Source organism: Pristis pectinata, chromosome X, assembly GCF_009764475.1.
Source record: "Pristis pectinata isolate sPriPec2 chromosome X, sPriPec2.1.pri, whole genome shotgun sequence".
NCBI lineage: Eukaryota > Metazoa > Chordata > Chondrichthyes > Rhinopristiformes > Pristidae > Pristis > Pristis pectinata.
In genome coordinates this window covers 5726806-5798894 of record NC_067450.1, presented here as the reverse complement: position 1 = coordinate 5798894, position 72089 = coordinate 5726806, and the positions used below count along the sequence as shown (strand labels likewise).

The following is a 72089-nucleotide window of genomic DNA, read 5'->3' as shown; positions in this document are numbered from 1 at the left end:
ACAGAGGGACAGGTGCGATGAGAAAAGATTAATTAATGATCTTGTAGTTAAGGGGGCTTTGGGGAAAAGTGATCATAAAATGATAGAATTTTATATAAAGATTGAAAGTTCAATCTGAAACCAGGGTCTTATGTCTGAATAAGGCTAATTACAAAAGTACAAGACAGTAGATTAGAAAATCTGCACTAAAAGTGGGGCGTAGATAGGGTGGATGCACACTGTCTGTTTCCCAGGGTAGGGGAGTCTAAAACTAGAGGGCATAGATTTAAGGTAAGAGGGGAAAGAATTAAAAGAGACCTGAGGGGCACTTTCGCACACAGAGGGTATTGGTATTGGTATTGGTTTATTATTGTCACTTGTACCGAGGTACAGTGAAAAACTTGTCTTGCATACCGATCGTACAGGTCAATTCATTACACAGTGCAGTTACATTGAGATAGTACAGAGTGCATTGAGGTAGCACAGGTAAAAACAATAACAGAATACGGAGTAAAGTGTCACAGCTACAGGGAAGTGCAGTGCAGGTAGACAATAAGGTGCAAGGTCACAACAAAGTAGATCGTGAGGTCAAGAGTCCATCTCATCGTATAAGGGAATCATTCAATAGTCTTATCACAGTGGGGTAGAAGCTGTCCTTGAGCCTGGCGGTACGTGCCCTCAGGCTCCTGTATCTTCTGCCTGATGGGAGAGGAGGGAAGAGAGGATGTCTGGGGTGGGTGGGGTCTTTGATTATGCTGGCTGCTTCACCAAGGCAGCGAGAGGGAAGTGGGTGTATAGAACGAGCTGCCAGAGGAAGTGGTAGGGGCAGGTACAATTTCAACATTTAAAAGACATTTAGGCAGGTACATGGATAGGAAAGGCTGAGAGGGATGTGGGCCAAATGCAGGCAAATGGGACTGGCTCAAGTATTATTGGTCAGCATGGACGAGTTGGGCCAAAGGGCCTGTTTCCTTGCTGTATTACTCTATGACTATAAAGCTGGCAGATAGTTTGGGTTGTGAGGAGGATACAGAAGGACTTCAATGGGATACAGACGGGCTAAGTGAATGGGCAGGGACATGCCAAACAGAATATAATATGGGAAACTGTGAGGGCATCTACTTTCATCATAAACATAGAAAGACATGTTATTTTTTAAATGAGGGATTGAAAGGTATTGGCGCTCAAGGGGACTTGGGTGTTGCACACAAATCATGGAAGGTTAGGATGTGAGTTCAGCGAGCAACCGGGACAGGCTGTTGGCCTTCAGTGCAAGTGGATTTAGTACAAGAGTCTTGCTCCAATTATATAAAGCCCTGGTGAGACAGCATCTGGAATATTGTGTGCAGGTCTGGTCTCTGTACACTTGCACTAGAGGCAGTTCAGCAAAGGGTCACCACATTGATTCTTGGGATAGTCGATTTGTCACCAGAGGAGAGGTTAAACAGACTAGGCCTGTCCTCTCTTGTGTTTCGATGAACGAGAGGGGATCTTGTTGAAATGTTTAAAGTTTTCAATGGAGCTTGCTTGAGCAGGAGGAGGCCGTCTGGCCCATCGAGCCTGCTCCGCCATTCAGTAAGATCATGGCTGATCTGTCCGTGGACTCAGCTCTGCCTACCTGCCTTTTCCCCATAACCCTTAATTGCCCTACTGTGCAAAAACCTATCTAACTGTGTCTTAAACATACCTAATGAGGTCGCCTCTACTGCTTCCCTGGGCAGAGAATTCCACAGATGCGCTACTCTCTGGGAAAAGCAGTTTCTCCTCATCTCCGTCCTAAATCTACTACCCCGAATCTTGAGGCTACGTCCCCTAGTTCTAGTCTCACCTACCAGTGGAAACAACTTTCCTGCCTCTATCTTATCTATCCCTTCCGTAATTTCACACGTTTCTATAAGATCCCCTCTCATTCTTCTGAATTCCAGCGAGTATAGTCTCAGGCGACTCAATCTCTCCTCATAGGCTAACCCCCTCATCCCTGGAATCAACCTGGTGAACCTCCTCTGCGCCACCTCCAAAGCCAGTATATCCTTCCTCAAGTAAGGAGACCAGAACTGCACACATTACTCCAGGTGCAGCCTCACCAGTACCCTGTACAGTCGCACATCACAGATATCTAGCACATCTAAGGTGATCGGAGGAAGGTATAGGGGGGATGTCAGAGTCAAGTATTTTTTTTACACAGAGAGTGGTGGGTGCGTGGAACGCACTGCTGGCAGAGGCGGTGGGGGCAGATACATTAGGGACATTTAAGAGACTCTTAGATAGACACATGAATGATAGAGAAATGGAGGGTTATGTGGGAGGGAAGGGTTAGATAGATCTTAGAGCAGGATAAAATGTTGGCACAACATCGTGGGCTGAAGCGCCTGTACTGTGCTGTAATGTTCTATGTCTGTCTGTATCAGGGAGGAGGAAGTGCTAGGAATATTGAAGAATATTAGGGTAGATAAATCCCCAGGGTCTAACAGAATCTATCCCAGGAGGATAAGGGAAGCAAGGGCTCTGATGCAGATTTTTGCATCTTCGTTAGCCATGGGTGAGGTACCAGAAGACTAGGGGATAGTTAATGTTGTCCCCTTGTCTACAAAGGGTAGCAGGGGTAACTCTGGGAACTACAGGCCAGTGAGTCTTACAATGGAGACACGAGAGACCACGGATGCTGGAATCTGGAGCAACAAACCATCTGCTGGAGGAACTCAATGGGTCAAGCAGCGTCTGTGGGGGGGAAAGGAATTGTTGATGTTTTGGGTCGAAACCCTGGTACAGGGTTTCATAGATAGTGAAGGAGGTTATTTAAAGATTCAGTGGGACAGAGATCAGCTGGAAGGTTGAGTGGAGCAGTGCCAGGTGGACTTTAGACCAGACAAGTGTGAGGTAATACACTTTGGGAGGTCAAATTCTGTTGGGACAGAGTAAATGGCAGGGAGCTGGGAGCATTGATGTACAGAGAGACCTTGGGGTCCAAGGCCAGAGCTCCCTGAAAGTGGTGACACAGGTGGGGTAGTGAGAGAGGCTTTTTAAGTAAGATTTCCTTCATAGGTCGAGGCATTGAGTACAAGAGTTGGGACATCGTATCGCAGTTGTACAACACACCGGTTAGACCACGTTTGGAGCAATACACACAGTTCTGGTCACCACACTCCAGGAAGGATGTCGTAGTGTTAGAGAGAGTGCAGAAGAGATTCACCAGGACGTTGCCTGGAATGGAGGGCTGTTGTTATAAGGAGAGACTGGACGGGCTGCGTTTGCTCTCACTGGAACGTCGGAGGCCGAGGGGTGACCTTAGAGAGGCTTATAAAATTATGAGGGCCATAGACAGGATAGATAGTCAGAACCGTTGTCCCAGGGCAGGGGACTCTAGTTCTGGAGGACGCAGGTTTAAGCTGAGGGGGGAGAAGTTCAACGGAGATCTGAGGGTAGGTTTTTCCCACCACACAGAGGGTGGTGAATATCTGGAACGAGCTGCCAGAGGAGGTGGTTGAGGCAAATACTATTACAATGCTTAGAAGGCATTTGGACAGGCCCTTGGATAGGACAGGTGTATAGGGATACAGGCACCATGTGGGCAAATGGGATTAGTGTAGACAGGCATCACAGTCAGCATGGACGAGGTGGGCCGAAGGGCCCGTTTCTGTGCTGTATGACTTTGACTCGATTACCCCCAGCCTTTTGTCCTTTGGCTCTCAGTCCAGGAGATCCAAGGGAACCATGATCCCCAGACACCCTCCCTTGCCCCTCCCACTGTTTCCGAGAAGCACAAGAGCTCCTGCTGACATTAGTAACTCCCACCCGAGTCTGCTGCTGAGGTAAATTGTCACCTCCTGCCTGCCCGCTCACACTACTGTATCCCCTTCAAAGCCGGCCCACAGTCCACGAAGCTGTGCTACATTACTGACATCTAATCTTCAACTAATTAACTGGGGAGTTGGCAGATTAAAATAGACGCAACCAGCCTAACCCTGTCCTGTTCACTCACCGCCTCCTCAGGGTCCAACTGCCCTGTTAAGTTGGATCTTCTAAGTCTGGAAAGTCCAGACACTTCAATTTGCATTGTCTTTGAAGATTTAATGGTTCAGCAACTTATACAAAATTAAAAGTTATTTCCATGCACCCTATGTTCAACATGTAAAATAGCACATTTAATCTGTCCATAGCAGAGAAATTAAGATTGAGATGCAGTAATTTGTATTTATAAACTGCCTTTCATGTTGTAAAACATCCCCATGCGTTTTATAGGAGGGAAATCAAAGAACATTTGTTATTAAGCCATGTCAGGAGATGTTAGGGTGGGTGTCCATGGGCTGGACAAAGAGGTGGCTTTTAAGAAGAAGGATGAGAGGTGGGGAGGTTTAGGGAGGGAATTCCAGAGCTCGGGACCCAGGCAGCCAAAGGCACGGCAGCCACTGGTGGAGGAATTAAACCTGGGGGTGATGAAGAGGCTTGGAATGAAGGAAGGCAGAGATCTCAGAGGGTTGTATGGTTGGAGATTACAGAGGTGGGAAGGAACAAGGCCATGGAGGGAGTTCCTTGTATTTTCCTTATGATATAGGAGGCCATTCAGCCCATTGAGTCTCTGCCAGCTCAATCCCACCAATTCCATTCCCCTGTAACCCATTTCTCTCTCACATTCCCGTCAACTAACACCCACCCACACTCGGGGGTAACTTACAGTAGCCGATCGATCTGTCAACACGTCTTTGGGATGCGGGAGGAAGCCGGAGCACCCGGGGGAAACCCCCACGCGGTCACAGGGAGAACGTGCAAACTCCACACACAGACAGCGCCGGGGGTCAGGATCGAACCCTGGTCTCTGGAGCTGTGAGGCAGCGGCTTTACCCGCTGCGCCACTGTTGGAAACAGGACAGGAATAATGGATTCATTGATACTGATTGTACTGAAATCATGGTGTCATTTGGTCTAAAATAAGTAAACCTAATTGTGAGGTTAATCAGCTATTGCCAGACAGGTTTGAAGCAGCTTAGAGTCATAGAGTAATGCAGCATGGAAACAGGCCCTTCGGGCCAACCACTCCATGCCAACCAAGATGCCCACCTAAGCCAGTCCCATCTGCCCGTGTTTGGCCCTTTCCTCTCTAAACCTTTCCCATCCATGTACCTGTCCAAGTATCTTTTAAATGTTGTTAATGTACCTGCCTCAACCACTTCCTCTGGCAGCTCCTTCCATATACTGACCACCCTCTGGGTGAAGAAACTACCCCTCGGGTCCCTGTTAAATCTCTCCCCTCTCACCTCAAATCTGTGCCCTCTTTTAAAAGCGTACAGGATGCTTTCCTTTATAGCAATGTAAGAGCAGCAAGGTTGTGCCTGAACTGTGTCAAATCTCATTGAGTTGTTGGTCGTCGCCTTGCAGGAGAGGACACAGAGGAGATCCACCGGGATGTTGCTGGGGCTGGGAAATTGTGGCTATGAGGAACGGTTGGAGAGGCTGGGGTCGTTTCCTTTGGAATGGAAGAGTTTATTGAGGTGGATGTATTTGCGAGGGGGCAGGATAGAGGGAGAGGAAGGACATAATTCCGTTACAGAGGGGTTGACATTTAGAGTAGAGGGGAGATGAGGGAACTGGTTTCACCCAGAAGGCAGTGGTGTCTGGAACGCACTGCCTGACAGCGGGAGGAACACAGAAACCCCCACCGCACTGAACCAGCACTTGGCTGTGTTCTTGAAGAGCCATGGCCTGCAGGGCGAATCACCCCATGTTAGGAGGTGGACAGCCCTTTGGCAGCCAGCACAGACACAATGGGCCAAATGGCCTCCTTCTGCACTGTAAATATTCTGTGAGAGAGACAAAGGAGAGGCAAGACTGGGGAGGATTTGACGGTTTATTGTTTGAAGCACTGTGAAACCAGGAACCAATGGGTGTTGAGCAGTGCAGTGATGAGTGAATAGAGCAGGATAGGGCTTAAAATGGAGGCAGCAGAATCCTGGATGAACTGATCTGTACAGAAACAAGGACAGCTTCTATCCCACTGTTATCAGCCTCTTGAACAGACTTCACACATGCTAAAAGATGAACTCTTGATCTCCCAATCTACCTCATCGTTGCCCTTGCACCTTATTGTCTGCCTGCACTGCACTTCCTCTGTAACTGTAACACTTTATTCTGCATTCTGTTTTTTTTTAACTACCTCAATGTACTTCTTTACGGAATGATCTGTCTGGATGGCACGCAAACAAAAGCTTTTTACTGTATCTCCGTACACGTGACAATAATAAACCAATTACCAATGAAAGTGGAAGATGGGAGGCCGACCTTGACAACGGGGCTGCTCCCCTGCGTCAGGGAGATAACTTGAAGTTTTTCAGCTCCGAACAACTTATAGAGGGCCATTCTACTGGGTCTCTGAGCTGGTGGAGTGGAGACTGCAAAGTGACACACGTTGTATCAGAGGTCAGATAAAGCAAACTCCACAGTTTCCAAGGCAGCCAGATACAAGTCTCAGCGAATCTTCACTCACAAGGACATAATAAATCAAACCATTCGACCCCTCATGTTCGTCCTACTGTTCCATACAACCACAGTCGACGTTATACTTCAGCACCAATTTCCTGTCCCCATATCCCTGAATATCCAAATCTTTGTTGTTTTCAGTCTCCACAAGCACCAAAAGAGTTCCAAAGACTCCCCACCCTCTGGGTGAAGAGATTTCTCCCCATCTCAGTCCTGGGAGGCCGACCCCTTATTCCGTGTCTGGACAGCCCAGCCAGGGGAGACGCCAACTCCTCATCAGATGCCCACAAGTAATACTTGGTGATTCATCACCGACCTCAAACATTAACTGTGCTTCTCTCCCCACAGTGGGTGCCTGAGTATTACCAGTGTTTGGTGGTGTAGTGGTTAAAATTCTCTTATGTCATAAAAGGAGGCCATTTAGCCCATTGAGTCTATGCCGGCTCACAGCACAATCCCTTTCCCCACTAATTTTCCCTGTAACCTATTCTCCACACGTTCCCTACAACTCTACCCCTCACCCACACAACAGGGGAAATTTACAGCGGGCAATTAACCCACCGACCCGCACGTCGTTGGGATGTGGGAGGAAACCGGAGCACCCGGGGGAAACCCACATGGTCACAGGGAGAACATGCAAACTCCACATGGACATTGCCAGAGGTCAGGATTAAACCCAGGTCACTGGCGCTGTTAGACAGCAGCTCTACTGGGTGTGCCGCAGTGCCTAAGTAAACTGGACTAGCAGCCAGAGTTCTGGACTACTGATCCGGAGGCATGAGTTCAAATCCACCAGGACAGCTGGGAATTTGAATTCAACTAATTAAATAAACCTAGTCTCAGTAATGGTAACTAAGAAACCATTGGATTGTGGTAAAACCCCATCTAGTTCGCTGACATCGTTCAGGAACATGACGGAAACCTGCTGTCCTTCCCCAGTTGTGCCCCCTCAGTTCAGGGGCAAATAGGGATGGGCAATAAATGCTGGCATGGACAGCTGTCCACATCTTGTGAACCACTCCACAGCAACTGGCTGATGCTGGAGTGGTCTCTGAGGACACCTAGTGGCGATTCTATTGGTTGTCTTCTATTTACGCCAGAAAGACTTGCATTTTTATAGCACCTTTCACAGCTCAGGATAGCCCAAAGTGTTTTACGATTTGTTGAAGTGCAGTCACGGTTGAGATGTCGGAAACCCAGTGGCCAAATATGCGCAGAGAAAGGTCCCACAATCAGCAACGTGATGATTCTGTTTTAGCGATGCTGGTCGGGAGGTAAATATCAGCCCCAGGATCCCAGGGAGAATTCCCCTATTCCTCCTCAAAATAGTGCCCCTGGATCTCTCACATCCACCTAAGAGAGAAGCTCGAATTCCCTTCAGTCCTGCCAGATCCCAAGGATGACCCCAATTGTGACACATTGCACAACCAAATAAAATCTCTTCCAAAGATCTACCCTTACCTTACATGAACTCGATGCTTTTCCGGTGCATGGTGAGAGCCAGCCAAGGAATGGAGACACCCCCATCTCTCTTCGTCTGATCATATTTTCTGTGATTGTCAACGCCCCCCCCCCCCCCCCCATCTCTGTAATCCCCTCCAACCCACTGAGATCTCTGCCCTCTCCTCAACTTTCTCCTTTCAGTCCACCACTGGCAGCTGTACCTTCAGCTGCCTGGGCCCCAAGCTCTGCAATCCCCTCCATAAACCTGTCCTGATCTCTTCCCTCCTCTTTAAAACTGACCTTCTGGTTTACCGACTGGTTGCATCACGGCCTTGTACAGCAATTCCAACATACAGGAATGCAAGCGAGTAGTGGACACAGCCCAGTCCGTCACGGGCACAGCCCTCCCCACCACTGACAGCATCTACAGGAGGCGCTGCCTCAAGAAGACGGCATCTATCATCAAGGATCCCCACCATCCGGGCCGTGCCATCTTCTCACAGCTCCCATTGGGCAGAAGCCTGAAGTCCCACACCACCAGGTTCGGGAACAGCTACTTCCCTTCAGCTATCAGGTCCTTGAATTGACCTACACAACCCTAACCCTACCTCAGCAACGGAACACTACGGACCACCTCTTGCACTGCCATGGTCTCTGATTGTGTCTTTTTTGCAATAATGTCTTGTTTTGCACAGATTTTTCCTTCACATTGTATAATTTATGTCCTGTGTGCTGTCTGTACCTACGTGCCTGTGATGTTGCTGCCAGCAGGTGTTTCATTGTACCTGTACCTCACCGCACTTTGTGCACATAGCAATAAACTCGACTTGACTTGAACCTACTATTTCTTTATGTGGTTTAATGTCAAATTTTGATTGACAATGCTCCTCTGAGGTATCTCGGGATGTTTTACTACAGTAAAGGTGCTTTATAAATGCAAGTAAGTTAAGCCATGAGGGAGCCAAGGTGAGAGAACAGGAAATGGGTGTTGTAGCCAACAAATGATCTGCTGGAGGAACTCAGCGGGTCGAGCAGCATCTGTGGGGGGGGGGGGGGGGGGGGGGGGTGGGGGGAGGAACTGTCGACGTTTCAGGCTGAAACCCTGCGGGGTTTAGACCTGAAACATCGATTGTCCATTCCCCCCCCCAACAGATTCTGCCTGACCCGCTGAGTCCCTCCGGCGTTTTGTGCGTTGCTCCAGATTCCAACATCTGCAGAATCTCTTGCGTCTCCAATGTTGAAGGCAAGTTTGGATCAGCCGCGATCTTACTGAATGGGGCAGCAGGCTCAAGGGGCCAAATGGCCTATTCCTGCTCATAGAGTCAGAGAGAGGTACAACAGGCCCTTCAGCCCATCGCGTCCGTGCTGACCATCAGCCACCCATTTACACCGATCCTATTTTATTTTCCCCACATCCCCATCAACTGCCCCCAGCACTGAGGCCCTGGTCACACTCAGTCAGTTACACTGGCCGTGTTGATCCCAAGCCCAACACCAAACTTCCGAAACAGACACCCCATCCCGATAGAAACAAAGGACCGCAGATGCTGGAATCTAGACGAAAAACACGATGATGCTGGAGGGACTCAGCAGGCCAGGCAGCATCCGTGGAGGAAAGCAGGCGGTCGATGTTTCAGGTCAGGACCCTTCCTCAGGATTGAAGATAGGAAAAGGGGAAGCCCAATATATAGGAGGGAAAAGCAGAGCAGTGATAGGTGGACAAAAGAGGGGAGGCGGGGTGGGTACAGGGCGGTGATAGGTAGATGCAGGTAAGAGACAGTGATGGGCAGGTGAGGGGGAAGAGGGGAGAGCAGATCCACCGGCGGATGGGTCAAAGGGAAGGAGAGAACGGGAAAGGGTAGAAGAAAAGAGGTTGGGAAAAGGAAGGAGAGAAGATGCACGGTGGGGGGATTCGAGGACGGCGGCGAGGGAGGTGAAGGATCGTCCGGATATGGCGGAGAACGGCGAAAAGTATCCATTCCGAGCTTTATCCTGGGAAGATTTCACCCAGGCGGGCAGAGCAAAGGATTCCAAGATGTGCTCAAAGCCCCCTCGAAGAAATGCAGCGTCCCGCCTGGGAATCTCTGACCCACGGCCGCTCAAAGTGGAGAAGGGGCCTTCAGTACGGTGTCCAGACCTTGCGGCTGTGCACCAGGAGCACACGGGGGCCCCGCAGAAAGTGTTGGAGGGACTGCAACTCCTCACAAACCACCCCCACCCCCACCCCCAACCATCGGGCACCTGCCGCCCGCCTGCGTGGGAGAGTCTGCGAGGCCCACATTGGCTTCAAGGGAACCCACGGCACCAGAATGGAAGTAAGTCACCCTCCATCCCGAGGGTCTGCCTGAGGAGAAGATGACTGGCCAGTGAAGTAACCATTGGCTTTTGTTAATGAGTTGGAGGAATTAATGGGCACCCCATGCACTGGGATGGGAATCAATTCTGCCACTATCTTTGCAACTCCATCTACAAGGTTGCAGATGATACCACTGTAGTGGGCCATATCTCATATAACGATGAGTCAGAGTACAGGAAGGAGATAGAGAGCTTTGTGACATGGTGTCATGACAACAACCTTTCCCTCAATGTCAACAAAACAAAAAAGCTGGTCATTGACTTCAGGAAAGGGGGCGGTGTACATGCACCTGTCTGCATCAATGGTGCTGAGGTCGAGAGGGTTCAGAGCTTCAAGTTCCAAGGAGTGAACATCACCAATAGCCTGTCCTAGTCCAACCACGTAGACGCCACAGCCAAGAAAGCTCACCAGTGCCTCTACTTCCTCAGGAGGCTAAAGAAATTCAGTATGTCCCCTTTGACACTCACCAACTTTTATCGATGCACCATAGAAAGCATCCTATCTGGATGTATCACGGCTTGGTACGGCAACTGCTCTGCCCAGGACCGCAAGAAACTGCAGAGAGTTGTGGACACAGCCCAGCGCATCACGGACACCAGCCTCCCCTCCATGGACTCTGTCGATACCTCTTGCTGTCTTGGCGAAGCAGCCAGCATAATCAAAGACCCCATCCACCCGGGACATTCTTTCTTCTCTCCTCTCCCATCAGGCAGAAGATACAGGAGCCTGAGGGCACGTACCACCAGGCTCAAGGACAGTTTCTATCCCACGGTGATAAGACTATTGAACAGTTCCCTTATATGATGAGATGGACTCTGACCTCACGATCTACCTTGTTGTGACCTTGCACCTTATTGCACTGCACTTTCTCTGTAGCTGTGACACTTTACTCTGTACTGTTATTGTTTTTACCTGTACTACCTCAATGCGCTCTGTACTAACTCAATGTAACTGCACCGTGCAATGAATTGACCTGTACGACCGGTATGCAAGACAAGTTTTTCACTGTACCTTGGTACAAGTGACAATAATAAACCAATACCAATACCAAAAACATTCCAGGGATACCTTCTGCTGCCCTTGAACCCCTAACCAAGCAAATTTTAAGGCACAGTGACCTGTTACCAATTCGGTCTTTGAACCGTGGAGTGTTAGACTCGCTTGACGTACTGTGACCCTCGCTGTCTTTTATTAAAATCTGCATAAATGGGATTTAACAAGCACCTCCAACTGCAGGAGTTGTCCTTGGCAAGTTTTCCCAATTTATTTTGGCAACTGCTTCCTGGAATGGGATGTGGAAAGTTGGGATGAGTGTTGTGGTATGCAAGCAGGATAAACACAGCTCCGACGGGCCGCAGGTCTTTGATGTCCGCGTGTGTTGCCAGGCAACCAAGAGGCATCAACGTTGTGGCTTGGGAAAGGAAAAGTTGCCCTCACTAATCATGAAACATGTTATATAAACATCACATTGCTGTAGGGACAGCATCATGGCAGAATGCTAAACTTTCATTTCAAATACATTTTTCTCTTGCAAATTTCTACAGACGTACGGTGGAGAGCATTCTGACTGGTTGCATCACCGCCTGGTACGGAGGCTCCAATGTGCAGGATCTCAAGAGGCTGCAGAGGGTTGTAGACTCAGCCAGCTCCATCACGGGCACAACCCTCCCCGCCATTGAGGACATCTTCAAGAGGTCATGCCTCAAGAAGGTGACATCCATCACGAAGGACCCTCACCACCCGGGACATGCCCTCTTCACGATACTACCATCGGGGAGGTGGTACAGGAGCCTGGAGACCCACACTCAGGAACAGCTTCTTCCCCTCCACCATCGGATTTCTGAACGGTCCATGAACCCATGAGCACTACCTCGTTATTCCTCTTTTGCACTATTTATTTATTTTTGTAACTTACAGTAATTTTATGTCTTGCACTGTACTGCTGCCGCAAAACAGCACATTTCATGTCATTTAAGTCAGCGATAATAAATGTGTTTCCGATTTCTGCTTCAAGCTACCAAGGACCCACTGAAGAGAACAGAACTCTGCGTGAATGAGGAATATCTGACACCTTCCTTTAAAATGAGCAGCTATTACCCCAGCAGGGAATGGTGGTGGGACAGGGAGGGAGGCATCGTTTTTCTACCTCTAGTTTCTTCTCCTGGGGGTGCTGACCATTGTCGAAAGCTCTTGGTTGCAAAGGGCGGGCCTGGCTTCTGTAAGGAAAGAGTTAAATTAGCCAAAAGTCATTTATGCCTCCTTAGTATGTGCAGTGGTGTGTAACACAACATGGTGTCAGCTTGGACTGTGGGAATGTTTTGAGAACTTACGAGGGTACAGATGCACATCCTTGAGATTAGATACTGGTGAAGGGTGTTTTGTTCTTTACAGACCTGCTGTCTCTGTTTCTAAGTTCGGTGTTTAGGCCGAAAGTCACGAGTGATAAGAAGGTACAGACTGGTGTCACTAAGGAATGGAAAAGTACTGGGGTAAAAGTTATGTTAAATTTTTGAGGGGTATAAAAGGGGGCGCCTTCTTTGGGTGAATCAGGACCTTCCCTTAGGCTGGGTCGCGACGGGTGCCGAGACACAGAGAGAAGGCTGTGTCAAAGGCTGTCGGACACCTGAGGTTCCCTCTGGCATTATATAGATCAGTTCATTGATTGGTTGATAAGGATTATTTTGCTTCCTTTTGTATTTAAAGTATTCTTCTTTCTTTCTGTATTTTATTCTTCATATAACTCTAATAAAGTAGTTTCTATAACCTTTAACGTGTGTACAGTGCCTCTTGCTGCTGAATCAGAAAAGAACAAGGAACGAATTCTAAAATATCTTCATTACAGCCTCGTTGCCACACAAATGCTCCACTCAGTCGGATGTTGCCGTACTACCTGTCCTTCATGGAAAAGTTCCTTCAGCAAAATACCTTGGACCAAAGTCCATCAGGCAGTGGTCAGCGCGGAACGTCCTGCAGATGCTGTGGGACAGCCTCCCAAATGCTTCAGGGGTGCATTGTTTAAAGAGGAAACATGAGTGGAGTTGACCCACTGTAAGAGAGTGTATTGTACTGATGGTATAACGAACGTGCAGAAAGACTTCTACTGATAATATTTACCATGTATATTATGAATAAAGTACATGTTGAAATAAAAAAAAGAGAGCTTTTGGTTCCCCTGATGCACCTTTGAAACCTCGCCACTCTTCACATCTGAGTTGGTGCATTGGGTCTTCCTCTCCTGGTCGACAAAGGGAGGCGTCACAGGCAACTCTAATCCTGTTTCTTCCCACCGCCCAAGCCCGGTTGGATGAGTTTCCTTCTCAGGCAGTGCTCTAAATTACTGCACATAAGAGCTAACTGGGATGACATAAAAATAAAAGCATGAAAATAGGCCACTCTCTGCTCTCCTCACAAGCAGTAACCTGAATCTCACATGCCCAGCTGGTTCCAATATCCTTATTCTCCCATCCATTTAACCACCTTAACCTGGTTCGTGCTTCAGTTGGCAGCCCCGACCATTCTGCGACTGAACTCACAGCTTCTTTGCTCATGAATGAGTCGTCAGCTCCACCACCCACCCTGCACACACTGCAGGAAGCTGGGAGCGAGATGGTTGGCCAAGCTGCGGTACCAATGGCTCTCAGCAGGCGGCGATGCGAGCACAGTGTTCAACAGCACTGCCGGCTGATGCTGGGCAGTGGTGGGGATTTTTCAGGCGCAGAGGATTTCTCCAAATTCTCTCATTAGCCCCAAGAGCGCGACAAAATTGCACTTATAACAAAATTTTACCTTCCAATCCTTACCCTTTTAAATGCATTCACTGTGGAATTGTTTTTGTTATTGGGAAGTGTATTATTCTTGTTAAAGCAAAGATATGGGTTGCTTTAAGGAATTAGGTCATGGATCAGCCTGATCACCTTGAATGCTGGAACAGGCTCGAAGGGCCGAACATTCTGCTGCTGTCCGACACTTGAAGGAGATTAAACAGTTAAGTGCGGAGAGAGCAGAAAGAAAGCTTTGCAATGTGTTATACCACATTCACTCTCAGGATGTCCCCAAAGCACCTTTGGTGTAGAGTCGAAACTGGAACAGCCAATTTGCACACAGCAAGATCCCAAGATAGCGGATATCCTGTCCTTGTCTTATTTGTGAGAGCTAAAATATTGGTCAGGACACTGGAGAGAACCCCTCTGCACTTCCTCAGTGTAGTGCCCCAGGGTCTTTGACACTTCTTAATGTGGCACACAGCGCCAGAGACCCGGGTTCAATCCTGACCCCGGCGCTGTCTGTGTGGAGTTTGCACGTTCTCCCGGGTGGATTTCCCCTGGATGCTCTGGTTTCCTCCCACATCCCAAAGATGTGGGTAGTTAATTAGCCGCTGTAAATTGCCCCCAGTATGTGGGTGAGTGTTGGGAGAATCAGCGGGGAGTTAATGCGCATGTGAGAGAGAATAGGTTGCAGAAGAGATAGGTGGGGGAAGGGGATTGATGAGAATGCTCTGAGGTACGGCATAGGCTCGTTGGGCTGAACGGCCCCCTTCTACCTTGTGAGGACACATGAAATCCGAGAGGGTCAAGAGGGCCTCAGTTTAACATTTCATAGGACATTGATAGGATGCAGAGCTGGGCTGAGAAGTGGCAGATGGAGTTTAGCCCAGAAAAGTGTGAAGTGATACACTTTGGGAGATCGAATTTGAAGGCAGAATACAAGGTTAACGGCAGGACTCTTAGCAGTGTGAACAGAGGGATCTTGGGGTCCACGTCCATAGATCCCTCAAGGTTGCCGCGCAGGTCGATAGGTTTGTAAGAAGGTGTATGGAGTGTTGGCCTTCATTAGTCGGGGTATTGAGTTCAAGAGCCGCGAGGTAATGTTGCAGCTCGATAGAACTCTGGTCAGACCACACTTGGAGTATTGTGTTCAGTTCTGGTCGCCTCATTATAGGAAGGATGTGGAAGCTTTAGAGAGAGTGCAGAGGAGATTTCCCAGGATGCTGCCTGGATTGGAGAGCATGTCTTATGAGGATAGGTTGAGTGAACTAGGGATTTTCTCTTTGGAGCAAAGGAGGATGAGAGGTGACTTGATAGAGGTGTACAAGATGATAAGAGGCATAGATCGAGTGGACAGTCAAGAGACTTTTTCCCAGGGCAACAATGGATAACACGAGGGGACATAATTTTAAGGTGATTGGAGGAAGGTATAAGGGGCATGTCAGAAGTAAGTTTTTTTACACAGAGGGTGGTGGGTGCGTGGAACGCACTGCCGGCAGAGGTTGTGGGGGCAGATACATCAGGGACATCTAAGAGACTCTTAGGTAGACACATGAATGATAGAAAAATAGGGGGCTATGTGGGAGGGAAGGGTTAGATAGGTCTTAGAGCAGGATAAAATATCGGCACAATATTGTGGGCCGAAGGGCCTGTACTGCGCTGTAGTGTTCGATGTTCTATCTCGACTGAAAGCAGGCACCTCTGTTTCCCACACTCCCTCCGCTCCGCACTGCAGGATCATCCCAGGCTTCTGTGCTCAAGTTTCTGGAGTGGGATTTGAACCCATGAACTTCCGGTCCAGCGGAAAGAGCTTCCCGCTGGGTCACAGCCGAGGCTATGGACTAACAGCTCAAATGGTGCAGCTCTACTTCTCCCCAGCAGTCCCTGGGAATGGAGGGTGACTTCCTTCCCCTCCGGTCCTGGGGGTTCTGAGGTGACCGATGGGACCCACAGACTCTTCCGCAGACGGGGCAGGGGGCGGGTGACGGTATGAGTGACGGGGTGGACGGGTGGTTAGTTTGTGTGGTGGTGCGATCCTTCTGCCACTCACACAGGATTTCTGTGTGCTCCCGATCCATGGACTTGAGGCTCCCAATCCCATCCTGAATGCCCTTTCTCCACTCTGAGCGGTCATGGGTCAGAGATTCCCGCGAGTCGGCGGGGATGTTGTGTTTCTTTCAAGGAGACCCTTGAGCAAATCCTCCACCTGCTAATCTCCTCCAACGACAGAGCTCGGAATGGAGTGTCTGTCTCGGGACGGTCCATTGAAGGCAATGGTGTGTAACCGGGGCCTCGATCCTGGTTCACTTGTTCTTCCAGCGGGTTCGGAGGACGTTGCAGAGACGGTGTTGGCAGCATCGCCCCAGAGCTCAGCTGTAGGGAGTTGATCTCAGAAGTGTTCCGTACAGCAGGGATGACTGCTGCCCAGTGGACTGAACCTTGCGGTGGGTCCACATGTGGGTTCAAGCTCCACCAGTGGGCAGCACCTCACCCGCCACTGATGGAAGGTCAGAGGGCAAGCTGAGACGCCAATGTGGGCACTTCGGACACTTCCGTGTCGAGGGAAATCACCGTAGTCGTGGAAAGGCATCAGGATCAGGTCCGAGGGTGTCCAGCACCATGTAACCTGCCCTGGAACCGGAAAGGCTCGGCGTCCCGGGCACACCTCGACCACACCACGGCTCTCTCAAGAGTTATACAGCACAGAAGCAGGCCCTTCGGCCCAACTCATCCGTGCCGACCAAGGTGCCCACCTGAGCTAGTCCCACGTTGCCTGCGTTTGGTCCATGTCCCTCTAAACCTTTCCTATCCGTGTACCTGTCCAAATGTCTATTAAACGTTGTAACTGTACCCACCTCTGCCACTTCCTCTGGCAGCTCATTCCACACATCCACCACCCTCTGGGTGAAAAACTTGCCCCTCAGAATCCCCTTTAAACAACGTTGTCCCAGTCTCTGCCTTCCCCATCTCCTCACCCAGCGTGTCCCAGATCCCATCTACCCCCCGGGAAATTGGAAGCTCTTATCTGAGGTTGGGAGGGGATCCTTTAATCTCACAGGAGGGATTAAGATCGACTGAGGGGCTACACACGACCCACCCACCTCCTGCCCCATCCTATTCACACCTTGTGCTCTCCACATCCTGCCCCAGAGAACATTTATAACACACGAGGCCATTCAGCCCATCGTGGCTGAGGAGGTCAATAAAGGGGCTATCCAGCTGTGGGGGGGGGTTGGGTTTCAGGCCAACACTTCCCTGCTGACGAACTCACTCTCAGTCCAAACACTCCAGCAGTGTGTACACTTTTATTTCACAAACTGTCACCTTACAATCCAACGCTTCGCAACCGCGGCAGACGCGGACAGTTCTGAGCAGGTTTGATCTGCAACCGATGCATTCGGGGTATTTTGAGCCAATGGTTTACAACGGGAGAGCAGAAGTCCAACAAAGGCAAAGTTTTGGGAGAGAGAAGGGGGAGGAGGCGCTGCTGGGGGTCATAAACAGGTCATAGGTTAATGGGTTTAAAGTTTTTAAACAAAAAAATCAGAAATTCACTTGTGACCACCACCGCTTGTAACTTGGGCCCACAAGCACTACCAGAGTCGTGTCTTTATATCTTCAGTGTGTGTTTGTTTGAATCAGTGCATCTCTATCTCCCACCGTTCTGTCTGGGCTTCTGGGCCAAATCCATTTAGGATTACACCAGCGCAGTCCCACCCGTACTCCCTCAGCTGCCCTGGGGGTCCTGGGGTATTGGTCTTCATTTCTGAGCCGTAGTCAAGGAATTACAGCACAGGAGCAGGCCATTCAGCCCAGCAGCCTGTGCTATATACCACTCCCACCTGCGTGCCCTATCCCCATATGCCCCTTCACTTTAACCACGCATACCAGTCTCCCCTCTGTGGACTCCGTCTACACTTCTCGCTGCCTCGGGAAAGCGGTCAACATAATTGAAGACCCCTCCCAGCCCCGGACATTCTCTCTTCTCCCCCCTCCCATTGGGCAGAAGATGCAAAAGCCTGAAAGCACCTACCACCAGGCTCAAGGACAGCTTCTATTCATCTGTTATCAGACACTTGAATGGACCTCTTGCATGATAAAGATGGACTCTTGACCTCACAATCTACCTCGTTATGACCTTGCACCTTATTGCCTGCCTGCACTGCACTTTCTCTGTAACTGTGACACTTTATTCTGCATTCTGTTATTGTTTTCCTTTGTATTACCTCAACGTACTTATATTTAGATTGATCTGTATGGATGGCACACAAAGCAAAGTTTGTCACTGTATCTCAGTACATGTGACAATAATAAACCAATAACCAATTCTTCAATGGGCTCCAATTCAACCACTAACTCAGCAGTCTCAGTGTGAAAATCTTCCCCTCCACACTGGTGTTCAACCTCATGAGCATTCTATATGTCCAAATCTCAGTGGGTGCATTCCAAAGTGTGAATCCCAGTAATTGTGCACATTTCTGACTGGTATTGTGTGTCCACCCTGCTTGGTCTAAATCCAGGTATGCGGTCTTGTGAACGTGCATCTGAGTGACTCGTGCCTGACAAGACGCCTCCCAGTACAGTTCCATCATGTTGAGCTCACGGTGCACCCTTCCAAAGCCTCGACATCATTCCTACCGAAGCCAAAGGTGCACAGCACACTGCCAAACCATGCAGAGTGTCCCGAATCTCTCATTTGCTATCTGAACCAACCCCAAGCCATGCCAATGATACCACCTGTGCCCTCAGTTGATTTGAATTGCACTGGCATGCCTTACAGAGGGTCAATGTTACACTCTCTCAGGGGATGGTGCACCTTTCTGACTGCATTTTGGTTCCCCAACACATAGGAAGTGAAGCCACGGATAGACAGGGTGGTGAAGGCAGCTTTTGGCACATTGGCCTTCAGCAGTCAGGAAGTTATGTTGCGGTGGTACAAGAAATCAGCGAGGCCGTATTTTGGATATTGTGTTCAATTTTGGTCCTTTGGATAGAGGAAAACATTCATAAACTGGAAGGAGTGCAGAAAAAATTTATAACTATGTTGCCAGGACTTGAGGACTTGAGTTATAGGGAGAGGTTGGACAGGCTGGGTCTTTATTCCTTGGAGTGTAGGAGACAGGTGATCTTACAGAGGTGTACAAAATCATGAGGATGATAGATAGGGTGAATGCAGGGGTTTCCTTTTCCGCAGGTTTAAGGTGAGATGGGAGAGATTTACTAGGAACTTTTCATTTATTGCAGAGGGTGGTGAGTATATGGAACGAGCTGCCAGAGGAAGTGGTAGGTACGATAACAACTTTTTAAAAGACACTGGGACAGGTAAATGGATTAACACAGGAGACAGCAAAATGCTGGAATCTGGAGCAACACACACAAAACACTGGAGGAACTCAGCGGGTCAGGCAGCATCTGAGGAGGGAAATAAACAGTCGACATTTTGGGTCCAGACCCTTCATCCGGACAGAGAGGGGGAAGGTAGCCAGGTACATGGATAGAAAAGGTTTAGAGGGATATGGGCCAAATGTGACTAGCGTGGATGGGCATCTTGGTCAGCATGGAGCAGATGGGCTGAAGGGCCTGTTTCCCTGCTGTATTATTCTAAAACACGATTTGTAAGTCACCAGGATAAAATACATCCTTGCCCTTCCCACCCTGCCACACTAACTTTGGTCCTGGTGAATATTTCTTTACAAAAATTGAAAGTGACCTCCATAACATGGTTTTTACACCGGTAACCATAGGCCTGTAGTTTCCTGAAGCACTAATACTCATCTGGATCAAATCCCCAGAACTTTGCTCCAATGGAAACCACAGGCTTTTGAAGCCAAGGCCAGGGCTGAAAGGCCTCAGTGACCGGAGACAGTAATGGAAAACCCTTCGGGAAGAACCCTCGGAGTTCTCTGCCCCCACAGACCAGTGCAGGGGTGGTCACAGAATATATTCAAGGGCGAGGAACACATGGGCCGCGGACGCTCAGCCACAGAGTCCATTCGAAACAGAAGCTAGTGAACACATGAAGGGAAACAGGGAACCCAAAGCTTTCTAATATTCCTGGAGCTTCAGCAATCTTCATTAATTATAAGAGAATCCAGCTCAAATCTGGAGAGTTCCTGTATACACTGTGCCCTGTCCTGACTCCAGTCACTGGCCAGAAGACACTGAGACCCTCCCGATTAAATGGCAGTCACTGGGTCACCAGGGAGCAAAGTCCTTGGATTTCAATCCCCAAAGAAAAAACTTCCAGATTTCAGCTGGCCTCAATGACTGATAGGGTAGATAGGAAGCAGCTTTTCTACAAATTCAACCCCAGCTGAAGTGCTGGCTTCCTTCTGCTGGGGAGTATGTGTGGGAGGGGTGGGAAAGTCCAGAAGGATGTTAAAGACAGGCTATTTAAGGTCAACGTCAGAAGCACTTCAAACAAAGTGCATTGGGCATCTGGAACTCTTCCCCCACAAGGCCTTTGGGAATGGGGTGACTGAGTGTTCGAACTGGTTGTAAGGTGGTTGAAGGAGATGGGTGCTGTTAAGTGGACGTCAGGCATGACAGAACTGAATGCCAGAATAGCCTCAATGGGCTGAACAGCCTGTTCCTAAAGTTCTTTCCTATGACTGCTCTGTGGATTCTGCACACCAAATTTCAGCCTCCTCTTTGTAACTTTGCTGGGAGACCCAGAGACAAGAGGGAGCAATGCACTTTTGAGGATTTCATTTGGAAAATGTCTAGATTTAGGGTTGTACAGGTTTAAATAAGGAGCCCGCAAGCTGCTGCTTCACAGCTCCAGACACCCCGGTTCGATCCCAACCTCCGGCACCGTCTGTGTGGAGCTTGCACGTTCTCCGTGACCCTGTGGGCTTCCTCCCACATCCCAAAAACATGCAGGTTGGTAGGCTAACTGGCAGCTGTAAATTGCCCCCAGTGTGTAGGTGAGGGGTAGAATCAGGGGGCGGGGGGGTGGGAGCTGTGGTGGAGTCGATGGAGAATAAAACCAGATCGGTGAAGGGTTGGTGTAAGTGGGTGGTTGATGGTCAGCACAAACTCGATGGGCTGAAGGGCCTGTTTCCCATCTCAGGCCTTGGGTTTCCTTGCTGCCTGGGGTGAGTGCCCAATGAAACAAGTACAATGGATTAACTGGGAATTTCTACAGCTCTGAGCTTTAAACTGTGGGTGACAGAAATAAAAGGAAACTAAAGGGAAAATCAGTCTTCTCTTCTGCACCCATTTTACTCCAACTATTGTTTGGTGCTGTGCCCATTCAATGATCCCGATCGTTCTGCTGCTCCTTTCTGGATTCATTAACCACCTGTGGAATCAAAGAACAACTTGAATTTAAAAACAAATAGATAAATATCTGCAAATAGGCACCAAGTTCAACGAAAGAGTTACTAAACTGTGGAAAGCCCCTTCAGTCATGAAATGGAGGCAGTCAGATTAGCAATCAATGGGGACAGGACTGTAGCTAATCCAAGTTAAATGCAGGGAGTGGAACTCTAGTCTGTAGAACAAAGTGGTAAACCCTCTCATTCAGAGGAATCAGACACCCACAGTATTCATTTCCTTGATGACTAAATTAGTATGTTTGTGTAATTATCTTTGTGAATCACACAGTTGAATACCTATTCAAAGAACCCATTTCCTGATGGCTGGTTTGTGATCAGTGCAGGGATTCATCCTTTCAGATGCTACAAGTACACAGTTCCCTGAAAGTGGTGTCACAGGTTGTTCCGTTTTTCAAGAAAGGCTCTAAGAATAAACTGGGAAATTATAGGCCGGTGAGCCTGATGTCAGTCGTTGGTAAATTACTGGAAGGCATTCTGAGGGACAGGATATACAAGTATTTGGAAAGACTGGGCCTGGTTAGGGATAGTCAACATGGCTTTGTGTGTGGTAGGTCACGTCTAACCAATCTTAGTTTTGAGGAGGTTACCAAGAAGGTCGACGAGGGAAAGGTGGTGGATGTTGTCTACATGGACTTTAGCAAGGCCTTTGAGAAAGTCCCGCATGGGAGGCTGGTCCAGAAGGTGAAGTCACTTGGCATTCAGGATGAAGTAGCCAATTAGATTCAACATTGGCTCAGCGGGAGAAGCCAGAGAGTGGGAGTAGATGGTTGTCTCTCTGACTAGCGGCCTGTGATGAGTGGTGTGCCACAGGGATCGATGCTGGGTCCGTTGTTATTTGTCATCTATATCAATGATTTAGATAAGGTGGTAAAGTGGATCAGCAAATTTGCAGATGACACCAAGACTGGGGGTGTAGTGGACAGCGAGGAAGACTATCAAAGCTTGCAGCGTGATCTTGACCAGCTGGGAAAATGGGCTGCAAAATGGCAGGTGGAATTTAATGCAGACATGTGGGATGGACAAAACCAGGGTAAGACTTACGCAGTGAACTGGTAGGGCACTGAGGTGTGTGCGGTAGGACCAAAGGGACCTGGGAGTACAGATCCATAATTCCTTGAAAGTAGGCGTCCAGGTAGACAGGGTCGTAAGAGAGCTTTGGCACATTAGCCTTCATAAATCAGGGCATTGAGTACAGGAGTTGGGATGTTATGTTGAAGTTGTACAAAATGTTGGTGAGACCAAGTTTAGAGTATTGTGTGCAGTTCTGTCACCTAACCTACATGGAAAGATATCAATAAGCTTGAAAGAGTGCAGAGGAAAATTTACACGGATGTTTGCTGGGACTTGAGGACTGAGTTTATAGGGAAAGGTTGAATAGGTTAGGACTTTATTCCCTGGAGTGCAGGAAAATGAGATCTTAGAGGTATACAAAATTATGAGGGGTATGGATAGGGTGAATGCATGCAGGCTTTTCCCCCCTCAGGTTGGGTGAGACTAGAACTGCAGGTCATAGGTTCGGAGTGAAAGGTGAAATATTTAAGGGGAATCTGAGGGGGGAACTACTTCACTCAGAGGGCGGTGCGAGTGTGGAACGAGCTGCCAGTGGAAGTGGTGGATGTGGGTTCAAGTATAACATTTAAGTTTGGATAGGTGCATGGATGGGAGAGGTATGGAGGGATATGGTCCGGGTGCAGATAGATGGGACTAGGCAGAAAACCAGGCCAGCATGGAATAGATGGGCTGAAGGGCCTGTTTCTGTGCTCTAGGTAGACAGGGTGGTGAAGGCATTTGACATGCTGACCTTCATCAGTCAGGGCACTGAGTATAGAAGCTGGGATGTTATGTTTCAGTTGTACAAGATGTTAGTGAGGCTGAACTTGGAAATACCGTGTTCAGTTCTGGCCACTGCCGTTAAGCTGGAAAGAGTGCAGAAAAGATTTAAGGATGTTGCTGGAATTTGAGGGACTGGGTTATAGGGAGAGATTGGGCAGGCTAGGACTTTATTCACTAGAGCACAGGAGACTGAGGGGTGATCTTATAGAGGTGTACAAAATCATGAGTATAGATAGGGAAAATGCAGTCTTCACCCCCTCCCCCAGAGTTGGGGAATCAAAAACTAGAAGACATAGGTTTAAGGAGAGAGGGGAGAGATTTAACAGGAACCTGAGGGACAGCTTTTTTTTTTAAAAAAATACATGGAGCGAGGCGCTAGAGGAAGTGAGTGAGGCAGGTACAATAACAACACTTAAAAGACACTTGGACAGGGACATGGATGGGAAAGGGTTAGAGGGATATGGGCCAAATGCGGGCACAAGTGAAACTAGCTCAGATGGGCATCTTGGTCGGTATGGATGAGTTGGGCTGAAGGGCCTGTTTTCATGATGCATGACTCTTTTCTCCTTAAAACCCACCTCTTTGACCACATGCTTTCTCTAATGTCTTCAGATATGGCTCAGTTTCAAATGTTGGTTGACGATACTCCTGTGAAGCATCTTTGAACATTTCAGTACATTAAAGATGCTATATGCATGCAAGCTGGTGTTGTGTTAAACCACTGGTATCCATCTCCCTATTGGCTGGCCTGGTGAACAGTGGAGGGATGGCAATTACAGCTTTCTATCTCTATTGGTTAATGAAAAACACGATGATGCTGGAGGAACTCAGCAGGCCAGGCAGCATCCGTGGAGAAAAGCAGATGATCAACGTTTTCGGGTCAGGACCCTTCTTCAGGACTGAAGATAGGAAAAGGGGAAGCCCAATATATAGGAGGGAAAAGCAGAGCAGTGATAGGTGGACAAAAGAGGGGAGGCAGGGTGGGCACAAGGTGGTGATAGGTAGATGTGGGTAAGAGGTGGTGATACGCAGGTGCGGGGGAGGAGGGGAGACCAGAGGGTCAAAGGTAAGGAGAGAGGAAAAAAGGTAGAAAAAAAGTCTAGGAAAGGGAAGCAGCATGGAGGGGGGAGCTTCCCCTTTTCCTATCTTCAGTCCTGAAGGGTCCTGTCCTGAAACATTGACTGTCTGCTTTTCTCCACGGATGTTGCCTGGCCTGCTGAGTCCCTCCAGCATCATCGTGTTTTTCATCTAGGTTCCAGCATCTGCGGTCCTTTGTTTTTTCTGTTGGTTAGTTTGAAGTGTCAGCTTATCAACTGCAGCTATCCGTCTCTAATGACTTGCTGAGGGGATATCTATATCCACAGTTGATGACTATGTCCACAATCAGTTTAGGAATTAATCTGAACTCTTTCCCTTGCTTTTAGTTCTAGGTTTAGCTTTGCTGGAAAGAAACCAATTAGTGATATCCCTCAAAAGGTGTTGTTTCAGAGACTATCCACGTTTCTCCAACAACACAAAAAAGACTCCTTTAATTCATAATTCTCACCTCTCCATCCTGGGTCTCAATAGTTTTGATTAACACCGTCTTCCTGGTTTGAATGTCTTGCAGATTGTGATCATAGTCTAAAATATGGAACCAAACAAACAGGAAATCACCACACTGAGGTGAAAGGGACCATCTTAAACATTTCAAGGCTCTTCTAAACCCTTACAGACTCACCTCGAAAGCTGAGCGAGGCAAAGGATTGGACCGGGACTGCAATCCTAAGGAGGCAAAAAGAGACAGACAGTAATTGTTAATTCTGTAATACTTCACCTCAAAGTTCCACAGATCTGGTGAGCCATTGGAAATCTTATTGTGTAACAGCGTGGGCTGCAGGTATCACTTCCCAACACAGTAACACATGTGTGATGATCAAAGCAGTTACTTAATGATGCTATACCGTCTCCATCATTGGCATCCACCTCACAGACCAGAGGTGCATTTGAGTAGCTTGCATTGATATATTAGGCCAGCTTACAGGTGCTTTCACTCATAATCTTTAAACTTCCAGCCTTTTAGACTTTCAGGAGCTTCAGGGACATTCTTTTTGCAAATGGACTGCACACAACTAGGTTCACAAACCAATGCAGTACTAAGGGAACGCTGCCCCCTATTCAGGCTTCATCTGCCTGTTCTGCTCGATGTTCTCACTCTCTGGGCATTATTTAAAAATAAGCAGAAGGCATCCTGACCAGCACTGCTCTCTCACTCCAATATGAAGAAAGAAACCAGTCATTTATTACAGTGGGATCCTGCTGTGCACATTGGTCAAAACGTTTAGTTAAAATGTAAATCTTTGATTGCACAGGAGATCTGTTAAGGTGCTGTATGAATACTAATCTCTTTGCTTCCTCTATCTGGCCTAAGCAGTTTTTGTTCTATTATGGTCAACTTCTTGGTGTGATTTTCCTCTTCTGGGTCAGAGTGCAGGGTCTTGGTGAGAGATCTTTGGGAAAGTTCCATTCACAGCTTTGCATAAAAATAAGGAACTGCTCTAAAACCCCAACCCTGATGGGAAAACCCCAGTCCAGTGGGAATGCTGAAAGTGGACACCAGGATTATCAGAATCAAGTGACCCTAAGCACAAGCTGCCAATCACCTTGAGTTCCTGCTGTTTCCACCACCACACCTTCCACGGAAACTGGTTGAAAAACTCTTGCAAACGTCTTACTGGAATATTAATGCAAAAAACACCAAATAAAAGTCCCAATGTACAAAAAGTATCAGCTGGATATTTATTTTCTTATTCACTGCCCTTTTCATTTTAATTTTATTTTTTTCCCTCTATCCAACCATCTTGAGGTTTGGAATGATTTTCTCTTTCTGCTTCCACTGATGGAGAGGCAGGAACAAACATTTTCTCCCCCATACATCATTGGCTGAAAACTGGTTGACAGACTGGAATTTCAGCCAGTGCAGCACTCCACCAGAGTGCCACACTTCACTCAAATGATTGGTACGGTGGGACAACTGGTGGAGGCACTGCCTCACAGCTCCAGAGAACTGGGTTCAATCCCGACCTCCGGCGCTGTCTGTGCAGAGTTTGCATGTTCTCCCTGTGACCTCATGGTTTCCCCCGGGTGCTCTGGTTTCCTCCTACATCAAGGATGTGCTAGTAGGATTGGCGGCTTGTAAATTGTTCCTAGTGTAGGTAAGTGATAAAAGAATCAAAGGGGAATTATGGTAATGAGAGTCACAGAGCAATACAGCACAAAATACAAGCCCTTCAGCCCAACGAGTCCATACAGACCATGGTGCCCACCCAGCTAGTCCCAATTTCCGAGAGCGAGAGCATTGCTCTGTTGGGACCTACCATGAGCTGACTTGTATCCTCATGTGTTATATGTATAAGGAAATCTTTAGAGCAGGACTTGAACCCAGAACCTCCTGACTCTGAGGCAAAGGTGCTGCCCACAGAACCAGTAATGATCATTCCAATCAGGACAATGTGCAATTTGGAAGTGGTGACTGCTGGGTTTGACCAGATCTGTGCCAAGTTGGAAGCTGAAGGTGCCCAACAGTCGGAACGCAGTCAGAAATCGGGTGCATCTAGTTCTGCAGCATCAGCTTGCCTAACGGCACAACATGGAGAATGGCCTCTTAATGAGGATCTGCAAGGGCTGTCCCCATACCAACTGGGCCTGAACCACTGAATTCCCCGGACGATGCCAAGTCCTTGGAGAGGAGTGACAGTTGCAAAAACTGCTCCTCAAGCAGCCCTGCTCACCTGCTCTCCTCCCCTTCCAGTAGCTTCCTGTAAGTGGCAATTTCAATGTCCAGGGCCATCTTGACATTGAGCAGATCCTGATACTCTCTCAGGTGTCTCGCCATCTCATCCTTCATGTGGTGGATCTCCTGCTCCAGCCGACTGATGGTGTCCTGGTAACCGGCAGACTCAGCGGAGAACTGCTCCTCCATCTCGCGGAGCTGACGCAACAGAGACTCATTCTGCAGAAAGATACTCAAAAGGCTTACCACACAGATTCTCCTTACACAGATACCACCCAGAGTATATTCCATACTATGTCAGGCAAGCACAATTCACCAAGAAGTCCTTTTGAATCAGTGTCTGACTGTACCACCAGGCTCAAGGACAGCTTCTATCCTGCTGTTACAAGACTAGTGAACAGACCTCTTGTACGTTAAAGATGAACTCTTGACCTTACAATCAACCTTATCATGGCCCTTGCACCTTACTGTCTGCCTGCACTGCACTCTCTATAACTGTAACACTATATTCTGCATTGTTTTCCTTTTGTACTACCTCGACGTAATGTTTTGAAATGATCTGTATGGATGGCTTGCAAAGTTTTTCACCGTATCTCAATACACATGACAATAATAAACCAATTCCAACTGGCACACAAGCTGACAAATCGAAGCAGTTTAAAATCAGGTTGGTCTGTCAGAAAATCCTTCATTGCACCCTGTATTGTTGATTGACAGTTCAGTGATACAACTGGATTTACTGAACAAGAAACTATATCCAGCTGAGAAGAAAATTGGTGCTAGGGTACAGATGTAAATATACATCTCTCAACTTAAATCAAATGAAGTTTGAGTCCTTCTGAACTGAAGTTTATAGAAAAGTTTCCTATAGACTTGTATCTTACGTTAGAGTTATTGAGTTGCTGGACTTGTGATCCAAGGTGATGAATTTGAATTCACCATAGTAGAGGAGGAACTTGTAATTAAGTAAAGCTGGAATGTTTAGCTTTCCAAAAAAAGTCTCATAGTAATCATGAAACAACTGGATCATTATAAAACCCCTCCTGATTCATTAATATTCTTCAGAAAAGGAAATCTGATGTACCCCAGCACCAATTTTCTTATCGGCTGAATTTAGTTTCTTGTTCACTAAATCCACATGCATCACCAAACTGCAAATAAAGAAAATAATTCGGTTTATTTATTGTCACGTACCTGAGGTGCAAACTGTTTTGCATGCCATCCATACAGATCATTTCATCACATCAGTGCATTGAGGTAGTACAGTTACAGAGAAAGTGCAGTGCAGGCAGACAATAAGGTGCAAGGTCATAACGAGGTAGATTGTGAGGTCAAGAGTCCATCTTATCATACTAGGAAACCGTTCAACAGTCTTATAACAGCGGGATAGAAGCTGTCCTTGAGCCTGGTGATACGTGTTTTCAGGCTTTTGTATCTCCTGTCCGATGAGAGAGGGGAGAAGAGAGAATGTCCGGGGTGGGAGGGGCCTTTGATTACGTTGGCTGCTTTACCGAGGCAGCGAGAAGTGTAGACAGAGTCCATGGAGTACAGGGTGCAACGATTTTCTGATAGACCTTATCTGGTCTGTCCCCCTCACCTCCACACTGGGGGCAATTTTACAGCAGCCAATTAACTGACCATCCTGCACGTCATCGGGATGTGGGAGGAAACCTGAGCACCCAGGGGGAACCCCACGCAGTGACAGGGAGAACGTACAAACTCCACACAGACAGCACCAGAGGTCAGGATCGAACCCGGGTCTCTGGATCTGAGGGGCAGTGGCTCTACCCGCTGCACAACAGGACCCAAGACCTTCTGCATTTCCACACTCCCCACCACAGCTGGTGGTGGCATCACCACCACCCTCCCCCGTTCCACTGGCTGACTGGTGGTATCTTCAACTTACGGTTCCTCTCAGGGCATCCAGGTCGCAGGTCAGGGCCTGGATCTGGCGCCGTGACTCATTCAGGTCTTGCTTGGTCTGCCTCAGGGTCTCGTTATTCCGGTTCGCAGCATCCGTCAGGTCTGTAAACTGGGGAGCGAGAGCAGAGGGAGTCAGAGCAGGCGGCTTACCCGAGGGAGCGAGGCAGTGTATGCGCTGAGGGACAGCGGCCCAGGGAAGGAGGAGGAAATACTAACCCCTTGCCCAGGAAGCGAGCATGCTACCTCCAAGGCCAAACAACCAAGTGGTAGCCACCAAACTTCACAAATAAGGCAACGGGAAGGTACTTGTGTATCCCGAATCCAACACGAGTCACCAATAGCAGGATAAAGGGAACCTTGGGAAACGTGCCGGAGTTACGGGGAGCGATTGGACAGGCTGGGCTTGCACTCCCTGGAGTGGAGCAGGCCAAGGGATGACCCGGCAGAGGTGGACAAAATTATGAGAGGCCTAGGTAAAGCAGATAGTCAAAATCTTTTCTCCTCCATGGTGGGGGGGGGGTATCAGAAACAAAAGAGAGGAAAGCGTTTTAAAGGGGATCTGAGGGACAAGGTGGTTGATGTTTGGAACTCACTGTCAGAGGTGGTGGAGGAATCAGATACAACCACCACGTTGAAGAGGCATTTAGACAGACACTTTAAATAGGCACAGTATAGAAGGATATGGTCCTAACGGGGGCAAATGGGATTGGTGTAGATGGGCAAAAAGGTCAGCATGGACACAGTGGGCCAAAGGGCCTGTTTCTGTGCCGTACAACTTTCAATGTGAAGGTTGAACAACATTATTGTTCAAAATGTTCATTTTGTGAAATTAGACTGATTAAACCTGGCAATTTTCAGGTTCGGTCAGATTAGAAAAGACCCAACTGATTCCTCAAAGAGAGCAAGCTACCTGGCCTGGGCCTACACGTGACTCCATTCCCAAGCCACATTGTCTTGGGATGGCCAACAAATGCCAGTGTTGCCATGGTTACTCTGATTCCAGGTACAAAGACACTAATTTTGAGCCTTTTTAAAAAATATATATATTACGATGAACAGGTTTATAAACAGTTAAACACTCCCTCCCTCCACAGCACAGTGGCTGCAGCGAGTACCATCTACAAAATGTACTGCAGTAACTCGCCCAGGCTACTCTGACAGCACCTCCCAAACCATAAAATATAGGAGCAGAATTAGGCCATTCAGCCCATCGAATCTGCTCCATCAATCAATCATGGCCGACTTTTTTCAACCCCATTCTCCCACCTTCTCCCTGTAACCCTTAACCCCCTGACCGATCAAGAACCTATCAATCTCTGCCTTAAATACACCCAATGACTTGGCCTCCACAGCCGTCTGTGGCAATAAATTCCACAGATTCACCACCCTCTGGCTGAAGAAATTCCTCCTCATCTCAGTTGAGAAGGGACGTCCCTTCATTCTGAGGCTGTGCCCTCGGATCCTGGACTCTCTCACTGATGGGAACATCCTCTCCACGTCCACTCTATCCAGGCCTTTCAGTATGCAGCAGGTTTCAGTGAGACCCCCACCCCGCAACCCCGCTCCCCCATCCTTCTGAACTCCATCGAGTACAGGCCCAGAGACAACCGCTCATCATACGTTAACCCTTTCATTCCCAGGATCATTCTTGAGAGCCTCCCCTGGACCCTCTCCAGGGCCAGCACATCTTTCCTTACAGGACCCAAAACTGCTCACAGTACTCCAAATGTGGTCTGACCAACACCTTATAAAGCATCAGCATTATATCCTTGCTTTTATATTCTCGTCCTCTCAAAATGAATGCTAACATTGCATTTGCCTTCCTTACTAGCAGCTCAACCTGCAAGTTAACCTTGAGGGAACCTCAATGCTCTGCTCTATCTCCTGCCTTGAAAATCTCTGGCCCACTCCAATAACGGCCACTCCACATGGCTGTTCTGCTATAACCTGCCTCTCTTTCATTGGCTGCTTGGTCTCCCAGTAAGCCAATCCTGCTGCTGCAGTGCTCTGCTCAGCCTCCTGCCATCTCCACCAGGGAGGAGGACGAGGTCAGTGGACACACGGGAACATCACCCCATTCCTGATTTGGAAATATAATTGCCAGATATATCCACATGGTCACAGGGTCTAAACCCTGGAACCCCGTCCCCAACAGCACTGTGGGAGCACCTTCACCAGAAGGACTGCAGCGGTTCAAGGAACGGGCTTACCCCCACCTTCTCAAGGCTAAAGAGGGATGGGCAGTCAATGCTGCTCTTGCCAATGGTGTTCAGATCCCAAAAGTAATAAACTAAAAGCAGCACCCCCCCCAAGCTACAGGGGGTGAATCCCACTGCCCCTTCACCTTGGATTTGTACCACTCCTCGGCCTCTTGCACGTTCTTGGTGGCGATGGTCTCGTACTGCGTGCGGATCTCCTTCAGTGCCGCCGTCAGGTCCGGCTTGGCCACTTCCATCTCGACCTGCACCTGAGAGGCCTGCAGGTTCACCTGGAGGTCCCGCAGTTCCTGCAGTGGGGAAGGGGCGAGGAACACAGGCGCTTAGGACAGCACGCAAAACGGCAATGCGAAGTTCGAATGCTGACTGCACAATCTTTCAGGTCAGCCACTTTTCCTGGCTGGCACTGTCAACTCTCACGTGGCATTTTAAGATAAGATCTTTTAGTCACATGTACATCAAAACACAGTGAAATGCATCTTTTGCGTAGTGTGTTCTGGGGGGCAGCCCGCAAGTGTCGCCACGCTTCCGGCACCAACATAGCACGCCCACAACTTCCTAACCTGTACACCTTTGGAATGTGGGAGGAAACCGGAGCACCCGGAGGAAACCCACGCAGACACGGGAGAACGTACAAACTCCTTACAGACAGCGGCTGGAATTGAACCTGGGTCGCTGGCGCTGTAAAGCGTTACGCTAACTGCTACACTACCGTGCCTGCTGTGTTTCCTGAGACTTGGGCCATGGTGCCAAGGCTGCCATTATTGGCCATCCCCCCGGGCCTCAAGTGGTGGGCCTTTCCCCTTGAAGTGTCAGAGTGCGTGCGGGATCGTACTCAACACGACAGGTCAGTGGTAGTGTGGGCACTCTCAGTGGATCTCCCCACCTTCCGCAACAGAACTTCCGGCCATGATGCGTTGGCAGCCGCCGCCGTTTTGCTAGCACGGCTCGGACACTGCGCAAATAGAAACGTCACGCTGGTGATGTTCAGGCAAGCCCGGATTGGGCTTGAAGTGACGGCAAGGGGAGTTCGACGACTGTTGATTCTGGAACGCAAGCCTTCTGCGCTAGAGTCTGTGCTGTGGGTTTCAGAGATGGATAGTGGTACAGCACGGAACCAGGCCCTTCAGCCCATCGAGTCTGTGCTGACCATCAGCCACCATTTACCCTGATTCCATTTTATTCTCCCCACATTCCCATCAACTCCCCCCAGATTCTACCCCTCACCCACACACCAGGGGCAACTTACAGCAGCCAATTAACCCACTGACCCGCACGTCGTTGAGATGTGGGAGGAAACCGGAGCACCCGGGGGAAACCCACACGGTCACAGGGAGAACGCGCAAACTCCACACGGACAGCGCCCGAGGTCAGGATTGAACCTGGGTCTCCAGATCTGTGAAGCAGTGGGGCTCATCCAGTTCAAAAGGCCTGCTGTCTCAAAATGGGAAACATCTCATTTCTTCCTGGGAACTCAGCAGATCTGGGAATTGATGACATTTGCTGGGACTCTGAGAACTTTAGTGTGAACTCTGGGTCACTGCAAACTGAATAGACACTGCCCCCATCATTTCCACCCCCCTCCCCGACAACAGCACGAACCCAGCCACTTGTCAGTTGAGTCAGCGGTCTCAGGGTCTACTCACTGTGCAATGACAGGGCACATGCTCTCACAGAGGGTAGTGGGGCACCCGATCCATTTCTTCATCCCCCAGAAATTGCGAAGACAACTGGCAGATGACAGATTCACACTGGGCAAAGGACACTGAGTGACGGGGAGGGGCGGTGGGCAGTTGGAGTCGGGGTCACCTGGGATCTCGCTGAATGGAATGGGGTTTGAGAAGCTGATCAGCCTCCTCCTGTTCCCGTGTTGCTCTGAGTTTTTACCATGGAGAGCCTTGCAGGAGATACCTGGCGTGCTGGTAGCACCATACTGCTCAGCACAGTGGCGCAGCAGGTAGAGCCACTGCCTCTCAGCGCCAGAGACCCGGGTTCGATCCTGACCTCCAGCGCTGTCTGTGTGGAGTTTGCACATTCTCCCCCGGGTGCTCCAGTTTCCTCCCACAGACGTGCGGGTTGGCAGGTTAATTGGTTACCGTAATTTATCCCTAGCGTAGCCGGGGAGAATGGGAGGAAAGGCAGGAATGTTAATTGGCAGGCGAGAGACGATAGGTTACACAGACATAAGTGGGGCACTGGGATTAATGGGCGTGCTCCAAGAGCTAGTATAGACTTGATGGGCCAAATGGCCTCCTCCTATGCCATAAGGAAATATGAACGTGGAATCAGAACCATGGTGGGGAATACAGGCAACAGGTAAACAGCTAACAAAATGGCCCATCACCTCATCATGTAACTTCTTGAGAAATTCGATTTCATCCAGTAAAGATTCCACCTTCCTCTCCAGCTCCAGCCTGGCCAAAGTCGCATCGTCAACGTCCTGTGGGGTCAAGCACAAGGATGTCAGAGATAGAAGCGGGAGTAGGCCATTCGGCCCCTCGTGGCTGTTCTGCCATTCAGTACAATTGTGGCTGATCCTCTGCCTCAGCACAACCTCCCTGCACTAACCCCTCATGCCTCAAATGGGAGGGAAGCGGGGGGGGGGGGTGAGGAGGTTGGGGGGAGGCAGAAGAAGAAAAGTGGATAAAGAAAAAGATAATTCGTACTTTAAAATCGCTCTGATGGGCGAGATGTCACGATAGCATTGTTTGCTCTGAGGTAACTCTGGAGTCAGTCATATAGCACGGAAACAGGCCCTTTGGCCCAACTCACCCATGCCGGCCAAGATGCCCAGCTAAGCTAGTCCCATTTGGCCCATGCCCCTCTGAACCATTCCCATCCATGTACCTGTCCAAGTACCTTTCAAAATGTAGTTAATGTACCTGCCTCGACCACTTCCTCTGGCAGCTCGTTCCATATACAGACCACCCTGTGTGTGTAGTAGTTACCCCTCAAGTCCCTTTTAAATCTTTCCCCTCTCACCTTAAACCTACGCCTTCTAGTTTTTGATTCCCCAACTCCGGATGAAAACGTATTCAGATTTCTGTTTACTGGGATTATTGTTCCTCACGCATGATTTAAGTAAACTCTCCCAGCATCTCGAGTGGTTGATGTTTTGCAACCCACTATGGTGCAAATTCCATCGTAAACACATCAAATGCCGTGAGCCTGGTGTTGCGGATGTGCCCAATCCACATCCACTCGATTTGCCAACATCTGCCTCAATTTGGGATCCCAGTCCTCACAGCAGAGTCCATGGATAGACAGCGGGCGAGAGCCGAATCGGATTCGGCTGCAATGTCCTGGAACATCTGATGAATGTGGCAAGAGTAGGAGACCATTCAGCCCCTCAAGTTGGTTCTATCATCCATTGAGGTCTTGGCCAAGCTGTGCTCTTAATACACCTGCCTTGGCTCCACATCCCTTAACCTAGGATGCACAAAAAAAGTCTATCGCACTTGGTTTGAAGATAAATAATGGAATGAGCATCAAGTGTTTAAGGTGGGAGTGAATTCAACCACTTGTATGAGTAAGCACCTCTTGAACTGTCTTCCAAACACCAAACCATTTCAAAACCCACTGCATTCCCTAAACTGTCCCCTCCCACTTGAGCATCCACATCCTCATTTAGTTTCATAGTGTGGAGCACCCTTTAGTCATAGACATACGTAAAAAGCAACGCACGTTGTCATTTGCTGCCACTGATTGTATGGCCATGCGTGCAGGCTGCCAGAGGGCGCCTGTCACGGACCAACCTTCGGTACCCTGCATTGGAGTCACCCCCCACCACCATAGACTGGCATCAGGTGCTTGCCGACAATAAATAGCGCTCGGGTTCCGGTCCAACACCAGCATACTTACGCAGCACCGTGCTGCCCTGTATGCTCCATGCTGCCCCAGGCTCGGGTTCCCAATCCACTCGGGACATGCAACAGTCCGGCGTTAAAGAAGCTGGCGGTCAACGTACTTGGAGGGTGGCACTTGCTGACCTGCATTTCTATAGCGCCTTCCCAGATATCCTCAAATGCTTTACAGCCAATGAACCAATTGTCACATTGAAAACATAGCAGACAGTTTGCGCACAGCAAGGTCCCACAAACGGCGACGTGGTACTGACTAGTTGATCCATTTTGTGAAAGTGACCAAAACGCAAGTATTGGCCAGGATGCTCAGGAGAACTCCTTCAACATAGCACCTACAGCTTTTACATTCACCCAAGAGTGGAGATAGGGCTTCAGTTTACACTACTGTAACAACATGGTACTGCACTACAACATCAGCCTGGATTTTGTGCTCAAATCCCTGGCACAGGACTCAAGTCCGCTCTTGAGGGGCGAGCTTATGACCAGCCACACCACAAAGATCTGACTGACTACAAACAAAGATCTGGAGACTTCTTCGCGATGGTCCACTAACAATTGCAGCCACGTCTTCTATCTCCTTTCCTGCTCCCACTGTGGGGCGGTTAGTGTAACGCTATTACAGCGCCAGTGACCCGGGTTCGATTCCACGGCAGTCTATAAGGAGTTTGTACGTTCTCCCCATGTCTACGTGGGTTTCCTCCGGGTGCTCCGATTTCCTCCCACATTCCAAAGACGTACAGGTCAGGAGCTGTGGGCATGCTATGTTGGTGCCAGAAGCATGGCAACACTTGTGGGCTGCCCCCAGCACATTCTCAGTAACGCAAAAAGGTGCATTTCACTGTGTTTTGATGTACATGTGACTAACAAAGAAATATCTTCATCTTAAACTCCCTGCTGACCACTTGGTCACCCAGAGGCAGTAGTGGGAGCTCTGCCCAGATACAAGAACAATAGTCCTGGGGAAACTGTGTAAAATCACTACAAGCATCCCCCATCTCCCCGCTCTGAGCTACCATCATCAAGGATGTCAGAAGGATGATCTGAATCCAGTTTCCTCCAATCAGTGCTAAAGGATAACGAGGTGACAGAGACGATAACGTTCTCTCTATGTAGCACTTTGGACATGTTAAGAATTTGATAAAGTGCCAACATTTGGTTAATAAAGACTAAGTGACAGGGAGGGTGCAACTGTGCACATCTACTGAGAAGGGGCACTCAGAGTTCAATCGCTGGGATTAAAATAAGAATTCACCGAGGATGATCAACACCCTCAACTGAGAAAAGTAGCTGACCATTCAATCGGCTGTGAACCTACCTCTATACTGTCTGGTGGAACAAAGGGAGCTTTCTGCAGAGGAGGTGGGCTTATGAGAGCTGCGAGTTCCTCGGAGTGAATATCACCGATAGCCTGTGCTGGTCCAACCACAGATGCCACAGCCAAGAAAACTCACCAGTGTCTCTATTTCCTCAGGAGGCTAAAGAAATTCGGCATGTCCCCGTCAACTCTCACCAATTTTTAATCGATGCACCATAGAAAGCATCTTATCTGGATGCATCACAGTTTGGTACAGCAACTGCTCTGCCCAGGACTGCAAGAAACTGCAGAGAGTTGTGGACACAACCCAGCGCATCACAGAAACCAGCCTTCCCTCCAAGGACTCTGTCTACACTTCCCACTGCCTCTGTAAAGCAGCCAGCATAATCAAAGACCCCTCCCACCCTGGACATTCTCTCTTCTCCCCCCTCCCATCAGGCAGAAGATAAAGGCCTGAAAGCACATACCACCAAGCTCAAGGACAGCTTCTATCTTGCTGTTACAAGATCATTGAACAGTTCTCTAGTACGATAAGATGGACTCTTGACCTCAAAATCTACCGTTATGGCCTTGCATCTTATTGTCTGCCTGCACTTTCTCTGTAACTGTAACCCTATATTCTGTAGTCTTATCATTTTCCCTTGTACTACCTCAATGCACTGTTGTAATGAAATGATCTGTATGGATGGCATGCAAAACAAAGTTTCTCACTGTACCTCGGTACATGTGACAATAATAAACCAATGAGATTCTCCACTTTTTCTTCCCCCTCATCCTGGTTTGATTGGAAAAGTCTGCCTTCGGAGAAATACTTCACTAGCTCTGTGAATGCCGAGATGTCTCGCTAAGTGTAACCAATTAGGAACATCCCTCCCTTTGCTTATTTGCGCTGAGCAGGGTAGCGACAAACCAGGTTCAGCCACAACTCCCATTCCCTGTGGATTTTCCCCACTTATTTTATAGGCATGGGCACAAACAAGCTCTCTAAATGCAGCAACGGCTATTATTTTCATGCTGGTGATGAGCTTTTGGTGCAGATAATGAGTGAAATTATACAACACCCCCTCCAAAATCTTAGTAAAACCCCAAAAGCACCATTTATAGAGACTGAATCTATTGTTTCTGAGGTGTCAAGTTTTTTGGAGCTCAGATTTTTCAGGTGGAACCACAGTGAAACCTGAGATTTATGGGCACATTCAGGTTGCTTCTTTTTTGCTTTATTTTCTTTAAAATGATCACCGTGTGGGCTGAAATAGTTTTCAGTGGAATGGGGAGCTCTTTACCCAGCATCCATTGCTGCAAAGAAAGCCCTCAATCCCCGACACAGAACCTTAGAACTATTCAGTCCCAGAGAGATTTCTCTGCTTCTATAGCATTTTTTTTCCAATTATTTGTTCACTAATGTGTTGTGGAGGTCATTGGCAACACCGGCATTTATTGTCCAGATAACTGTCCCCGCAGAACTGAGGAGGCAGTAAAGAGTCAACCACATTGGTGAGCCCAGAGTCACATATAGCCTAGACCAACAAGGACAACAGATCTCCTTCCCAAAAGGACAGCACTGAACCGTTTGGGCTGTTAGAACAATCCAGTTGGTTCATGGCAGCCATTACCGACACCAGATTTTTTATTTTGTTTCATCCAGAGTTTAATCTGGGCAAGTGTGATTTTTGCACTCTGGGAGATCAAACATAAAGGGACAGTACACAGTTAATGGCAGGACTCTTATCAGCATTAATGTACAGAGGGATCCTGGGGACTAAGTCCATAGCTTCCTGAAAGTGGCTGCACAGGTTGATAGTGCGGTAAAGGCAGTGCATGGCATGCTTGCCTTTATTAATCGAGGCATTGAGTTCAAGAGTCTGGCAGTCATGATGCAGCTTTAAAAAAAGCCCCGGTTAGGCTTCATCTGGAGTACTGTATTCAATTTTGGTCGCCCCATTACAGGAAGGATGTGGAGGCTTTGGAGAGGGTGCAGAAGCGGTTTACTAGAATTTCTGCCTGGATTTGAGGGCATGTGCTTTTAGGAGAGGTTGGGCAAACTTGGGTTGTTTTTCCTCTGGACTGGCAGAGGCTGAGGGGAGACCTGATAGAAGTTTATAAAATTATGAGAGGCATAGAGTAGATAGTCAGTATCTTTCTCCAGGGTTGAAATGCTTAATACTAGAGGGCATGCATTCAAGATGAGAGGGGGCAAGTTCAAAGGAGATTTGCAGGGCAAGTTTTTTTTAAAAAAAAGCACAGAGTGGTGGGTACCTGGAACGTGCTGCCAGGGGTGGGGGTGGAGGCAGATACGATAGCAGTGTTTAAGAGGCTCTTAGATTGGTGCATGAATAATGCAGAGAATGGACACTGTGCAGGCAGAAGGGATTAGTTTAATTAAGTGTCATAAACTTAATTAGTTCGGCACAACATCATGGGCCGAAGGGCCTGTTCCTGTACAGTTCTATGTCCCAAATTGGTTGAATTTAAATCTCCCAACTGTCCCAGTGGGATTTGAACTCACATCCATGGATCAATAACCCAGGCCTCTGGATACCAGCTGGTTAAAGAGCCCTCCACTCCAAAAAGACCTTCCCTTCACTCATTGCCACCTCATTCATAACTGGAGGAGCATTTTTGCTTTAAGACGTAGTTGACTTGGGGGGAAGCTGAAGGCTTTCCAAGATTTGTTGTTTGTCAGGGCCCTTGGTTTCACACTCCATTTTGTACCCTGCACCATTTGAATTATTTGGGTCTCCCAGTTTGACTATTTTTTTGCAAGTGGACATTTTTTGACATTTATGCAAATTTCACTTAATCTCCTTTCTTTAGTTCAAACCACGCATTGGTCATTTCTGCTCATCAGTCCAGACCACTCACCTTCCTGAACAGAACCAGGTTATTTTCGGCATCATCCCTCTTCTGGGCTTCCTCTTCCAACCTGCAGCACAATTACAGGCGAGCGTTACTGAGATCCCAGCCAGAGAATAAAACACTGGACCTTCACAGAGCTCCCCCTCAGTCATGCTGATGCAGGTGAACGGACATTAAACCTGGAGGCTTCTCTCTAGTTACCAAACTGCAGTGAGGTGCGTAGCTAAACTTAAAAACGGCACGCAATTTGCAAAGGTTTGCTTAGAAATGCAGTGACCGTTACTTTGTAGGCAAATGCTGCAGCTGTGTTTTGAGCAGAGCAAGATCTCACATTAGAAAATGCCACATGTTCTGTTTGGGCACTGTGACCACTTCAGGGTACATCTCACACACACACTGGCTGGGGATGGGAGAGGCCAATTTCCAGTTGGGGAACTCCCCCTCCCACACCTTTTTCCACCCCATCAGTGACATTGGCCGAAGCAGGAGCGTTGACCACAGCTCCTGGGTTTAGTTTAAACCATCCTCCCTCTTCACTCCCCAACAAACCATTGAAAGAATGTGCCTCAGATTAATAGAACTGTGGCCATTTGGCCCATCAAGTCTGCACTGCCCATTAACACTGACCTTATTTTATTATGGGCCCTCAGATTAATAGAACTGTGGCCATTTGCCTCTCATGACCTCGTACACTATTTTTACACCTCGGCCAAAAGACAGCACCTCCCCCAAAGTAGTACACCTCTCCACTCAGTACTAAATTGGGGCATCGGTCTAGATTATCCTCCAACATCCAGGTTTGTGACTCAACCAGAGGCCGATACAGTGTACCAGGAAGAAAGCTGTAGAGTTAAGAGACATACAGCACAGAAACCGGCCCTTCAGCCCACCGAGTCTGCACTGCCCATTGACACTAACCTTATATTATCCCATTTTATTCTCCCCACATTCCAAAGTGGCCAAAGCAATCAGTGCAAATGGATTAGTTTGGCAACGTCAGTGATAAGACAGTATTGATAAGAAATTTAAGTTACTTTCACCCAGGGGTTCAACCTGCCAGGAACTGACTCAGGGACAAATATGTTGCCAACTGAGGTATCCTTAGAATCTCAATGAAGAGGCGTCAATTTGGAGGGGTGGTTTCAGGATGAAGTGAGGTTCCTGTCCCGCCTCTTAATTCCTCAGGAGGTTAAAGAAATTCGGCATGTCCCCGTTGACCCTCACCAATCTTTAACCGATGCACCATAGAAAGCATCCTATCTGGATGCATCACAGCTTGGTACAGTAACTACTCTGCCCAAGACTGCAAGAAACCGCAGAGTTGTGGACACAGCTCAGCACATCACGGAAACCAGCCTCCTCTCCATGGACTCTGTCTACACTTCTCGCTGCCTCAGTAAAGCAGCCAACATAATCAAAGACCCCACCCACCCCAGACATTCTTCTCCCCCCCCCCCCCCCCCCAAATCGGACAGAAGATACGAAAGCCTGAAAGCACGTACCACCAGGCTCAAGGACAGCTTCTATCCCACTGTTATAAGACTATTGAACGGTTCCCTAGTACGATGAGACGGACTCTTGACCTCAATCTACCTCGTCATGACCTTGCACCTTATTGTCTACCTGCACTGTACTTTCTCTGTAACTGTTTTATTCTGCATTGTTATTGTTTCCCTTGTACTACCTCAGTGTACTGTTGTAATGAAATGATCTGCATGGATGACATGCAAAACAGTTTTTCACTGTACCTCAGTACATGTGACAATAATAAACCAATTACCATTTACCAACCGCAGAGCTTCTACTAGCCAACTGTTTTGGAAGGCTATCTTTCTGATGCATGAACACAGGATTCAAAACAGACCCCACGCCACCTCCCCAAAAGTTACCCCGTCCATTCCCATGGTCCCATGCCAGGGTGCAGGGTTAGGACCCAGGAGTGCCAACAGCTCTTTGATACCTCACCCAAATTGGCAATCTGTGACACTTGACTCACAACAGCCCTGCACTTCAGTCATTTAACCATCCATGCTCAACCTCAGCAGAGATTCCCCAGCAAGAGTTGTCGCTCAGTGACCAGGAGCGACGACGCTGTGTGCTTTGTCACCTCCCCAGCCCCAGGAGGGTGCTGAGCTCCATCCGGGGCCTTGTCACAGGCTCTGCTAACTAAGGACAGGCCTGGGTGCGATCTTCTGATCTGAGTTGAGCATTACGAAGACCGGGAAGATTTGTCAGTAAATAGACATTCAGCAAAAGAACAGACACAAGAACAGAAAAGCAGGAGGAAAAGGAATAGGCCACTCAGCCCTTCAAGCCTACCCAACCATTCAACATCATGGCTGATCTGCCCTAGGGCTCAATTCCTCCTCTGGGACAGTTCCCCATAACCCTCAATTCCCTGGGGATAACGGTCAGCAAAGTCCACCAGGATGGAATAAAATCACGTTTAATAAACTCCAGTCCAACAGTAACTGTCTCAAATTGTGAGGGGACAATGGTGTTTGGGAAGAGGCGACCCTCCATCTTGTGATCTTGTCAATATAACGGCCCAGATGTCAGGGTAACCCATTCCCGAGGAGACAGCCTGCAAATCTGACTGGCCTTCACGTGGAAAGAATTCAGAGCCAAGCTCCCTGAAGTGTCTATCAATGGGATTTGGAAAACTAAACAAGGCAAGGGAGGGGGAAACTCATTTGTATACAGTTCCCACCTCTTAATGTGCATACCTCCGCTTCACTCTGCTTGTGTTTAAGTGACTGAAACGGATTTTCATGCAGGTAATTTGAATGCAACTTTCTGGAGAAAGGATCTTGCTTTGACTGTATGAAGTTGCAGCAATGTCCGTTCCCTCCGCACTGTGGGGAGGCTCCAAGTTGCCTTGGTTTATTGTACAATTGATTACTTGCTGCAATTTGCATACCCCACTCCACCTCAGAGGGACACAACGGTGTCAGCTGACACTGCGTTTAAAAAGCTCGATCAAGCTGCAACCTTCAGCTCTGAAAACATCTTCACAGCTGGTTACATCCCAGAGTTAGTGAGGCAAATCCTGAAAGCAAGAGGGTGGGGAGGGAGATTTACTCTGGTTGCTGTTTGAGACGTCACGTTGCATTTGACTGCATTTGTAATGGAGCTACACAATCAGGCCCCGAATAATCCCACCCCTCTCAAATGTTAACGCTAGCAACTTCCAAACACAGTATGCAATAATTCGACCCTCTGCCTTTGCATGGCTGCAACACAGCCGTACTTTGTAGTGTCTGAGGTCTACAGAAGCACTCACTTTAGTCTGTGGTGCTACCTACAAAGCAGCGGCTGTGGGCTGCGAGATCAGGAGAGCTTCTCCTTACTGGGAATCGGCTGCCAGAACCCTCCCAGCACCTCAGCTAAATGGACACCCTTCACCACTGAGCTTCAGCGGCCTATCTGACCTCAGGAAGGGAACGCTGCCAACTGCCACAGTCCAGGCTGCAGGAGTACGTGCTGAGGGACACACTGAAGCTTAGTGCGGCCAACGCAAAGGCTCTGTGGGGAAATACCACAGTCCAGCCACCTCTGAGCGTCGAGGGGCCAGGTCCTGCGGAACAGCACAGCAAACACTTGCTGGGTATATCATTCAAAGAGGCCATACAGGTGGCAGTGGTGCTTTGTACATTGAACTTGTGGCACCTGTGAATGCAGTGACTTGACGATACAATGTACAAACTGGTTGTCACTCAGTGTAAAGCCAGCCATGTACTGTTTGCATTTCTTGCATAAGATTTGTTCATAAAAATATATTTTGAAATAGAAGAGTTAGACTGTGGAAGGCAGCTCCTCCGATCTCTACACCGCCTTCAACCAGCCTCGTGCACACAAACACTTTACAACCATCGTCACAAAGTCATCCATCACCCCCCTGCTCAATGATGCTTGTACCAGTAACTCAGCTGGAACCTTCCTGGGCCGTACAGGTTATGGTGATACTGGACAGGTTCTCTTTCATTCACCCAGATGTTTGGGGTGGTGGGGGGGGGGGGAGAATTAAATTGCTGGCCCCCACTTACTGCAGACGACCTACCTCAGCCTTCTCTCAAGAGACTCACAAGAAAGGGCCTTCGGCCAATTCAATTCACTCAACATCAAGAAACAACTGGGAGCAGCGAACATAGCAAAGGCACCATCCTGTCTCCAGCGCAGAAGGCCTGCACTCCAGGACTGATGGCTGGTCCAGCACAGGAACAATGCTGGCATCCATCAGGCGAGATGGGAAACTGGCCAGATCCACAATAAGCAGGCTGAATCCAATCCTACCAATTACCAGTGTTGTCAACCAAGAACACTGCAGCAGAATTATGAGAGGCATAGATAGATGGGGTAGATAGCTGGAGTCTGTTTCCCATGGTAGGGGTGCCTGAAACTAGAAGGCATAGGTTTATGGTGGGGGAGGAGGTTTAAAGGGGACCTGAGGGGTACATTTTTCACACTAAGAGTAGTTGGTATCTACAATGAGCTGCCAGAGGTGGTGGAGGCAGGAACAAGAACATTTAAGAGGCATCCACAGGTTCTTGAATGAGCAGAGCACAGAGATATGGAATTAGTGCTGGCAGGTGGGATTAGTACGGGTAGGCACGATGGTCAGCATAGACACAGTGGGCCGAAGGGCCTGTTTCCGTGCTGTACAATTCTATGACTCTATAACTTCCTAAGGAATGGCTGACAGCAGCTCCCAAACCCACACCCTCCACTTCCAAGGACCAGGACAACAGGCACAGAGAGCACCACCACCTGCAGGTTCCCCTCCAATCACACACCACCCCGACTTGGAAATACATCCCCATCCCTTCATCGTCACCGAGTCTAGATCCCAGAACTCCCTCCCCTACAGCACCTTCACCAGAAGAACTGCAGTGGTTCAAGGTGGCAGCTCACCCCCACCTTCTCAGGGGGGAATGAGGGATGGGCAAAAAATGCTGGTCTTGCCTACAATGCCCAGATCCCAGAAATTAATAAAAAGATCCAGAAGCCCCAACCCTCCAGGTTTTCCATCACAGTTTGAGAGGAAGGCACTACAAACAATTAACTTTTTTAAAATTTTCTTTCTCATTCTAAGCCCAGTCTTTGGCCATTCTCTATGGCGACTCACTTCGTGTACCACATGCGTGGTCCAAAAAAAGCCTCGGTGATGACTGAAGGAGCCACAGGTGGGTTGTTCAAAGGCCCAGTGGGCCACCTGGTGAAGTACAGAGTCTCACACCAGGACAGTCTTGGCTGAGGAAAACAGTGTCGGTTTGGAACTCCACCAGACAGCAGGTACCTGGCCTCAGCTGGGCTGACGCCTCAGTGATCCCCCGGCTAGAGAGGAGGAAAACAATCCTACGGTGCCACGCCTAATCCCAAAGAACAAGATGTCCACCAATCCAACCACATCCCTTCTGCAGCACTGTCAAAGACTACAGGGCTAAGTCAGAGAGCAGAGCTCGAACCCACGACCCTCTGCCTCAATAGAGGAGAGCCAAGGCTCAGCAGCCAGTTTCCTGGCTTATTCCCCACCACTCTTCGAATATGGGAACAACATTCACTACCCTCCAGTCTTCCGGTACCTCACCCGTGGCTGAGCATGACGCAAAGGTCTCCGTCAGAGCCCCAAACAATTGCCTCCCTTGCTTGCCATAACACCCTACGATAGATCTCATCAGGCCCTGGGGACTTGCCCGCCTTAATGTGCATCAACATCTCTTAACACATCCCCTTTCCTGATACACACATGTTCCAGACCATCAACATACACCTCCCTTCAACTCTCCATCCTCCCCATCCCTCTCCCTGGTGAAGACCGGTCCTGATACAGGGTCTCGATCCAAAACTTCAACAATTCCTTTCCCTCCACAGATGCTGCTTGGCCCAGAGTTCCTCCAGCAGCTTGTTTTTTGCTCCCTAATCTTACAGGGACTGCCGACTCCAAACTCTTGCTATTTCGCTCCCACTTATCCGACGTTTTTCCCCTCTAGCAGCCGCTCCCAACCTACATTTGCCAGGTCCTAGCTTACGCTACTGAAGTTAGCCCTCCCCCGGTTTAAGATCTTAACTCTAGGTCCAACCTTCTTTTCCATGATTACCTTAAAGCTTATCGAATTGTGGTCACTGCAAAGGGAACTTTCCTCATCTTCCCCCATTCCATGGATTCCTGATAAACAATTTGATGTCCAGATACACGTTTGCCATGAAATTGACTTCCAGAAGTTTACCTTTTCTGAAGAGTTGTTTGGGTCACAGCCACAATTGTGGTGTTAGTCCCAACTGTCAGATACCCATTACGTTTTATTCTGTGCAGTAGTGAGGTTGTAAATAAAAGCTATTTTGTCTTGAATGATTTGCTTTCCTTTTATTCTTTTGTGGTGCTTGCACAGATATAACCCCCTATAGATAGTATCTGTGAACAGAGAACTAGATATTAAAAATTAAATGCCTTCAATTAGCTCCCCCTTTAATAATGGATCAGGTTAATAGACAATGATAGAAAATGGTACCATTGAGAAATGATGCATTTGATCAGAGTTAATGGAATGAAGGTTAACCGTTAACGGAAACCACTTACTCATCTTTGAATTCAGTCTTCAATTAAGAGTCAAAAACAATTAACCCAACAGATGGCAGGAAACCCAGGGTCAAGTTTCACAGGAAAGTGCTGATATTGAATGGGTGTAAAACCAGTTATAGCTCAGTGTGTCAGTTTCCAAAAGCTAAAATTATCTCCAATGTTTCAGATTTTGTGGCCAAGACTGGGAAGTTACCGGCCCTTCCATTGAAGTCAGTAGCCCGGGTATTGGAATCCAAACTAATTAAGGATTAATTCTCAAAGCTGCCCAAGTTTGTCTTTCACCACACGTCAACTCGAAGGAACACAGAGTGGCATCAACCACTATACGCTGCCATTTCTGGTCTCACAAAACCCTTTGATTTCGTCAATTGAGCGGGACTGTGGAGTACCCTTCTCAAATTTGCCTGCTGCTAGAAATTCAGCTGAAGCTTGTAACTGCTTCAGAATGCATGCAAGCCACAACCTTAACCAACAGGGCCACAACAGGCTACATCACCACCCCAACACTTCGCTCAATCTTTCTCACCACAGTGCTGCACTTCACCTTCAATAAACTTCCTGCTGGACTGGAGCTAACCTCCAGGATTAATGAGAAAGTGTTTGACTACGTCACCTCCAGTACCAAGGTCGCTCCAATCTTAAAGATGTAGAACACTTGCTTTAGCAAACATTCAGAGGTACCACTAGCACAGTCTCCACAAAATCCTCCAAATAAGCAAGGCAAAGCCAACATCCTCTCCCAGGTGGACATTGGGCCATCACTATACTCAGTCGGGCCCAACACCAGGCTCCTGAAACAGACATCATTCCGAGCTCTGTCCCGGGAAAAGAAAAAGAGTCAAGGATGTGCTCAAAACCTCCTCGAAGAAATGCAACGCCCCCACCAACTCCTGGGAATTTCTGGCCCATGGCCGCTCAAAGTGGAGGAGTATTCGGGATGGTATCGAGAACCTCAAGTCCACAGGGGCCCAGCTCAAATGGCAAACCTCACGAACTATCCACCCACCTGCCCCATATGTGGCAGAGTCCGTGGGTCCCACACTGATCTCATCAGTCACCTCGGAACTAGAGTGGCAACAAGTCACTCTCAAAGGAGAGAATATGTCGGGAACAGTAACATACTGACTCTGTACCGGACTGATTCCTTGTACCCAACGAGCCGAGTGTAGTAGCACAGACCTTGTGTTCTGCACCAGTAATTTCCCAAGGCTTGGTCCGTCAGTCTGAAGGCACGAGTTCAAATCCAACCACTGAACAGCTTAAATCCAATTAACAAATCTGGAACCTAAAAAAGCCAGCATCAATAATGGTGACCATAGAATGGCTGACACCAAAGCCCGTCTGGTTCACTGGTGTCCTTTAGGGAAGGAAAGGTTGCTGTAAGAGAGACTGTCACCCTGGACTCAGATGTGGATAGCACTGAACTGGGCCAACAAGCCACTGTTGCTGCAAATGGTTCAAGACAGCCCTTGTCTGGGTGGATTCTCAGCCTTCCAAACTATAGAAGCAAGAGAGCTTAACTAACTGCACCCCAAAAACGACACCTTGAAAAGTCTGCTGTACTTTGTTCTGACCTACACATTGAAGCTCTTTCAACATCTACATCTCTCAACAGGATTGAGGATCAAGTTGCTTCCATCATGCTTTTGTGCTCAGGATATCCCATACAATTCTGAAACAATTTACTTACGTTGTGATTACAGGTGTTGTTGTTGTTGTTGCTGCTGCTACACAGCCAATTCACACACAGCAAAGTCCTCTGGACAAGCATCCGAGACAGATATTCAGGATCACTGCAGGGGGAACATTTGCCACAACAATTCTTGCTTTTCATCAAATAGCACCACCAGCCCAAGACGAGCCCCATCTGTGAGAGGGCACCTCCAGTAACGCAGCACTCTCGCAGTACTGCACTGGAGTGACGAAAGAGATCGGACTCAACTTGCATCCAAAGCATCCTACCAACTGCCCTGAGTTTGCACCTCTCTAATGCAGAGCCTCGTGCAGCCATGGAATGGAGGTCAAGATGCTGCTCGAGAGGAATGGTGGGTGGGGTGGGGTGGGGGTGGGGTGGGGAAAAAGAGGAGGAGGATGGTTAAATCGTGGAGCAGCTGATGTAAGCAGTGCACAAGCGGCACAAGTGGTGTTATCTGATACCTCAATGCATTTGCCATTCTGGAACTAATTAGTGAAGAGCAGAGACTTCCCTTAAATGATGCGCATCAAGGGACAGGACTTCAGCCATTTGCCTTTACACTGCTTTGGGAACAAAACCTTTTGTGTCTGGGTGCAAGGAGGTGGCCTGGATTTTCCAGTAACACCTTACCCTGGTGCCTTCAGCATCTGCAGGCAGGTTGAACAGGGGAGATAAATGTGCAGCTCCAAAGCCATCAAGCTGATGAACTCTCGCTCAGTCACACAGAGTACAAACCAGGAGTGTTAAGGTAGTTCGTTCATTGCTAAACCCTGTACGGCAGAGGTTTCTGGCTGTGATTAACTGTGACGCAACCCTGGGCCTACACAAGACATCTGTGAGAGCTGCGTGGGCATAGCAGATCTGTAAGCACAATCTAATAGGTGCAGGAGTAGGCCATTCGGCATCTCAAGCCTAGCCCACCACTCAAAATCACCATGGCTGACCTACACCACAGCTCAACTCCTCTTCTGTGCCAGTTCCCCACAACCATGAGTACTTACCCTAATGTGCAGGGCAGGGAGTCAAGGGGGTTAAAAATCACAGGAGATAATCAAGCAGAGAATTAGGGCAAAGGGAGGGTGGTGTCAGGCAGAATAATAATTGGCATTTAAGGAGTTAAAATAAAAATGTTCTGCTTGGGCTACACAAGCATCAGGTAAATATGCAGATGTACAGAAAAGGAAATGGAGAGGGAAAGGAAGATGGGATTAAGAATGATAAGAAAAAGGATTAAATATTAATTTTAAAAAAGATCTCCAAGAAGAATTGAATTCTGAAGAAGTGAAGCTCCACACCAGATGCGGTTAACTTTCAGAGCCAGAGAGGTTGTTTAGCAGTAATTAAACATTTTAAGAATAAGAATGGATGAGACCCAACTTTTTCCTGATGGGTTTTTGTGTTTGCCTGTCTCTTCTCCCCCCCCCACACTCCCCCCCCCCCAGGAATTACAACTTTACCCCCTTTGTGGATTTGATAGCAGAGCCTCTCGACAAGGTACTGTGCAGACAGCAGTGGACTCAGCCCAATACATCATGGGCATATCCTTCCCCAACATCAGTAGTATCTACAGGAGGTGCTGCCTCAAGGTGGCAACATCCATCATCAAAGATCCCCACCATCCAGGCCATGCCATCTTCTCGCAGCTACCATCAGGCAGGAGGTACAGAAGCCTGAAGTCCCTAGTTAATACATCTTCAATGCGTGCCAGACACTTTGATACAGTTTAAGGTAGTTCACAGGACCCATATGTCAAAAGATAAGCTAGCCTGTTTTTTTTTAAATTGCCATATAAACCCTATATGTGACAGAGGTAAATCGAATGTGGCTTCTTTGACACGTGTTTTGGTCCTGTCCTCTTTTGGAAAAATTTTGGAAAGACATTTTTAACATTATCTCAACTGTATTGAATATTGATTTACAACTTCACCCTATCACTGCAATTTTTAGATTACCAAGGATAGAGTCTGGCCATTTATCTGCTTCCGCTTACCATATGATTGCCTTTGTCACATTAATGGCCAAACGATCCATTTTGCTTAAATGGAAGAATCCAATACCCCCTACCACTTTTCAATGGTTCTCTCAAACTATATCATGTTTAAACTTGGAAAAAATTAGGAGTGGGACTGTTGATCCTTCGCTTAAATTTGAAGATATTTGGAGTCCATTTATCCAATATTTTCACATGATATAGATCCCCTTTCAATAACTTTCTAATTCAAAAGAACGGAGTTGACGACATAATATTGCTCTGTTTTTACTGGGAAATTTCAGTCCAGTCTTTTTTTGTTCTTTTTTGAAATTTGTTTAGTTTGGTTTGATATATTGTTTATAATTTTTCTTATTGATTTGGGGATTTTTTTTCTTCTTTTATATATATCCTTTTCTTTCCTTTCTTTTATATTATATTCATTTACTAAGAGATCGTGGATCTACAGGTTTTTTTTTATATTTTATTGTTCTTTATGATTATTCATGCCCTGATTGTTCTCCTGATCTCTTTGTATTACATGTACGAACATTGATGTTATACATTAATCTGTATTAATTTGAAAACTAATAAAAAGATTGAAAAAGAAAGAAGCCTGAAGTCCCACACCACCAGGTTCAGGAACAGCTACTTCCCTTCAACAATTTGTTTCTTGAACCAACCTGCACAAGCCTGATCACTACCTCAGTACAGCAACACTGGGACCACTTTGCACTGCAATGGACTGTTTTTTGTTCTAATTGTGCTCATTCTTATAAAACTTGTGTATAATTTATGCTTAATTCATGTTTTTCTTGAAAACGCTGCTTATCTGATGCTGTGTGTCTGTGATGCTGCTGCAAGGAAGTTTCTCATTGCACCTGTGCACACATGGACTTGTGCAGATGGCAATAAACTCAACTTTGACTGTGTCACAGGGCAGAATCAAGAACAGCAGGGTAATGCAGGCAGCATGCTCTGAATTACTTTAACTGCACCCGTGCTGCTGTACATTTTATTCCACAATAGTGAGTGGTGAGAGTATCCCCATTAGTTTGACCACAATCTGGACCAATGCTTAAAGTGTTGTGATCACAAAGAGGCGGGGGGGGGACAACGCATCACTTTATCCATGCATATCCGACACTGGATTCCCTCTCGCTTCTGTCTGGTCTCTGGCCAAATTCAGATGGGAGAGAAGACTGAGTGGTCCCAGAGCCCCACCCTTGCTGTTCTGTAATCAGCCATACGGAGGTGCTGGAAAACACCTCCGATTAACCTGGCTGCCTTTCTCCCTCCAAGACCAGTTCCCCTTTTTCCTCGGCCCCCGCCCAACCCCAGTTCCCACCCTTCCCAAGATCACAGGCACCATCTCCCAGTACTTCAGCCAAGTGCCCACGTTCCATGCGTGGACTTTGCCAGTTAGTGCCACAGTTCTACTCCATCACGATGGCGTTCACATCTGTCAGTCTACCCTCAGCAGCGACTCAGCTTCCAGTGGGGGCTCACTGGGCCACAGTCAGGAATGGGAACCCTGCCCGAAAGGTTGGGAAATGATCCTTAGTACTTCTTAGTAAAGAAGCCCCTGGCCTTTGCTTTCCCCTTGGACCTCACACATCACTGACCAAGGAGCCATTCCAAGATCAATGGAGATGGAAGAGAGCGATTTTGCTCTTGGTTTCTACCCATTCCTTGTGAAGACGACCCCGGATTGTACTATGTTCCTACACTTGCACAGCTGCTGTGGCGAGTTCACCAAGTGCAGCGATCCCTGTTAAACCTCCCCATCCTTCTGCACTGTGGCACATTGCTGGGCACACCAAGCATCACCCGTTAGACCAACTTATCTTGCGGAAGACACGACTGCTCTGGAAAATAACAAGGCCTGGGTAATAAACAACAGAAAACAAGGGGAGATCAGGCAGCATCTGTGGAGAGAGAAGCAGAGTTAACGTCTCAGGTCAACAAGCTTTCATCAAAAAAAACTTAGAGACTCTGTGTAATGTAAGTAACGTGTTAAGAGGATTTTAGAAATGAAGACATTTGGTACAAGAGAAAATTAATTGTGGCCAAGAGACCACACCCAATAAATCAATCTCCATTTCTACCTTCTGACCCCTACACCCCCAAAATGCATGCCCCAAAAATGGAATATTAGAACAGGCCATTCGGCCCAACCTGTGCAGGTTAGCATTTCCTTCCAATTAAGCATAGAACATCAATCTCATCAACCCACTTTGCCTTTTTACTTTCTCCAAACCCCCCCCCCCCACAAACTCCAATCCAAGCTAACACCGCTGTCGATCCAGCAATCCCAAGGTGAATTCTGCAGACTCAAATCCACGGAAGGAAGATTCTCCTGCCCTCGTTCTGAAACCCTTACAACTAATCTTGCATTTTGCCCTCATTTGCCCTGTGACCAACTTCCAGCCCAGCCTTGGTCTGAATCCAAGCCTCATTCCCTCCCCACCCCCAAACTTCCCCGCTTTTGTTCAACTCTACCCAATGTTAGGAGAACCCTGAAAATTCCCTGCAAACAAGAAAATCAGTTGAAAAGCTGGACCTCTCCTTTCCAAAGAAAGTACAAAAATCTTCTCTAGCCCTTCCTTTATGATCATTCGTTTTATCCCATCGAGTGTCTCCTCATTAAAGCACCTGCAGCCTTCCCTGCCACTCTCTAAACTGTCTCCTCCAGTTGAAATTGCCCGTTGGTGTTGGCGGTTTGAATCCTGCGATTACTCTGGCATAACAGTTTCTTTTTTTTCCCCCAGGATCTCTCCATCCCAAAGATTTTTCAACGCTTATTGTTCAAATGAATATTTAAGTTTAACTAAAAAAAAATAGGTGCAAACAAGAATCTTTAGGGCCAGTTCAGGGATCAGAAAGGGCATGAAATCTCCCAGTCTAGACTTGGTATATCACCGCCATTACAACGCCCACATTCCCCGCCCCACTCAATCCTTTTCTTTCAATACTACCTTTCAGTAACTAGCGGTTTTTGAACGGAGCTCTCCCTTCCCCCAACCGTCACAATAGACCGGTCCAAGCCTTGTAACAGAAAAAAAGGCAAATATACACTCCTAAAGCACTGCACCACATGCTTGGGCTGAAATAACATTTTAAATACAATGATTTTGGAGCATTTTTTTTTATTTTTAACATGCAGATGGTGTACATTGCATGGTTCATTTTTTAAAAACTTTTCTCTCTCTCTCTTTATACAAGGATGCCTTACCTTTGCCTTAAGTTCTGCAGATCTTCAGCTAAGTTGTCCTTCTCCACCTGGATCCGGTCTCTGTCCTTCCCCACCAGCTCCAGCTGCCTCTTCAGCTCCCGGATCTCCTGCAGGTAGAGGTCTCCGGCCCTGCTGGGCTCTTTGGACCTCAGCTGGTTGAGCTCCGCCGCCAGCACGGCGTTCTGCTGCTCCAGGAACCTCACCCTGTCGATGAAGTTGGCGAAGCGGTCGTTGAGCTCCTGCAACTCCACCTTCTCGTTGGTGCGAGTGGTCAAAAACTCCTGGTTCAGGGCGTCGGCCACCGAGAAATCCACCTTCTCGTAAGAGAGCCTGGCCGCCGCAGGGGTGCTGGACCGGTGCCGGTAACTGGTGCTCCTTGGAGCGGACAGGGAGGCGGGCGAAGCCAGCAGCCTCCCGGAGTTGGACAGCCGAGAGATGGGGGATAAGGATGAACCTCCATATGACCTCCTGTAAGAGGCTGTGCTGCTGGAGAGCCGATAGGAAGACATGCCTTTTGGAGAGTGGGACTGGGAGCGTCCTTGACCAAGCAGGTTTCAGGCTGGGCACTGGCAAAGTGTAGGAGAGCCTCACCTCGTCGTGCTTCCTTTTATAAGGAGTGACCACGCCTTCTGCGGAGAATAGCGGCCCTGCTCACACAGATAAGGGGCTCCGGCTGCTTTCCAGCCCGTTACACACCAATAACACGTGAACAGACTGATTCAATGCAATCCAAAAAGGGGTTTGGGGAGCAGAATAGATATGTAGTGTAGGTATTGTGTGTGTGGTGGGGTGGGCGAGCAGCAGACTTACAAAATATCTGCACACTTACATTGATTGATTAGTTTATTATTGTCACACAGAGATACAGTGACAAACTTTGTTTTGCATGCCATCCATACAGATCAATCTAAATATAAGTACATCGAGGTAATACAAAGGGAAAGGCAATAATAGAGTGCAGAATATAGTGTTACAGTTACAGAGAAACTGCAGTGCAGGTAGACAGTAATGTGCAAGGATCACAACAAGGTAGATTGAGAAATCAAGAGTTCATTTTTATTGTACGAGGTCCATTCAATAGTCTTATAACAGCGGGATAGAAGCTGTCCTTGAGCCTGGCGGTACGTGCTTTCAGGCTTTTGTATCTTCTGCCCAATGGGAGGGGGGAGAAGAGAGAATGTCCGGGGTGGGTGGGGTCTTTGATTATACTGGCTGCTTTACCGAGGCAGTGGGAAGTGTAGACAGAGTCCATGGAGGGGAGGCTGGTGTCCGTGATGTGCCGGGCTGTGTCCACAACTCTCTGCGGTTTCTTGCAGTCACAGGCACAGCAGTTGCCGTACCAAGCCGTGATGCATCTGGATAGGATACTTTCTATGGTGCATCAATAAAAATTGGTGAGGGTCAAAGGGGACATGCTGAATTTCCTTAGCCTCCTGAGGAAGTAGAGGCTCTGGTGAACTTTCTTGGGCGTGGTGTCTACATGGTTGGACCAGGACAGGTTATTGGTGATATTTACACCTCTGTTGTTTGCGGGTGATTCTGGACAGGAGGCTGCAGAGAGCGGTGGACACAGCCCGGTGCGTCACGGGCACAACCCTCCCCACCACTGACAGCATCTACAGGAGGCGCTGCCTCAACAAGGCAGCATCTATCATAAAGGATCCCCACCATCCGGGCCATGCCATCTTCTCGCTGCTACCGTCGGGCAAGAGGTACAGAACCCTGAAGTCCCACACCACCAGGTTCAGGAACAGCTACTTCCCTTCAACCATCAGGTTCTTGAACTGACCTGCACAAACCTAACCCTACCTCAGCAACAGAACACTACAGACCACCTCTTGCACTACCCTGGACTTGTCTCTGATTGTGTCTTTGTTTGCTTTTGCACAGTATTTTTTTCCACTGTATGGTATAATTTTATGTATAATTTATGTTCTGTGTTCTTGTCTGTACCTACGTGCCTGTGATGCTGCTGCAAGCAAGTTTTTCACTGTACCTGTACCCCACCACACTTGTGCACATGGCAATAAACTCGACCTGACTCGACAAGCAGCTCAATTGAAAATCGGTAGCAGGTGGAATAGTACAGGCAAAGGGTAGGAGGTGTCTTTGTCGCCTTTACGTCGCAGCATCTGACAGAAAGGCAGTAAGAGGCTGCCCCACCCTCAGCACAGGGACCGAGTCCCAGCATTCATTACTTGGTGGCAGCCTGCAAAGCTAAACCCGATAGGTGACCGAAGGCTTCTGAGCAATCAGTCAGGAGAGGGTCTGGAGGATCCTGTGGGGATACCAACGTGATGTCCAGCACTGTAAGCTCTGCCACAGTGCAACAATTTTGAAGGACTAATAGTGCTCCACAGATGCTATGTATTTCCAAAATTTTCTGGTTTTATTTCTGATTTCCAGCAATTGCAGTTTTTTAAAAAACTTCAATTGCTCTTAAAATGCCTCTCGTATCTGATGTGGATAGATATCCCATGTGGTGATCTGATTACATTTATGTGCTTCTAACTCATAGAGTTATACAACATGGAGACAGGCCCTTCAGTCAAACTGCTCCATGCCGACCAAGATTCCAATCTAAGCTTGTCCCTCCAAACCTTTCCTACCCATGTACCTGTCCAAGTGTCCTTTATACATTGTTATTGTACCTGCCTCAACCATTTACTCTGGCAGCTCGTTCCATATATGGCCACCCTCCGGGTGAAGGAGTTACCCCTCGGGTCCCTTTTAAATCTCTCCCCTCATCGCCTTGACCTCATGCCCTCTAGCTTTTGGTTCTCTTTCCCTGGGAAAAAGATTGTGCGCTGAGTCCTGGACCACCTACAGCAGGCATCTTAAGGCACTGGAAAAATACCATCAACTCTATATCTCCACAAAATGCTCCAAATCCATTGAAAGGATAAAAAAAAACATCAGTGTCGTCTCCCAGGCCAACATCCCTGGCATTCGAGGCCCTAGTTATAATCAGTCAGTTACACTAGGTGGAACACATTACCCAATATCTGGCTTCCTAAATAGACACTTTATTCTGAACTCTGGAAAGAGATTACCAGGTGGACAGAGGAAAAGATTTAAGGATGAGCTCAAAGCCTCTTTGAAGTAGTGCAACACTATCACTGACACTTGGGAATCGATGGTTTATTATTGCTCAATGTGAAGGAGGAGCATTCAGGGTGGTGTTGGGAACCTCAAGGCCATGCACCGGGAGCACACAGAAGCCCTGCATAAACAGTGGAAGAAACGCACCTCCGCACAGATCTACCCATCTGTGGAAGAGTCTGCAGTTCCCACATTGACCTCATTGGACACCTCAGAACCCACAGAACCACAGGGGAAGCAAGTCACCTTCAATCCCGAGGGACTGCCGGGGGAGAAGGAATATATACGAGTCCAGCCACAGTGGTAGCTACCTATTCATATGCGAGAGATGGGGAACAGAGGAATGTGGGGGAATGGGACTGATCAAAGTCAAAGTCAAGTTTATTGTCATCTGCACAAGTCCGTGTGTGCACAGGTGCAATGAAAAACTTACTTGCAGCAGCATCATCAAACACACAGCATCAGATAAGCAGCGTTCACAAGAAAACACAAATTATACACAATTTTTACAAGAAAGAACACAATTCGAGCAAAACGAAGTCCGTTGTAGTGCAAAGTGGTGCCAGTGTTGCTATTCTGAGGTAGTGATTAGGTTTCTGCAGGTTGGTTCAAGAACCGAATGACTGTGTGGCTAAGCACAGCTCCAAAACCATATGCAAGTTCACTGATGACACCACTGTTGTTGGACGAATCACAGGTGGCGATGAGTCAGCGTACAGGAGCGAGGTAGGACACCTAGTTGACTGGTGCCACAGCAACGATGGGCTTTCTCTGTGATCCGGCACTAACTCAATGGGACAAATGGCCTTTTTCTATGTTGTGAGGAAAATATGAGAAAATGAGAATGAAGAACATGAGGCCATTTGGCCCCTCGATGCTGCTCCACCATCCAAGATGAAGGCTGATTCTGTGGTATCCACTTTCCTACTCGTTCCCCAAATCCCTTAATTTCCCTCAGAGTCCCAAAGAAACTGCTCGACCTCAGCCATGAATATACAGGATGAGTGAGCGTCACAGTCCTCTGGGAAGAGAATCCCAAAGATTCACAACCTTCGGAGAGTAGAAATTTCTCTTCATCTTAATCCTTATGCAGAGATGGTTCCCCAACTCCTCGACTCTCCAGGCAGGGAATCCCGTCTCTCAGTGTTAGAACTGTCAATCTTCCTCAGATTCTTATATGCCTTAATGAGTTCATCCCTCACTCTTCTGTGCTCCAGTTAGTAAAAGCCCATCTCACCTGATCTCTCCCCTTATTTAAGATCAGATGTTAATGTGTTGGAAGCAGTTGAGAGAAGGTTTCCCAGAATCAAACCTTCAATGGGTGGGTTATTTTATGAGGATGGACTGGGCTTGTATCTGCTGGAGTTTAGAAGAGTGAGCCAATTGAAACGTGAGATCTTAAGGGGTCTTTACAGGGTGGATGCGTCTTTACTTTCTTAGGAGGTTAAGGAAGTTGTCACCGAACACTCTGACAAACCTCCACAGATGTACTGTTGAAAGTATCTTGACCGGTTGCATCACGGTCTGGCACAGTAATTTGAATGCGCAGGAACGTAAGAAGCTGCAGAGAGCTGTGGACTCTGCCCGATACATCACGGGCACATCCCTCCCCACCATCGGGAGTATCTACAGGAGACGTTGCCTCAAGAAGGCAACATCCGTCATCAAAGATCCCCACCATTCGGGCCGTGCCATCTTCTCACAGCTACCGTCGGGCAGGAGGTACAGAAGCCTGAAGTCCCACACCACCAGGTTCAGGAACAGCTACTTCCCTTCAACTATTCGGTTCTTGAACCAACCTGCACAACCCCAATCACTACCTCAGTACAGCAACACTGGGACAACTTTGATCATTTTGCACTAAAATATTTTTTATTGTTCTAATTGTGTTCCTTCTTGTAAAATTTGTGTATAATTTATGTTTAATTAATGTTTTTCTTGTGAATGTTGTGTATCTGATGCTGTGTGCCTGTGATGCTGCTGCAAGTAAGTTTTTCATTGCACCTGTGCACACATGGACTTGTGCATACGACAATAAACTCGACTTTGACTTTGCAGAGGATGTTCCCTCTTGTGAGAAAGTGTAGAACTAAGAGTCACTGTTTAAAAATAAGAGGTCACCCATTTAAAACAGAAAATTGTGGTCTTTAGAACTCTCTTCCTCAGAGGGCAGTGGAAAGAGAATCTTTAAATATTCTCAAAGCAGGGATAGATACTTGATATGCAACAGAGTGAAAGGTTGATGGGAGGAGATGGGAAGGCAGAGTTGAGGATACAATCAGATTGCCATGACCTTATTAAATACTGGTGCAGGCTTGAGGGGCCGAGTGGCCTTCTCCTGCTCCTAATTTGTATGTTCACATGTTATCTGATTGAGAGGCAGGGAAACAGGCAGTGGCAGAGGAAGGAGCACTGACCAGCCACAGGTCAGGGGAGGTGGGAAGGGTCACAGAGCAACAGGAACATCAAGAGCAACCACGTGGACGCTGCGGCCAAGAAAGCTCACCAGCACCTCTACTTCCTCAGAAGGCTAAGGAAATTTGGCACGTCCCTGATGACCCTCACCAATTTTTACAGAAGCACCATAGGAAGCATCCTATCCGGATGCATCACGGCTTGGTACGGCAACTGCTCTGCCCGGGACCGCAAGAAATTACAGAGAGTTGTGAACGCAGCCCAGTCCATCACACAAACCAGCCTCCCCTCCATGGACTCTGTCTTCACTTCCCACTGCCTCGGGAAAGCAGGCAGCATGATCAAAGACCCCACCCAACCAGGTCATTCTCTCTTCTCCCTCTCCCATCAGGTAGAAGATACAAAAGCCTGAAAGCACATACCACCAGGCTCAAGGATAGCTTCTATCCCACTGTTATAAGACTCTAGAACAAACCTCTTATACAATAAAAATGAACTCTTAATCTCTCCTTGCACTTTGTCTGTCTACCTGCACTGCACTTTCTATGTAACTGTAACACTATATTCTGCATTCTGTTTTTCTTTTCACTACCTCAGTGTACTAATGTATGGAATGATCTCTCTGGATGGCATGTAAAACAAAAGCTTTTCACTGTATCTTGGTACATGTGACAATGATAAACCAATTACCAATTACCCAGAAATAACCTAACTCAAGGCACTGCTGGGTACTTCCAACAAATGGATCACAATGACATCAAAGCACTTGCAATGGTTCAAGGTGGTGGGATGAACAGAATTCCATCCAGAATCCAGTAGAGACACCACCCATCCCTATTTGAGTCTGACAGATCCCAGTATTAAACATCAAATCTCGATCCCAGGCTGAATAACTTTATTTGTCCCGAAGCCCCCCATAGACACACACCTACAGTAGCCACTGGCCCAGTCTGGCTGGTGAAGATCCAAGTCAGCACCCATTTACACTCACCCTATTGTATTCTCCCCACATTCCCATCAACTCCCCCCAGATTCTACCCCTCACCCACACACTAGAGGCAACTTACAGCTGCCGATTAATCTTTGGGATGTGGGACGAAGCCAGAGCACCCAGGAGAGTACGTGCAAACTCCACACAGATAGCAACCAGGGTCAAGATCAAACCTGGGTCTCTGGCGCTGTGAGAAGAAGCGCCACTGTGCCGCTAGACACTGTCCGTACGGTTAGAGATCAAAGACGAAATAATGATAGTTACATTGGTTGGGATTGTGCTACAGACTTCTCGTTTTAGAAGTGAAATCCATTGACGGATCAGAGAGATGAGTTAGAGCAACAATATTCCTGTCCTAAGAGATTATAATTACCTGCTCTTTAATTGTGATGGAGAGTGAACAGACAAAAGGCCATGGGTGTAGGATGCTTGGGCTCACAAGCAGCGTGTCCACTTCCTACAGGAGGGGTTGTACATCAAATTATAAGTAATGGAATAGAGCAGGTGGATGAGGAGGATCTCAGGAGTACTGACCATAATGTGGTCAGGTGTAGTGTCTAAATGGAAGGGAAGAAATGTAATACCGACAGACTGGGATGAGGCTGATTTCAGAAAGATAAGGAGTCAGGCAGCCAAGGTATGGTGGAATATGGTACAGACACTCAAAGCGTCTACCAGTTCCGGGGATCATTTGTGTACCACCTCAGGGCTCGGACTCACCTGTACAAATACGCTTCCTAAATTCAGTCAGATGGAAACTTACTAAGTTGTAAACCCCACAATGTAGTTTCAAGGGAGTACACACTTACTACAATACAAATTCACTTGGATAAATATTCAATGGATTCAGATTCACCCGGTTGTACACTTACTAGGATTGGGAGACGGATTCTCCAGGACACAGTCCTCTGATGATCCAGATTGGGTGCCTAACGTGAGCAAATGCAAAATAAAGCCTTGAAAAATGAATGCTGTTTTTGTTATGAAGACGACCATGCTGCGTCCTCAGGCTGCGTCCTCAGACCCCCTGCTCAGACCTCACAAGGCTGCATCCTCAGCCTCCTGCTCTACTCCCTATACACTCACAACTGCGTGGCCAGAATCTGCTCCAACTCCATACACAAGTTTGCAGATGATACCACCGTAGTAGGCCAAACCTCAAATAACGATGAGTCGGAGTACAGAAAGGAGATAGAAAGCCTAGAGCATGGTGCCATGACAACAATCTTTCCCTCAATGTCAGCAAAACAAAAGAGCTGGTCATTGACTTCAGGAAGGGGGTGGTGTACATGCTCCTGTTTACATCAACGGTGCTGAGGTCGAGAGGGTTGAGAGCTTCAAGTTCCTTGGAGTGAACATCACCAATAGCCTGTCCCGGTCAAACCACGTAGACGCCACAGCCAAGAAAGCTCACCAGTGCCTCTACTTCCTCAGGAGGCTAAAGAAATTTGGCATGTCCCCTTGAACCCTCACCAATTTTTATCAATGCACCATAGAAACCATCCAATCTGGATGCATCACAGCTCAGTATGGCAACTGCTCTGCCCATGACCGCAAGAAACTGCAGAGAGTTGTGGACACAGCTCAGCACATCACGGAAACCAGCCTCTCCTCCATGGACTCTGTCTACACTTCTCACTGCCTCGGTAAACCAACCATCAAAATCAATGACCCCACCCACCCTGAACATTCTCTCTTCTCCACCCTCCCATCGGGCAGAAGATACAAAAGCCTGAAAGCATGTACCACCAGGCTCAAGGACAGCTTCTACCCCGCTGTTATAAGACTATTGAATGGTCCCCAGTACAATGAGATGGACTCTTGACCTCATAATCTATTTCGTTATGACCTTGCACCTTATTTTCTGCCTGCACTGCACTTTCTCTGTAACTGTAACACTTTATTCTGCATTCTGTTATTGCTTTACCTTGTACTACCTCGATGCACTGGGTAATGAATTGATCTGTGCGGACGGTATGCGAGACAAGTTTTACACTGTACCTCGGTACACGTGACAAAAATAAACCAATTTACCAACTTATGGGTGGTTTCGATAGAATTTAGACAGTGGCTGCATGTGGCAGAGCAGATAGAAGCAATCGTTCTGAATAAGGTTAAATACAAGCAAATGAGGACCGAAGGCAGGTGAAACTTTCTTAGACAGTTAAATACTGTGAAATATAGCACTGGAGGGTAAGGATTGCAGCAGGGAAAGAAAATACAGGTAAATGGGAATGGAAAAAGGACATGAAATTAGGGCGCTGATTAGATGGAGGATTAACACACTACACAGATAGATTGGGGCTGTTTCCGTGCATTTTGGTTGCCGGACCTGGAGTTTGCCTCGTACCACAGAGCGTGGCGGGTTTGCCAGCAAGCTGCTAGTGGAGACCTGCAGGAGCATCTGGGCTTGATATTTATGCTTTTACATCAGGACTTAAACTAGTGCCAAGCACAGACTGGTGTAACGGACTCAGCATCCTGGCATTCCCATTCCAGTGGACCATCCCGCTCTCCAAGACCGTCCCTTGTAATACAAAGGTAAGAATTAAATAGGCTCCAAACTGATTGTTTCCCGCATTGTCACCCACCCTGGAGTGAGGACGGGAAGATTCCTCTGTAGCTCGAAATCTGACGTCTAATCGTGGCCAAGGGCCCTTGTGTATGAGTGTTGAATGTGAATGTTTAATGTTATTTTTCTCCAGCAGCAGAGATTGTCACTGCACATGTACCTGCTACCTGCTGCACTTCTCGGTGTGCGGTCTTGAGCTTGGATCGGAGACGATGACTTTTGGAAAGAAAGGCCTTTAGATTCAAATTCCTCTCTCTTAAACACTGGTACACTCGGTCTCCTCCATATGTTCAGAGCCATAAAATGGTTCAAAGCCGAATCATTCCTTCCACCATCTGTTCCGTAAGTGGTGTACAGTAGATCTCAACCAGAGCAGACAGGAGAAAGGTCTCCACTTTCCTGCTTGAGCTAATTTGAAGTCAATTGAACTTAGAATCAGAATCAGGTTTATTATCGTGAAATCTGTTGTTTTGCAGCAGCAGTACAGTGCAAGACATAAAAATTACTATGTTACCAAAAAATAAATAAATGAAATAGTGCAAAAGAGGAATAATGAGGTGGTGTTCATGGGTTCATGGGCCGTTCAGAAATCCGATGGCGGGGGGGAAGAAGCTGTTCCTGAAATGTTGAGTGTGGGTCTTCAGGCTCCTGTACCTCCTCCCCGATGGTAGTAACGAGAAGAGGGCACATCCCGGATGGTGAGGGTCCGTAATGATGGATGCCGCCTTCTTGAGGCACCGCCTCTTGAAGATGTCCTCCATGGCGGGGAGGGTTGTGCCCGTGATGGAGCTGGCTGAGTCTACAACCCTCTGCAGCCCCTTTCGATCCTGCACGTTGGAGCCTCCATACCAGGCGGTGATGCAACCAGTCAGAATGCTCTCCACTATACGTCTGTAGAAATTTGCAAGAGTCTTTGGTGACGTACCAAATCTCCTCAAGCTCATAATGAAGTAAAGCCACTGGCGTGCCTTCTTCGTGATTGCACCAATGAGTTGGGCAATGTAACTTCTCCCAGTTTGAACTCCACAGGACTGCTCGGTTATAGGTTCAGGGGTGCAGTTAACCTATTAGCCCCGCATCCACCAGCCTGGGCCATTAATCCAGTGATGCAAATTCAAATCCCACTTCTGCAACTGGAGGATTGAAATTCAAATAATTACATAAATGGGGAATAAAATGATAGTCTGATTAATGGTGTAGGATTGTTCAAAATCTGGTTCACCAATATCTTAGGGAAGAAGCTCAGTCTGATTTATATGTGACTCCACACCAGTGACAAAGTGGTTGAGTCCTAACCTCCCTCTGAAATGGCCCAGGACGCCATTTCAATTAGGAACTGCCATTCAATCAGATCATTGGCGACCTGTACTTCAACTTCATTCTTAATTCAACCTTCAACCTTAATTCTTGTACTTCAACATTAATTCTTGTTGCAAATGGGGTTCAAACTATTCAGTCACAGATGGGATGATTTTGCTTTGGAGCAAGTTCAGAAACCTATTTATAAAGTACAGGCTTATGATTCTGTTTCAACAGCGCACTTCCTCCAATGCATAATCCTTTCTTCAATGAACCTCCGACTTTCTGGACACTCAGAAGGCTGCGGTTTGAGATGCAGCCGGAAATGACACTGGCTGTTAATTATTTAGCGTGCAAGTAACTTGCTCCCAGATGTACTTGTACAAATGGCTACAGAAGCCCAGGAATTCAATCAGCAATGCACAGATAGTCATTATCCCCTTCTGTAGTGGGCTTTCGAAGGTCAGCATCTGTTGCACTCTTTTCTACTGACGCAGAGTGTTTTTGAAAGCTCAAAGCAACCCCAAACTAAATTTACTTGAAATTTAATCCGTCGTGCTCATGATGAGAATTGAAGAGAAGTAAATCAAGTTAAGTTTTTGCACCCTAGACATAAGGTAGATGATCTGAAGGCTATGGGCTAGCAATACTCTGGTGCAGAGACTTGTTAGCCTTCATTTGTATGCGGATCACAATATCCTGGCTGATGTGTTCTGTAGGAGAGTATGTGCGTTCCTCGGGTGTGACGCATTCCTGGAGGACATTTTGTTCAGTGACACTTTGTAAACTGAAAAGGCTAGGTGAAATGCATCAGGGGCATTTTGGTACAACGTATACCAGTGCATGGAGAGGGACGCACCATTCATTACAGCAAATATAGAGTCAGAAATTGAAGACAGTTGCTCCAAGCCTGAGCACACGTACCAACAGGCTCAGGGACAGCTTCTATCCCGCTGTTATAAGACTATTGAACGAATCTCTTGTGCAATAAAAATGAACTCTTGATCTCCCAATCTACCTCGTTATGGCCCTTGCACCTTATTGTCCGCCCACACTGCACTTTCTCTGTAAACATAACAGTATATTCTCCATTCTGTTTTTCTTTTGTACTACCTCGACGTACGTGTGTATGAAATGATGTGTCTGGATGGCACGCAAACAAAGCTTTTCACTGGATCTCAGAACAGGTGGCAATAATAAACCATTTACCAATGAACAAAGACTCAATGGTGTTGGAGTGAAAATTCACAAATTAAGCGTTCATCAATGGAGGAATACCTGCTGTTCCAGTGGCAAAACATAGTCCTGAGGTAGCCATATGGATGAGGCAAGAAAGTGAGTATTGCCAGGCTAAGTCACCGTGGGGATCAGAGTTAAGACTGAGCTCTACTTAACATCCAGGCGTGCAATTTCAGAGAACATCGAACAGCACAGCACAGGAACAGGCCCTTCAGCCCACCATGTCTGTGCTGAACACGATGCCAAATTAAGCTAAGTCTCTTCTGCCTGCACATGATCCATACCCCTCCATTCTCTGCATATTCATGCATCTATCTAACAGCCTCTTAAACACCTCTATAGTATCTGCCTCCACCCCCACCCCTGGCAGTGCATTCCAGACACCCACCACTCTCTGTGTAAAAACTTGCCCCACACATCTCCTTTGAACTTACCCCCTCTCACCTTAAATGCATGCCCTCTAGTACCATACCCTGGGAAAAAGCCTCTGACTGTATACCCTATCTATGCCTTAATACTCATATCTATGCTTTAATACTCATGGGTTGTGTATAATAATGTAAATAGAAGTCTGCTTGATCTTGAGGGAAGGTGTGACTGGTGTTCAGGCTGTGGTATGTCAAGAGGTGCTGCGTTGAAGCTGGGCTACGTCTCAACAAATGAAGCCTTCACCCCACACACCGGAGAACATACCTCCAAGGAACAGCACTGCTGCGGGGAAATCCACTCACAACCACAGGGGACTGGGAAAACTGTAAGGAGGCAGAAAAAACCCAGGCCATCAAACAAGGCAGAGCTGGAAACGGTTACAGTAATGGGGCCAAGAGGTTATTTTTGCTGGTGATTTATTTTCACAATGAGGCCAAGGGGGTCAGACAAGAGGAAACAATTATCTCCTTAATTCAGGAACCTGATAGCCCCCGATTGTTTTCTTTTGCGGAGCGATTGTGAGATGAAGCCTTTTGGGTATAAGGCTGCTCTGGTTCAGTGAGCAGTGCACCTGCCTCAGGGCCAGTGGGCCTGGGTTCAAATCCTGCACCAGTGACTCACGCCCAAGAACCTGGGCTCCACAGCAGAACGGACTGAGAGTCTGCACTGCCCCAGCTGCTGCCTTTCGGGTGCTTCATTTACCCCCACGGCCACATCTTCTCCCTCCGCTGGCTCTGAAAGATCCCACAGGTCCATTTTAAAGAAGAACAGGGGAGTTCTCCCTTGCTCTTGTCCAATATTTATCCCGCAATCAACGTAACTAAAAGCAAATGGTCTGCTCATTATCAGCCTACTGTTTGTTGGATCTTGCTGTGTGCAAATTAGTTGCTGTGTTTTGTACATTACAGTAGTGACTACGCTTAAAAAAAATATAGTCATGCATATGTATGTGTGGCTGAACGCTGTCCCTGTGTCAGGAGGTTGAGGGTTATGTGTTCAAATCCCACTTTGGGCACTTAACACAAAGGGAGCGCTGTGCTATGATGTTAAACAGAGGCCTGGTCTGTGCCTTCAGATGAATATCAAAGATCCCACGGAAATATCTTGACCAGAGGTAGGGTGTCTTCAGCCAGTAGTTATCATTCAAACTGGGCGCCGTCGCTATTGGTGGGAGCTTGCTGTGCATGCAAATTGGTTGCCATGTTCCCTGCACTCCACCCGTGACTTGCTGTGCTGTCGTGCAGGAAGAGGAGAGACCCCCACAGGAAAGGTTTCCAATGATTATCAGATGTCCCTTTCCAAATATTCACTCAAACTGCTTCATTACTGGTCTCCATGGAAACCAGTTGCCTTGCTCAGCCAATACCCAACAGACTAACGTAACTTCTGGTCTCAGAACCTGATACATTAACTCTGTTCCTCACTCCATTGGGGATGCCTGACTCCCTCAGTGTTTCAGGATTTTTACTTCAGATTTCCAGCATCTTAGAGTAAAAGAAGAGGCTTTCATGAGCATTGTTCCATCCACCGATCTCCTGCACCCCTTACACCAGTGCGCCAGCTTTAAACAGTTCTCATTCCACACTCCTGGAATCGTGGCAGCCATTCCCAAACTGGTTTGCCTTTCCCTTGGCCCTCCTCTAATTCTGGCCTCTTGACCTGCCCTGAATTTAAGCGCTCCCATGGTATCAGCGGGGTTGTAATGGCCAGATCGGCTGGTTTCAGGAACAACAGGTGCCTGGTGTCCTGTCCAACACTTGGTTCTTCAATCAATATGATTGCCCGACTGTTCACCTCATTGCTGTATGTGGGATCTTGCTGCACAGAAACTGGGTGCCATGTTGCCTTGTGGCTTCACTTTAGTGTAGCTTTGTGGCTCAGTGGCGCAGCAGGTAAAGCCGCTGCCTCGCAGCTCCAGTGACCCGGATTCGATCCCGACCTCTGGCGCTGTCTGTGTGGAGTTTGCACATTCTCCCTGTGACCGCGGGGGTCTCCCCCGGGTGCTCCGGTTTGCTCCCACATCCCAAAGACGTGCGGGTCGGTGGGTTAATTGGACACTTTAAATTGCCCCCAGTGTGTGGGTGAGGGGTAGAATCTGGGGGGAATTGATGGGAATGTGGGGAGAATAAAATGGGAATGGTGTATACAGATGCTTGGTGGTCAGTGCAGACTCCATGGGGCAAAGAGCCTCTTTCCATGCCATTCAACTCTGACTATGACAAGCTTTGCAACGTCCTGAGGTTGTGAATGGGGCAGTGTAGATGGTGAGTGAATCTTTCGTGGTTCATTTATTCACTGCTTCACCTGAAGGCTTTCCTAGATCTTAGTCTCCAATGTGCATTGCCACAAATATCGTTCAAATCAAGAACAAATCTTTCAATGCCATCGCCTACTCTTAAAGCAGTCAAAAAGACAACATCTGACAGAATACAGGTCATCCTCGGGTAACCAACAGGTTCTGTTTTTACAGATGCCCAGGTCGATTTTGTCCATTAGAAAATACACAGAAATCACTCGATATGGTAAACATACCTTCACAGTACTGTAATGAATGGCATCAAAAGCACACAAGAGTGATAAGAAATTACTAGAAGTGCAGAGAGAGAGGAAACTAGTTCTGCCGCTCGTAGGGATGAATATTTATACGTACGTCGGACTTTTGAGTTTAATAATCTTACGGGAGCTCGTTCATATGTACAGGTTTCCATAACTTGGGCATTCGTAATTCGGTGATGGCCTGTATTAGATTGAAAGTGCAAAATTCATCAGACATTTATGGTATAGAAATCAGAACTTTTCAAAGAAAAATTTTTTTGATTCTTCTGCAGTTGACCTAGTGATTAAAAAGGCAATAGAAAATAGCTTGGCAGATTGTCACAAGGAAGGTCAACATGATGCATTTAAGATAAGATAAGATAAGATAAGGTATCTTTATTAGTCACACGTACATTGAAACACACAGTGAAATGAATCTTTTGCATCAAGTGCTCTGGGGGCAGCCCACAAGTGTCGCCACACTTCCGGCGCCAACATAGCATGCCCACAACTTCCTAACCCGTACGTCTTTGGAATGTGGGAGGAAACCGGAGCACCCGGAGGAAAGCCATGCAGACACGGGGAGAACATACAAACTCCTTACAGACAGTGGCTGGATTTGAACCTGGGTCGCTGGTGCTGTAAAGCATTACGCTAACCGCTACACTACTGTGCCTGCCCTACACTACCGCTTTAATTAACATGGGACTGATCCAAAGAGCTGTAAGGTTGGAATTACCAGAAAGTTCTCCCAAAAAAAGTCTACCACTGTGGATTTGGGAGGCCATTTAGCCTCAATTGGTGCCTGAAGTCCATCAGCTCAGTGAAAGAGCCCCTGTGGGTCCACCTGAAACCAGAAGAGATGCCCCCCCCACCCCCGATAACCGACTGTTACTACCAACACACTCCAAGGCCCAGGTTGTGGAATGAGGTGGCAAACAGGACTTCTTGGAGGGGGTGGGGGAGGCTGCTGGCAATGTCGCCTTCCCCACCCCAACCGCTAACCCACGTTACGTGCAATATGCAAGGACTCAAAACGATGTGGTTTGCCCATAAAAAGACAAGGTTGCTCAGTAGGACTAATGTCAAGAGGCAGTACACTCTTAAGGGCAAGGCCTTACCGAATGCTTGCTTTCATTAATCGGGGTATTGCATATAGGAGTCAAGAAGTGATGATGCATCTCTATAGAACTCTGGTTAGGCCGCGTTTAGAGTATTGCGTGCAATTCTGGTCACCTCACTATAGGAAGGATGTTGAAGCTTTAGAGGGGGTGCAGAGGAGGTTTACCGGGATGCTGCCTGGATTAGAGGGCATGAGCTATCAGGAGAGGCTGGACAAACTTGAGCTCTTTTCTCTGGAGTGGCAGAGGCTGAGGGGTGATCTGTTGGAAGTGTGTAACATTATGAGGGGCATAGATAGAGTGGACAAGCAATATCTTCTTTCCATTATTGAGCGATCCAATACCAGAGGGCATGCATTTAAAGTGAGAGGGGGTAGGTTCAGAAGAGACGTGAGGGGTATGTTTTTTTACTCAGAGAGTGGTGGATGTCTGGAATGCGTTGCCTGATAGGACGGTGGAGGCAAATTCATTGGAGGCTTTTAAGAGGGGTTTGGATGGGCACATGAATGAGAGGAAGATGGAGGGCTATGGGCATTCTGTAGGTAGGAGGGATTAGCTATGTCGGCATAACATTGTGGGCCGAAGGGCCTGTTCCACGCTGTACAGTTCTATGTTCTATGTTCTAATGTACACTGTGGACTGGAATTTGCTTGAAATGTGTGTGCACTCATTTTTCTGTGAAACAGTGCATTTGATTTTGTAAAACTCAGCAGAGGCTTATTAAGGAGAGTGATGCCGGCTGTGTTTTCTCCCTCAGTGAGGTCAGGAAATGTCCCTGTGCCTGATCACAGATGCAATGGGATGAGCCTCACATCAGTAATCAAAGCCCCAGTGGGATGGAGCCAGACTCTTTGTCTCCTTGCAATAGATTTCCTTTAAGAAGGGAGAGTCTTTCACTCCCTTTGTTTTCCCAACCCCTTCACAGGCATTGACCTCCTTTGACCCTGAGGGATTACGGTTCACATGATTCTAGTCCCGCTCCATCGCAGTTGCAGTGGACTGTGGGTGGGTCCGTTGCACGCTATGACACATTGCTGCCATGGTATTGCCATATTAGGGCTGGCTTTGTCACTGCCAACAGCAGTAAAAGAGTCAGAGGCTACGTTTTAAACTCACGGCAGTCCGCCTCCAGCCCACGAAAGCCCCACCGTGGTGCATTATTCCCCTCACTGTAAGCCAGCAACCAAAACATCTATTTCTTACCTATTGCATTACACTCTCAAAGTCACCTTTATTGATTCAGTCAGATAAAAGCAGCCTGAGCCTCCAAGTGTGGATAATGAGAGAAAGACGCAATAAAATAAACCAGTTAAATCATTAAAAAAAAAGGTTTACTTGTGGACCATTTTGCAGCTTATTAATTTCACAAGGCATTTATAAATGTCAAAAGCTTTCATAATAACAAAACCCAAGCAATACAGTGCAACCTTCATAACTAACCAGGTGTTCATTTGAATTCCCAGACAGGTTATTAATGTTACTGCGATGGGTTCCCTCACTTCCATTCCCACCCTTGGCTCTCCCCTCGTTTCAGCCTCTCTGCCTTCCCTGAATTTCATCGCTCCTCCATTGGCGGATGTGCCTTCAGTTGCCTGGGGCCTGAGCTCCGGAATTCCTTCCCCTCACCATCTCTCTCATGACCGTGTGGCTAGGCACAGCTCAAACGCCATCTATAAATTCGCCGATGACGCCGCTGTTGCAGGCAGAATCTCAGATGGCGATGAGGAGGCGTACAGGAGTGAGACAGATCGGCTGGTTGAGTGGTGTCGCAACAACAACCTCGCACTCGACGTCAGCAAGACGAAGGAACTGATTGTGGACTTCAGGAAGGGGAAGTCGGGAGAACACACACCAGTCCTCATTGAGGGGTCAGCAGCGGGAAGAGTGAGCAGCTTCAAGTTCCTGGGCGTCAACATCTCGGAGGATCTATCCTGGGCCCAACACATTGATGCAATCATGAAGAAGGCACGCCAGCAGCTCTACTTCATTAGGAGTTTGAGGAGATTTGGTACGTCACCAAAGGCTCTGCAGATTTCTACAGATGTAGGGTGGAGAGCATTCTGACTAGTTGCATCACCACCTGGTATGGAGGCTCCAATGTGCAGGATTGCAAGAGGCTACAGTGGGTTGTAGACTCAGCCAGCTCCATCACGGGCACAACCCTCCCCACCATCGAGGACACCTTCAAGAGATAGTGCCTCAAGAAGGCGGCATCCATCACTAAGGACCCTCACCACCTGGGAACGTGCCCTCTTCTCATTACTACCATCGGGGAGGAGGTACAGGAGCCTGAAGACCCACACTCAAGGATTCAGGAACAGCTTCTTCCCCTCCACCATCAGATTTCTGAACGGTCCATGAACCCATGAACATTATTCTTCTTTTGCACTATTGATTTATTTTTGTAACTTATAGTAATTTTTATGTCTTTATGTCTTTGCACTGTACTGCTGCCGCAAAACAACAAATTTCACGACATATGTCAGTGATAATAAAGCTGATTCTGATTCTCTTTCTTTAAGGTCCCCCTTAATATCTACTTCTTGAATCAAGCTTTTTGCTCACCATCACTAATATCTGTCTATGTGTTTGGCAACACTCTCAGGTAGCCCCTTGGGACATTTTACCACATTAAAGATGCTATGTAAATGAAAGTTGTTGTTAACTGTAGACCTTTCACATCACTTTTCCCTTTGCAGGGAGCTTTTGGGCAGATTCACAGACAGGGATGGGACGGTGCTGTGTTAATACAGGGCAAGATTTTATCCCTTGATTCTCTCATGCTCAGCGAAGAAGTCTTGCACTTTTGTAGCGCCTTCCATTGTAGCAGTTAGCGTAACGCTATTACAGCACCAGCGACCCAGGTTCAATTCCCGCCGCTGTCTGTAAGGAGTTTGTACGTTCTCCCCGTGTCTGCGTGGGTTTCCTCCGGGTGCTCCGGTTTCCTCCCACATTCCAAAGACGTACGGGTTAGGAAGTTGTGGGCACGCTATGTTGGCGCCGGAAGCGTGGCGACACTTGCGGGCTGCCCCCCAGAACACTACGCAAAAGATGTATTTCACTGTGTGGTTCAATGTGCATGTGACTAATAAATAAATATCTAATATCTGATCTAATCAGCACTTCCCAAAGCAGATTACAGCCAATGAAGTATTTCTGAAGTGTAGTTGCTGTCACGGTTACCAGAACTGATGTGTTTTATTTGTTCTTGGGAACGTTGGCAGGGCAAGCATTTTATTGTCCTTCCCTGGTTCTCCAAAGAATGTGGGGGGTTGGGGGAGGGGGGAGACATACTCTAGAAACATTGAAACCTTGACGGTGATGATGCTCCTCGTTACCACAGAACTCTGCCGTCTGATTGGATGTTTTTAAGACAAAGTCCTTGAAGGATAGTCATGAATCGGTTGCATTTTTACAATTATCCGGCACTTTAGTTTCTCTTTAGCTAATGGCCTACAATTTAACAGATAAATTGATTTCTGGCAAAATTGCAAATATGCCCTTTCAGAAAGAGAAAGAACTGGCCATTTCTCTACCACCCCGAGCCCCACACACATATTTTCTTGTTCCCTGTATCCAGGCCCCAACTATTAATTAGAAATTCCTCTCAAAGCTGTCATTCTCTTAAACAATCCCTTCTCCACTTCCTTGTGAAATCATCCTTCCCGTCTGCATTTGCACTTGCAACAGCCCTACCACTTTCGTTGCCTTGGCAACTCAGAGCTAGCCATTAGCAGAGAGAGTGAGAGAGAGGCCTTCTGAGCTGAGACAAAGC

The 72089-nt window shown here is 47.7% G+C and overlaps 1 protein-coding gene across 2 annotated transcripts; it reads right to left on the bottom strand.

Annotated features, from left to right (window-relative positions):
- Positions 1–17304: 17304 nt before the first annotated feature.
- Positions 17305–53208, bottom strand: LOC127566937 (peripherin-like). Of its 2 annotated transcripts, XM_052009473.1 has the most exons (10): positions 52612–53169; positions 39138–39198; positions 33442–33537; positions 31226–31387; positions 28865–28990; positions 26957–27177; positions 25829–25899; positions 24907–24950; positions 24733–24809; positions 17322–21316 (listed from the first exon to the last, which is right to left on the bottom strand). In XM_052009473.1, exons 1-9 carry the CDS (start codon positions 53118–53120, stop codon positions 24762–24764), a joined length of 1338 nt encoding a protein of 445 aa, XP_051865433.1. In that variant the 5' UTR covers positions 53121–53169; the 3' UTR covers positions 17322–21316; positions 24733–24761. The 2 variants fall into 2 exon arrangements, with proteins under 2 accessions (XP_051865432.1, XP_051865433.1); XM_052009472.1 differs by lacking the exon at positions 25829–25899 and having other exon boundaries at positions 17305–21316; positions 52612–53208.
- Between the last annotated feature and the right edge of the window lie 18881 nt (positions 53209–72089).

Coding starts and splice junctions, on each gene's coding strand:
- LOC127566937 (XM_052009472.1), bottom strand. CDS start 53,120: ATGTCTTCCTATCGGCTCTCCAGCAGCACAGCCTCTTACAGGAGGTCA. Junction 31,388..33,441: donor TCAAGAAGTTACATGATGAG/GTGATGGGCCAT, acceptor TCCCCACTGCAG/GAACTGCGGGACCTCCAGGT. Junction 24,951..26,956: donor CTGGAAGGGGAGGAGAGCAG/GTGAGCAGGGCT, acceptor TTGCCTCCTTAG/GATTGCAGTCCCGGTCCAAT.